This window comes from Hypanus sabinus, unplaced genomic scaffold (assembly GCF_030144855.1).
Source record: "Hypanus sabinus isolate sHypSab1 unplaced genomic scaffold, sHypSab1.hap1 scaffold_575, whole genome shotgun sequence".
NCBI classification, from domain to species: Eukaryota; Metazoa; Chordata; class Chondrichthyes; order Myliobatiformes; family Dasyatidae; genus Hypanus; species Hypanus sabinus.
The window spans coordinates 150671-222759 of NW_026781436.1; the positions used below are offsets into that span (position 1 = coordinate 150671).

At 45.8% G+C, this 72089-nt stretch overlaps 1 protein-coding gene, 1 long non-coding RNA gene and 1 other non-coding gene across 3 annotated transcripts; 1 reads left to right on the top strand and 2 right to left on the bottom strand.

The window, feature by feature from the left end:
- Positions 1–4765: 4765 nt before the first annotated feature.
- Positions 4766–7321, bottom strand: LOC132389451 (gastrula zinc finger protein XlCGF26.1-like). The gene has a single exon (XM_059961976.1). It carries the CDS (start codon positions 7049–7051, stop codon positions 5324–5326), a length of 1728 nt encoding a protein of 575 aa, XP_059817959.1. The 5' UTR covers positions 7052–7321; the 3' UTR covers positions 4766–5323.
- Positions 7322–33733: 26412 nt separating this feature from the next.
- On the top strand, positions 33734–48060 carry LOC132389450 (uncharacterized). The gene is made up of 3 exons (XR_009510527.1): positions 33734–33799; positions 38944–39110; positions 47656–48060. It is a non-coding gene; the product is annotated as an uncharacterized LOC132389450 (long non-coding RNA).
- A 15793-nt stretch (positions 48061–63853) lies between these two features.
- Positions 63854–63926, bottom strand: trnav-uac (transfer RNA valine (anticodon UAC)). Its single transcript has one exon. It is a non-coding gene; the product is annotated as a tRNA-Val (tRNA).
- Between the last annotated feature and the right edge of the window lie 8163 nt (positions 63927–72089).

The following is a 72089-nucleotide window of genomic DNA, read 5'->3' on the forward strand; positions in this document are numbered from 1 at the left end:
GCAGGCTAGGGTGAGACTGGATGGACGTTTATAAGATTACGAGAGGAATAGATAGAGTGGACAGACGATATATTTTTCCTGGTAGTTGAAATGTCAAACACATTTAAGGTGAGAGGAGATGTGAGCAGCAAGTTTGCTTCTTTTCACAGAGTAGTGGGTAGCTGGAGATCTGTCTGGGAGTGGGAGACAAAACCGGTCACGTGATCCCGATTACTGATCAAGTTTTTCTGCCGATCTGCAGCATCTGCGGGTCACTGCTCTACGTGTCCGTGTAGCTTCATCTTTCACCCGTTCAGACAAGGCAGTGAGATCCGGATCGGTCACGTCGTCCCGTTGTGGTGGACAATATGTTTTTTTCTCGGCACTATTTGTGTACATGGCCTGCTTTTCCGAGGGAGTGGAAGTGTAGGAAGAGTCCATGGAGTGGAGGCTTGTTTCTCTGATGTTCTCTGCTCTCCAAAGTTGTCTGCAGTTGCTTGCAGTCATGGGCAGAGCAGTAGCCATACAAAGGCGTGAAGTATCGACAAGGAGCTCAGAGACCTCGGCTTTCACCCTGCCTTGTGTAGCTGGATCCTGGACTTCCTGTCAGATCACCGGCAGGTGGTAAGAGTGGGCATCCTCACCTCTGTCTCTCTGACCCTCAGGACACATAACCCACAGGAATGTCTCTTTGGCCCCCTCTTTACTTTCTGTGCACCCATGACTTGTGTTGCCACACTCAGCTCCAATCTGCTGACAGCAGTACATTGATTGGCCTAATCTCAAATAATAACTTTCAATCAAATTCCTCCTGTCATGGCTCGGTCCAAACAAACTAATCTCCTTCTTCAGGAGATTAGTCAGAGGAAGAGCGATAGCAGCGAAGTTCTTACAGAACTTACGATAATATGCATCCTTTCCCAGAAACCTTCTAAGAGCCTTCTTAGCAGTCAGAATAGGAACTTGAGAAATTGCCTGGACTTTTGCCCGAACAGGAGCCAACTTGCTTTGTCCTACAACATAGCCAAGACAGGTCACAGTGGCATGGCCAAATTCACTCATAGCTAAGTTAACTGTAAGGCTGGCCTGGGAAAACCTGTCAAACAGTTTTTCTACTGCAGAGATATGCTCTTCCCAGGTGTCACTCCCTGTGACTAAGTCATCAATATAGGCATCTGTGTGTTCTAATCCTCGAATTACAAAATCAATCATTCCCTGGAATGTTCCTGGAGCATTTTTCCTTCCAAAAGGCAAAACATTGTATTCATACAACCCAGATGGTGTCGCAAATGCAGAAATTTCTCTACCTCTGTCCATCAATGGAACACACCAATATACTTTCAACAGATCAATCTTTGTAAGAAATTATCTATTCCAACCTTATCGATGCAATCATCTACCCTAGGGATAGGATAGGCATCTGTTTTTGTTACTGAATTTACCTTCCTATAATCAGTGCAAAATCTAACTCTACCGTCAGGTTTGGGCACAATAACGCAGGGTGATCTCCAATCTGATGCTGAAGGACTAATAATACTATTTTTCAGCATATATTCAATTCCTTGCTCAGCCAATTTACACTTTTCTACGTTCATGCAATATGGGTGTTTAATCGGTTTGGCTTGACCAATATCTACATCCTGTACTGCAACCGTGGTTTGCTTGGGAACATCGGGAAATCAATCTTTAAACTTCAGAATTAATTCCTTCAGCTGTTGTTGTTGCTTTGCTGCAGCTGAGCCAACTTGTTATGAATGTTTTCTGGAACAACTGAGTTCATTAGCCTAACTGGGACCACGTTTGTCTTGTGAAAATTCCCAGACGAGTCGATTGTTTCATTCTCAGGGTTACCAGATTCATATGTTTTGACAACAACACTCACAGATGGTGCCTGCTTGTCAAAATAAGGCTTTATCATATCTATGCGTACTACCTGTGTTAGTTTACGTCGGTCGGGTGTTTTAATAACATAATTCACATCATTATTTTGAGAGACTATTTCATACGGTCTATTGAATTTCGCCTGAATGCAGGTATAAACCACAGTGGGGCCACAGTTTACCCACAGCTTGACAAATGTGACAGGTTCTGCAAAAGGTCACAACATCTTTCCTCAAATTAGGCCAGTAGAATTATTTCATAATCCTGTTTGCAGTTTTATTCACTCCAAAATGTTGATCTAAGGGCATACTGTGGGCCACAATAAAACTTCAGTCCTATAAACTTTAGGAACAACAACTTAGTGAACAATTGTCTACTCCTAACTCGCTGGAATAGCAGGAGGCCCTCACATCCTCATTAACACTCCGTCCTTGAGATAATACCCTCCTGGCACTTTCTTAATCTCATCATCTGACAGAGTGGTTTCTTTTAAAGCTTCAGTCTAAGGTTCTCAGTTCTGTTCTGCTATAAACTCCTTCCTAGGCTGGCATAAATCTTCCTCATTAGACTTACTACCTGAATCCTGTTGAAACAATGAAAACAGAAAAGTCCCTGACAAGTCATCATAACCTGAATCCCGATTTTGGCTATCATGGGCATCAGAATCATGCTGCACAGAACCATCTGCGTCAGCAGACTTTTTAGCCATACTGCGAGTTCCTGCGCAGGAAGGATAAATGTTAAAATCCATCTGTGGGTCGTCAGTGGTCGGCTTAGTTGTCAATTGCACTGCAGGAACAACTTTACCATCTGCCAGGTCATTCCCTAACAGCAAAGTAACATCTTCCATCGGTAAACTGGAGCACAATCCGATCTCAACAGGTCCCGAAACCAACCCTGACTGTAAAGTTACCTTGAGCAACGGCACAGAAACCACACCGTTCCCAATGCCTTTAATAAGATTTACCTCACTAGTGTCAGACTCATCACCAAACTTTAGAACGCTGTCTAATATAAGTGACTTAGAAGCCCCAGTAACTCGAAGAATTTTCACTGGTACCAGGGTTGACCCTTCCTTTACTAATACAAACCCATCAGACATAAAATGATCGAACACCTTCTTAACTCGGTCAGACCTCTCAGTCCGTAACTGAGCCTCAACAGAATGTTCAGAACCCTGTGGGTTTATAGGTGCTTCAACATACTGATCACAGGCATTCGGGACTGACTCCTTTTACTTTTCCTATCTGAGCCTCAACAGAATGTTCAGAACCCTGTGGGTTTAAAGGTGCTTCAACATACTGAACACAGGCATTTGGGACTGCCTCCTTTTCCTTTTTCTTCCCCAGGAAGGAACAATTAGCCATCAAATGACCAGCTTTCTTACAATAGTAACAAGGAAGACCAGAATATGTCTCCTTCAACTGTTTCCCTTCATCATTACTCTTTTCACTAGTTCCAGCTTTAATTTCTGGTTTGCCCTGGTTCTCCCTGCTACTCTTTTGGAAGCTCGTACTCTGGGTGAATTTGACCTTGTGGGTTAAAGCAAACATCTACTAATCCGGCAGACTCCTGCAAAGTGGCAGCATCGTTTTCATCTGAATACGCTGTATGTCATCAGGGACGCAGCCTTAGAATTCATCAATTAAAACCAACTCTTTCAAGCTGTTAAAATCATCATTTATATTTTTACATGTGCACCAGCGGGTAATACACACAAACTTCTCATAAGCATATTCCATATACGTCCGGTTCCCAGATTTCCTCAAATTTCTGAACTTCTGCCTGTATTATTCTGGGACCAACTCGTAAGCTTTGAGCACAGCCTGTTTCACTATGTCATAATCAGCTGCTCCATCAACTATCAAAGCAGAATAGGTTTGCTGAGCCTTCCCCTTAATTACACGTTGGAAGAGAATAGGCCAACCCTCTTTTGACCACTTTAAATTCTGAGCAACCTTCTCAAAATGCTGCAAGTATTTATCAACATTTGCCTTGTCAAATGGAGGTACCAATTTAACTTCCCAACTGGCCTCAAACTTATCACTAGAGTCTAACGCTAGACCCCTTTGCTGCAATCTCTCTATCTTTTCCAGCTCGAACAGCCTCTGTCTTTCTGCTTCCTCCCTCTGTTTTTCTGCCTCTCCAGCCTTAAATTGCCTCTGCCTTTCCGCAGCCTCCATCTTTAATTTTTCTCACTTGTACTGGAGCACACGATGTTTACTTTCAGGAAATACCTCCAACTCTTCCACTTTAAACACACCCTCAGATACATAATGTTCAGCTATTATCCTCTGCATCTGTGCCCTCCTCATTGTCAATTTCTCCTTAGAAAGTTTTAACCTTCTAGCAAGACTCAACAACTCAATCGTTCTGGCGTCCACCAATGCCTCAGAGGTTGGCGCTTCCACAAGCCTATCAGCATCCGCTGCTGATTTTCCACAAGCAAATAAATCAAAAGGGATTTCCCCAAGTAAATCGATAATAAATCAATCAAAACGCCCCAAATTTGTTCATATTTCGGATGCAGGCCCCAATTTTATTAGGAACCATAAAACTTTAGAAACAAACCAGCAGCAATAGAGTTCACACTGGAGTCTGTTTTTTTTTATGTAAAAACCACTCTCTTTATTAGTATGTACTTATTATATAGAAACTTGAGCAAGATAAACAAAAGTTCACAGAGTAATGTGTATATATGTGTGTAAATGTAACTCCCAAACTATTGAGATTAGGGGAATCGAGACTGGGAGTCCTGAGATGGTAAAGTATGAAAGTTCAGTTCATTCACGGAATAGGTGATGTGAGAGAGATGTTTGTAATCCAGGCTAAATGACGAGAGAAGGCAATTATGTTCCACAGGTTCCACGGTGGTAAAGCAAGAGAACAGTTGCTGTAGATTTTATCCGTCGTTCCAAATCCACATACAAATTATCTTCGAAAATGACTTGTCAAAAGGGGTACTGTCTTCAAGTGAATTACCACAACACACCCAGGCAAGGGTTAACACATCAGTGGTCTTCACAGGATATCCCAATCAGATCCACTCCTATGGATCAAACGAGGTGACAACCCCACATTCGATGTACATTATGTTGAATCAATAATTAACCCACCCTTGTGGGCATAGGAAAGTCACAAATAGTGACCCTTGGCCACTAGTTCCTATGTGTTGACTGTTCCATTTCTCCTCCTTCGTTTCTGTCTGGCTCTGAGTGTCTGTGTCCTCGGTTAATATTAAACAAGCTGCGAGTCAGTCTCAGTCTCTCTCTCTCTCTCTCTCTCTCTCTCTCTCTCTCTCTCTCTCTCTCTCTCTCTCTCTTCTCTCTTCTCTCTCTCTCTCATATAAAATAACAGTCCACAGCAAACGATACCTAGGGATACTTAACAACAACCACTCCCCATTGTGAACTGACTGATGTGCCAGTAGTTGGGATGACTGAATGTATCCGTTCGCACATTCTTAGCAGCTGAACGGCCTCTCCCCTGTGTGAACTCGCTGATGACTATGAAGGCTGGATGACTGAATGAATCCCTTCCCACATTCCGAGCAGGTGAATGGCCTCTCCCCAGTGTGAACTCGCTGATGTCTCTGTAAGTGGGACGTCTGAGTGAATCTCTTCCCACATTCTGAGCAGGTGAACGGCTTCTCCCCAGTGTGAACACGTTGATGATTCTGTAGGTGGGATGACTCCCTGAATCTCTTCCCACATTCTGAGCAGGTGAATGGCCTCAACCCAGTGTGAACTCGCTGATGTCTCTGTAGGCTGGATGACTGAGTGAATCCCTTCCCACAGTCCGAGCAAGTGAATGGCTTCTCCCCAGTGTGAACTCGCTGATGTCTCTGCAGGTGGGATGACTGAGTGAATTCCTTCCAACATTCTGAGCAGGTGAACGGCTTCTCCCCAGTGTGAACTCGCTGATGACTCTGTAGGTGAGATGACTCAGTGAATCTCTTCCCACATTCTGAGCAGGTGAACGGCTTCTCCCCAGTGTGAACTCGCTGATGTACCAGTAAGTTGAATGACTTAGAGAATCTCTTACCACAGACGGAGCAGGTGAAGGGCTTATCCCTAGTGTGAATTCGCTGATGTCTCTGTAGGTGGGATGACTGAGTAAATCTCTTCCCACAGACTGAGCAGGTGAATGGCTTCTCCCCAATGTGAACTCGCTGATGATTCTGTAGGCGGGATGACTCAGTGAATCTCTTCCCACAGAATGAGCAGGTGAACGGCTTCTCACCAGTGTGAGCTCGATGATGTACCAGTAAGTTGGATGACTTACTGAATCTCTTCCCACAGACGGAGCAGGTGAATGGCTTCTCGCCTGTGTGAACTCGCTGATGTGTCTGCAGGTTACATGACAGAGTGAATCTCTTCCCACATTCTGAGCAGGTGAACGGCCTCTCTCCAGTGTGAACACGCTGATGAATCTTTAGGGTGGATGACCGATTGAATCCCTTCCCACAGACGGAGCAGGTGAACGGCTTCTCCCCAGTGTGAACTCGCTGGTGTCTCTGTAAATGGGATGTGTGAGTGAATCCCTTCCCACATTCTGAGCAGGTGAACGGCTTCTCCCCAGTGTGAACTCGTTGATGACTCTGCAGTTTGTATGAAAGAGTGAATCTCTTCCCACAGTCTGAGCAGATGAACGGCCTCTCTCCGGAGTGAACTCGCTGATGACGCTGTAGGTTGGATAACTGACTGAATCTCTTCCCACAAGCCGAGCAGGTGAATGGCCTCTCCCCAGTGTGAACTCGCTGATGACGCTGTAGGTTGGATGAATGAGTGAATCTCTTCCCACAAGCCGAGCAGGTGAATGGCCTCTCCCCAGTGTGAACTCGCTGATGACTCACTAGGGTGGATGAGTGAGTGAATCCCTTCCCACAGTCCGAGCAGGTGAACGGCTTCTCCCCAGTGTGAACTCGCTGATGACTTTCTAGTTTGGATGACTGAGTGAATCCCTTCCCACAGACTGAGCAGATGAACGGCTTCTCCCCAGTGTGAACTGGCTGGTGTGTCAGTAGGTGAGATGTCAAAGTCAATCCCTTCCCACAGTCTAAGCAGGTGAATGGCCGCTCGCCAGCGTCAGTTGACTGATGTCTCGGTAGGGGAATTGGTTTAGTGAATCCCTTCCCACAGTCCGAGCAGGTGAACGGCTGCTCCCCAGTGTGAACTCGCTGGAGCGCCATTAGGTGAGATGACCGAGTAAATCCTTCCCCAAAAATTCAGCAGATGACCATCCTCTGCCCAATGGAAACTGACTGGTGTGTCCACAGGTGGAATGACCGACTGAATCCCTTCTCACACACAGAGCAGTTGAATGTCCTTTCCCAGTGTGAAATTGCTGATGTAGCTTCAATTGAGGTGACCGAGTGAATCCATTCCCACTGAGTGAGCAGGTGAACGGTCTTTCTCCTGTCGAAAATGACGGGCGTGCCAGTTGGTCAGATGACCTAGTTGATCCCTCCCCACAGTCTGAGCAGGAAGGACGGTCGACTCCACTATATAAATATCTAGATAGAGACAGCAAAACTGGCGTATCGTGTTTGAGATTCCTGGAGACAAATTCCTTTTCGTTTTTAACCTGTAAAAAGATTTACAAAATCATCAATGGGCGTAGGAAAACATTTCATATGAGATCACTTCAGTTGCCAAGGTGTGATCTGACATCACACTGTTACATTGAGGTTCAACCCAAGTTGGACAGAGAAATCATCTCCTGACTGGGCACAGTGCTGGTATCTGGAATGACCATCGGACTGTCTGATGTCCTTCCTTTCTCTAAAAGAATGGGGCATTTCTGCCATCTCCAATTCGTGACGTGGCTCAGTTTGACTCTCTCCATGGGTATTATCCCCATTTCCCACTGAGCTGCATGGGTTCCTGGCGCCACAGTAACTGAAACACTCTCCCGGAATTAGACTTTGTTGACATGCAGCTGGGATTTTCTTTTACCTGCTGTCAATTTAAAGTTCCAACAGTTTTAGAGCTTTCTGAATATTCCCTGCCCGGGGGAATGCTTGGTGCTGGTCCGCACGGCTGATAAAATGAATTATATGAATAATAGTATTATTTCATGTTCTTGTCACAGAATCAAGAAAGGTACAACACAGAAACAGGCCCTTTGTTCCATCTAGTTTGTGATGATCTACTTAAGCAGTCTGTTCCCATACCCCGACCATCCAGGAACCAATACAATCCTCTTATATGTTGAAGTTGAGCAGGCATGCACCAGTTAGGTTGTCTGCTCATTCCACACCTGGATGATCGTCTGTTTCAAGAAGTATCCCCTCATGTTCACCTTAATGTTTCACCTTTCACCCTTAATCCATGGCCTCTGTTGTATTTCCCCCCAATCTCAGTGGGAAAACCCATTTTTGAAAAATGAAAAAGCTTCCATTTACCCCATGTATAACTCTCATAATTTTGGTACACCTTCATCAAATCTTCTCTCAATTCTTCTACATTGCAAGTAATAAAGTCCTGTCCTGTTCAATGTTTCCTAATAACCCAAGTCTTCTAGACCTGGCAACATCCTTGTGAATTTTCTCTGAACTCTTTCAACCGCTTTTATATCTTTCATGTAGGTTCGTGAACAAAACTACACACAATACTCCAAAATGGGCCTCACCAGTGGTCTTCGACAAGTCAAGAAAACATCCGTTTATTGTTTTCATTACTTTGGTTCATGAAGACCAATGGGCTGAATTTTTTCCCCATCACTATCTAACTATGATACCAGTTTCAGTGAATTAAGTACATATATTCCCAGGTCCCTTTCTTCTACAAAACTCCTCCGTGCCTGACCATTCACTTTGAGAGACCTCCATTGGTAGATAATACCAAAGTGCAACACCTCACACTTGTCTGCATTAAATACATTTTTCCATTTCTTAACCCATTTTCCCAGCGGGTCCAGATCGCACTGCAAGCCATGATAGTCTTCCTCACTGTCCACTACACGACCAGTCTTGGTGTGATCTACAAATCTGCTGATCCGGTTAAACACACCATTATCCAGATTTTTGATATTACTGACAAACAACATCAGATCCAGCACTGATCCCTATGGCTCACCACTAGTCCCTGGCCTCTGGTCAGAGAGGCAACCATCTGCGACCTCACTCTGGCTTCTCCCAAAGCCGGTGTCTCATCCAATTTACTATCTCGTCTTGAATGCTGAGTGACTGAACAGCTGAACAACATTGGTGTCCTCCAATCCTCCAGTATCTCACCTGCCACTAAGGATGATTTAACAATCTGTGGTAAGGCCCCAATAATTTCTGCACTTGTCTTCCGCAGGGTCCCATGGAACAACTTGTCAGGCCCTGGGGATTGATCCACACTAATTTGCCTCAAACCCCTCCACCTCTGTAATCTGTACAGGGTCCATGAAGTTGATGCAGCTTTGCCTCAATTCTATAGACTCTGTTTCCATCTCCTGAGTAAATACGGATGCAGAAAAAAAATCTTCCACATCTATTTTGTCTCCTCATATGGATTACCATTCAGATCTTCCAGAGGAATATTTTTTCCCTTGCAATCTTTTTGCTCATAACATATCTGCAGAATCCATGAGGATTCTCCTTCACCTTGTCTGCTTAGGCAACTTTATGTCTTCTTTTATTTCTTTCATATGAGTTCACTTCAACTTCATGTAATTCATAAGTGCCCCATTTATTCCTCTCTGCCTGTAAATGGTCTGAACATCCTATTTATTGATCAGGGTGAGGAAAGCCAAAGGGGTGATAGAGTTGCATGCTGGGAGGTGGAGATAGGTCGGAGTAAAGTAAAGGTGCAGGGGCAATGGGATTCTGACTAACAGAACAGAGAGTGGACAGGTTGTGGAGGCAGTTGTTGTTCAGTCCTCAGACAAAGTCAGGAATGAAAACGTTGAGCATGGTGCAGTGAATATGCTGAGCCCTGTATATTTCTATACAAAGAGCAGCGTAGGAAAGGCGGATGTGTTCAGGGCATGGATCAACACCTGGAATCAACACTAGGACCTGGCAACTGTGGACTGTGACAGGCTGCTTTATGGCAAAAGTGTGCTTGGTAAATGGGAGGCCTTCAAAGAAATCTTGAAAGTACAAAGCGGGTATGCGCTTGTCAGAATAAAAGGTAAAATAGAAACTGTAGGGAAACTTGGATTTCAAGAGATATTGAGATCCTGGTGAAGCACAAAGTGAATGGAGTTGCATAACAGGGATAGGCAGGCAGTTTCTTATGGAGCGTAGGAAAAGCAAGGGAACACATAAGAAGTAAATCAGGATGTCTAAAATGTGTGGGAGTCCCACACATTGATTGGGGCTTCCATACTGTTAAAGGTCTAGATGGGTTAGAGTTTGTGAAATGTGTTCAGAAAAGTTTTCTAAATCAATATATAGATATACCAACTAGGGAGGATGTAATATTAGATCTCCTATTAGGAAATGAGCTAGGGGTGGACGGAATTGTGTGTAGGGGAACACTTTGTTTCCATTGTTCATAACGTCATTAGTTTCAACTTGATCATGGACAAAGATAGATCTGGTCCTCGGGATGAAGTTATAAACTGGAAAAAAGCCAGATTTGAAGAAATGAGGAAGGATCTAAAACGCGTGGATTGGGACAAGTTGTTCTCTGGCACGAATGTGATTGGTAAGTGGGAGGCCTTCAACGAAGAAATTTTGAGAGTGCAGATTTTTTTTTGTTCTTGTTAGGGGTAAAGGCAATACGAATAACTATAAGGAGCCTTGGTTCTCGAGGGATATTGGAACTCTGATAAAGAAAAAGACATATATGTATAACATGTATAGGCAACAGGGAGGAAATAAGATGCTTGAGGAGTATAAAAAGAGTAAGAAAGTATTTGAGAAAGAAATCAGGAGGGTTAAAAGAAGACATGAGATTGCTTTGGCAGTCAGGGTGAAGGATAATCCTAAGAGCTTCTACAGGTATGTTAAGAGCAAAGGGATAGATAAATCCCCTGGACCTGACAGGGTATTCACTCGGACTTTGAAGGAGACTGGTGTTGAAATTGCAGGGGCCCTGAGTGAAATACTTATAATGTCGATATCCACCGGTCAGGTGCCGGAGGATAGCTCTTGTATTTCCGTTGTTTAAAAGTGGGTCAAAAAGTAAGCCGGGAAATTATAGGCCGATCTGTAGTAGGTACATTATTGGAAGGGGTACTAGGAGATAGGGTGTACAAGTATTTGGATAGACAGGGACTTAACAGGAAAGTGGATGCAGTGGATGTTGTATACATGGACTTCAGTAAGGCTTCTGACAAGGTCCCGCATGGGAGGTTAGTTAGGTTGATTCAGTCGCTAGGTATACATGGAGAGGTAGTAAATTGGATTAGACATTGGCTCAATGGAAGAAGCTAGAGAGTGGTAGTGGAGGATTGCTACGCTGAATGGAGGCCTGTGACTAGTGGTGTGCCACAGGGATCAGTGCTGGGTCCATTGTTCTTTGTCATCTATATCAGTGATCTGGATGCTAATGTGGCATTAGCAAATTTGCTGATGATACAAAGATTGGAGGTGCAGTTGACAGTGAGGAAGGCTTTCAAAGCTTGCAGAGGGTTGCAGGAATGGGCTGCAAAAATGGCAGATGGAGTTTAATGCGGACAAGTGTGAAGTATTGTACTTCGGAAGGTCAAACCAAGGTAGAACATACAAGGTAAATGGTCGGACACTGAGGAGTGCAGTAGAGCAAAGGGATCGGGAAGTGCAGATTCATAATTCCCTAAAAGTTGCGTCACAAGTAGATAGTGTTGTAAAGACAGCTTCTGGTACTTTGGGCTTTATGAATCAAGGTGTTGAGCATAAGAGTTGGAATGTAATGTTGAGGTTGTTTAAGACATTGGTGAGACAGAAATTGGTGAGACAGATTGTGTGCAGTTTTGGTCACCTAATTACAGGAAGGATATAAATAAGTTTGAAAGAGCGGAGAGAACGTTTACAAGGATGTTGCCAGGACTTGAGAAACTGAGTTACAGAGCAAGGTTGAATAGGTTAGGACTTTATTCCCTGGAGCGTAGGAGAATGAGGTGTGATTGGATAGAGGTGTATAAAATTATGGTGGGTACAGATAGAGTGAATGCAAGCAGGCCTTTTCCACTGACGCCAGGGGAGAAAGATAAAGAGAGGTTATGGTTAAAGGGTGAACGGGGAAAAGTTTAAAGGGAACATGGCGGGGGGCTTCTTCACACAGAGACTGTTGGGAGTGTGGAAAGAGTTGCCAGATGAAGTGGTGAATGAAGGTTCACTTTTAACAGTTAAGAAAAACTTGGACAGGTATATGGATGAGAGGAGTATGGAGGGATATGGTCCAGTTGCAGGTCCGTGGGACTAGGCAGAAAAATGATTTGGCACAGCCAAGAAAGGCCAAAAGGCCTGTTTCTGTGCTGTAGTTTCCTTTGGTTCTACGGATCTAGCCCTCCAGGAGTATCTTAAAAAGACCGTATCGTTTCCAACTCCATCAGCACCATTGACAGCCCATTCCACGCACACCATTTGCGTAGAAGAAACTACCCCTGACATCTCCTCTGTACCTACTTACAAGCTCCTTAAAAGTATGCCCTCTCGTGCTATCCATTTCAGCCCTGCGAAAAAGCCTCTGACTATCCACACGATCAATGCCTCTCATTATCTTGTATATCTCTATCAGGTCACCTCTCCTCCCAGGTCGCTCCAAGGAGAAAAGACGGAGTTCACTCAACCATTTCTCATAACGCCTGCTCTTCAAATGCTGGCATCATCCTTGTAAATCTCCTCTGCACCATTTCTATGGTTTCCACATCCTTCTTGTAGTGAGGCGACCAGAATTGAAAACAGTGCTCCAAGTGGGGTCTGACCAGGGTCCTATATAGCTGCAACATTACCTCTCAGCTCTTAAACTCAATCCCATGACTGATGAAGGCCCATGCACTGTATGTCTTCTTAACCACAGAGTCAACCTGCGTAACTGCTCTGAGTGCCTTATGGACACGGAGCCCAGGATCCTGCTGATCCTCATATACAAAGACCATTACCGAGGATCTGGAACCCAGAAAGATCCCAGTTACAAACGGCACTTGGCATTTCAGTACTGTTGATGTATGTACAGTATGGGATGAGGTGGAGAGCGCTGGGTGTGACGAGAAGGAGGGAGAGAGAGGCAGAGAGGGAAGGAGGGAGGAGAGGGTTGGGTTGAGAGAGAGTGAGAGAGAGCGAAGGGGGGAAAGCTTAGGATGAGCGGTGCATTTAGAGGGTGAGAGAGAGAGGAAGACAGTGTGGGATACGGGTGCCAACAGGGAGATTACATGGGAGAGCGAGGGGGAGAGGGTAAGACATTGGGAGAGAGATTGAGAGGAAGAGGGTTAGAAATGGAGGAGCTTACAGAGAGGCAGAGGTGAGAGAGACGAGTTTGAGTGAGGTGACAGGGTGCATGAGAGAGGAAGAGGGAGAGGGGAAGACAGAGGGTGACTGAGATTGGGAGTGGGATAGCAGGTGATGGGGTAGGGACAGGGATTGTGGGATGGGAGAGAGAATGGAAGAGTAAGAGAAACAGATGGACAGAGGGGAGAGAGTGTGAGAAATGAAAAGAGGCATGAGAGAGTGAAGAGATGAAGAGAGACGAGAGAGGAGTACGATTTGTTAATAGAGGAGTAGAGGCAGTGGTGAGAGTAGAAAGCGAGGAAAGGGGTGATAGACAGTGGGAGACTGGTCGAATAGGGGTGTAACAGAGGGGTAGAGAAGGGGGGAGAGGGAGAAAGGCGATGAGGAAGCAAGGATGATTGAGAGGGGTGGTGATAAGGAAGGGGTGAGGGAGAGGCGAGATGGTGAGGGCGAGAGGGAGAATGAAGTAAGGGCTGGGGTAGAGGGCCGGGTAATGAAGAGGGACGCGGAGGAGGGAGTGATGAGGGAGCCAGTGTAAGTAGCCTGGAGTGAGGGGGAAAGGCGAACAGATGGTGTGCCTGATAAGAATTGTTTGACTATCTTTTTATTCAGTCCTCACTTGCGCGATCGTAAATCATGTATGTTCACAAGTCACCGAACAAATCCACCGTGAGATTACGTTTCCACGCCGGGAGTTTGACCACGTACGGTTCCGGTCTCCATTTCTGACAGCGGGGAGTTTGACCGCATACTGTTCGGGTCTCCATTTCTGACAGCGTGGAGTTTGACCGCATAAGGGGACCTACTGCAGGTGGAGGGGGGGGGAATGGAGGGGGGGGGAATGGAGGGGGGGGAATGGAGGGGGGGGGAATGGAGGGGGGGGGAGGGGGGGGAATGGAGGGGGGGGAATGGAGGGGGGGGAATGGAGGGGGGGGGAATGGAGGGGGGGGGAATGGAGGGGGGGGGGGAATGGATGCCAACCGCAGCTAATGCCGGGATGTTTCCGTTTCAGATGACGTGAGGAAGGGGTTGATCTCGGGTTTGTGTCAGTCGAGGGCTGGTTGCAGTGGGAAAGGGCCGGGACCAAGCCGGACAGCAAACAGATAATTGGTAGGAAGCAGAGGGTGAGAGGCTGTTTCTTGAACTACATTCCCGAGCTTAGTGACGTTCCCTGGGGTTACGCCCATTGTTACTTGTCATCTAGGTCAATAATTTGGTTAAGAAAGTACAGGGTATGGGTGGAGAGTTTGGAGCAAGTTCAAACAATTACTCTTTTTGAAAGACAGTCAGCGTAAATACTCCCCTCTCTTTCCCTCTCCCTACGCAGAACTGACCTGAAGCTACTTCAGGAGATGCAAGATCTTGAACTGAGTAAACTCTGTGAGTGAGATGGACTGGTTTTCAACGGTTGTGCTGTTCGGAGCTTATTACCAGGAGTGATTTTGACTGGGTCTGACAGAGACATAATTGGTTCTTCTGGGCACATTCAGTCTCACTCCAACTATTTCCTACCTTCCTTTGTACAGGTATGTAATGTCTAAAGTGTTTGAGTAAATGAGACTCACCGAACTTTCTCCTGACTGAATCTTGGAATCTCCGATTCGGAAGAGTCCTCTCCAGTTGATGCTCTCAGTCCTCGGGCTGGTTCACTTGTTGCTGTTCCCTCGTCTTCAGTCGTGGTTTGCTTCCGGTTGGGGTTCTTCTTCAAATAAATCTCTCACCGCAGGTCTAACTTTAGCATAAAAGATAATGAAGCACGTTATCAATAAAAAAGGAGGACCAAGCTTGTCTACTAAATGTTACTAAGAACAAAACTGACTGATATTTAAATTTTGAAGGCAGATATAATGATCTCAGTGAACAACCTTTTATTGACCCTCACACATCACAAAATGATATCGGATAAGAAGGAGCCATCATTCAGTCATGGTAAAACATAAGATACAGGAACACAATTAGGTGATTCCATCCAACTGTTCTGCCCCACCGCTCAACCATGGCTGAGAATTATTCCAACAGCATATTCCTGACTTCCTTCTGTAACCCTGACGTGACTTAGCAATCATGAATATATTAATCTATGTCATAAATACACTCATTGGCAGCCTCAACCTACCCCTGCGGCAACAAATTCTACAGATCAGACAGCTTTTGGCCATTGTTGTTCTTATCTCAGTTTTAAACGGAAGCATTTTTATTCTGAGATTGTGCTGTAAGATTACAGACTCTCCGTCTGACGGAAACGTCCTCTCCATGTCCACTGTATCCAGTCTTTTCAGCATTCGGCAGGTTTACTTAAAAATATATTGCCCCCACCACCCCCACCGTCACTCTGAAATTCATTGAGAACCATCAAATGCTCCTCATTCATAAAGCCGATCATTCCTGAGATTATTTTTGTAATCCTTCTTAGCAATAACCGTACTGAACACATTTCCAGGAGAAACAGACAAATAGGTACCAGGATAATTTACAAGGAAAAGTTCTGCTTTCCTCACTGTTCTACTATCACAGAACGAGTCATTTCCATTTGCTTGATTTCCACCGAGTGACAGACAGGTGACAGTGAGGGGGGGGGGTGTGGTTTCCAAACACAGTTTGGACACCAAAGCTCACGAGTCTATTTCTACTGTTGTAAAGACGGATCAGCATATTTACTCATAGCCTCTCCCTGTGAGGATGGACTGGTAACCCATCTTCTCCTCAGTAGCAGTCTTTGCTTCCAAAGGAACTCCAGGAAAAAAAAACAATAGATCCCAGACCAGGAATACTCTCTCAACACCTCATAAGTCCAAGCAGCTCGATCGCCGGGTCCTTTTTACCTGGATCAAAAACTGTGATATCCAGTTCCCAACCTCACAGGGTCAAACAGCTGAACCTCATTTAACAACCCTGAGAGTCTCACACATCGTCCCCCCCACATCTCACACTGGGTAGTGAAATCCCTGATTTCCCCACAACCAATGTCCAGCTGCTCGAAATTTCAGCTTTATTGCAGTAGGATGGCCAGCCAGCTCCATCTGTAGAAGCACTAACCAAAGTCAGAGCCAAAACACCGACAGGTCCAAATGCCTGGAATGCCGATCACAGGATTATAGCCCAAGCACCAACTCTCCCAGTACGCTTTGCTGCCAATAAAATGCTGCAGTATGTCAGCCAGTCACAGTTCAATTACCAGCACCTCCACACTAATGCATTCCAGAAAACAAAGAACGATTCTGGAAATGACTCAACGAGGCCAAAGGTACAAAAGAACACTTCACAATGAAGACAACTGTTGGAGGAAAAATTGCTGATGGATAATATTGAGGTGTGGGATACAGGGTGGACAGAAGATGACCGAGATGGTTGATGTATATCACTGAAGCGGGCGGGGGGTGGGGGTTAGGAGACTGGACAGAGGTTGACCGAGATGGGCCGGGATGAGCAGATGGAACCAGGTGGGAGAAGGGATCAAGGACAATCACTGATGGTCCTCCAGTAACACACAGATACTGAATTAATAGTATATACTACTGCATAAAAGATTCTAAAATGACAAAGTTAGAGCAACCAATAAGAACTTTGCCATATATACTTTGATGCTCACCAATTTTTACATCAACACCCCATAGAAGTTTTTTTTTTGAAGAAGTTACGAGGAATGTTGACGAGGGTAAGGCAGTGGATGTAGTCTATATGGACTTCAGCAAGGCCTTTGACAAAGTTCCACATGGAAGGTTAGTTAAGAAGGTTCAGTCGTTAGGTATTAATGCTTGAGTAATAAAATGGATTGAACAGTGGCTAGATGGGAGATGCCAGAGAGTAGTGGTGGATAATTGTTTATCTGGATGGAGGCCGGTGACTAGCGGTGTGCCTCAGGGATCTGTTTTAGGCCCAATGTATTTTGTAATATACATAAATGATCTGGATGATGGGGTGGGAAATTGGATTAGTAAGTATGCCGATGATACTAAGGTAGGAGGTGTTGTGGATAATGAGGTGGGTTTTCAAAGCTTGAAGGGAGATTTATGCCGGTTAGAAGAATGGTCTGAACGTTGGCAGATGGAGTTTAATGCTGAGAAGTGTGAGGTTCTATATTTTGGCAGGAATAATCCAAATAGAACATACAGGGTAAATGGTAGGGCATTGAGGAATGCAGTGGAACAGAGATCTAGGAATAACAGTGCATAGTTCCCTGAAGATGGAGTCTCATGTAGATAGGGTGGGGAAGAAGGCTTTTGGAACGCTGCCTTTATAAATCAAAGCATTGAGTACAGAAGTTGGGATGTAATGTTTATATTGTACAAGGCATTGCTAAGGCCAAATTTGGAATATTGTGTACTGTTCTGGTCACCGAATTATAGGAAAGATATCAATAAATTAGAGAGAGTGCAGAGACGATTTACTAGGATGCTACCTGGGTTTCAGCACTTAAGTTACAGAGAAAGGTTGAACAGGTTAGGTCTCTATTCATTGGAGCGTAGAAGGTTGAGGGGGGATTTGATCGAGGTATTTAAAATTTTGAGAGGGATAGATAGAGTTGACGTGAATAGGCTGTTTCCATTGAGAGTAGGGGAGATTCAAACGAGAGGACATGATTTGCGAATTAGGGGGTAAAAGTTTAAGGGAAACACGAGACGGTATTTCTTTACTCAGAGAGTGATAGCTGTGTGGAATGAACTTCCTGTAGAAGTAGTAGAGGCCAGTTCAGTTGTGTCATTTAAGGTAAAATTGGATAGGTATATGGACAGGAAAGGAGTGGATGTTTATGGGCTGAGTGCGGGAAGGTGGGACTAGGTGAGATTAAGAGTTCGGCACGGACTGGGAGGGCCGAGATGGCCTGTTTCCGTGCTGTGATTGTTATATGGTTATAGAAAATTCCCCATCCAGATACTTCACGCCTTTGCATGGTAACCGCTCTGCCCGTGACTGCGAGGAACCGCGGAGACCTTTGGATCCAGATCAGCACATCACAGAAACCATCCACCCCTCTAGACTTCACAGTCGCTCGGTAAAGCAGGCAGCGAAATCAAAGATCCCCACAACCTGGGACGTTCTCCTTTCTCACCCACCCCAGTCCGGCAGAAGACATAACAGCCAAAAATCTCCAGGTCAAATGCAAGGAGCCTCAGGAAGCGAGGCGAGTTGGGGGAAGTTAACGGGACTCAGGGGCCAACATCAGATTTCCCCAGCACAATAAGAAGGGAGTATCACCACCCATCCGGGAACTTTCAACACACCACGTGATCTTGCATCACAAAGCAAGATCTGCGGCACACAGCCTCACGTGAGCTGTTGGCGGGAGTTCCATTTCAATTTTGCGAAAATAGACTGCCTGGGCTCCTGGTTTGGATCATTCTATGCAGATTAAGTGAAGTCAACACATTATTGACGAGGCCATATAACTGGGTACTAAATGAATTATTGGCTTTCAGTTCGGTGCTCACGACCAACATCAGATCTCCTCGCTCGGGATCGGTCTCAATACTACCGATGGGAAAGTGATATCTCTGGCCTGCAGGTAGTGATCCCGAACCCGGCTCCTCGACCCAGGAGTCGAGGGTCCTTTCCCTATACCGCAGACTGATCGCTTCAGCACTGAGCGGAACCGAAAACACAGTCACCCGGAGACAGTTCGCATGCGCGCAGTGATTGTTGCATCATACGGAGGGCGGGGCCTCGGAAACTGACGCATTTCAGGGAGTGATGAACATGGACTCCAAAATCCTTCTGATCATCGACACTGTTCAGGGTTTTGCATTTAAGGGTATCTCTTTGCATTTAACAGTGTATACTGTCTCTCTGAATTCGACCGAACAAGCTGCCGAGATGAACATCACTTATCAAATCTAACAGAATTCGCTCAGGTCTCTCAGGTATTACCAAGTGCACAAGAACGGGAAGGTACAGGAACAGAGAAGGACTGACTTGTAGCAGCAACACAAGCATGTTCACTCAGATAACACACAGAAAATAAATTATACTATTCTGTCAGTAAGAATATAGAAATGTTTTATGTTATTAATAATATATAAAATACATTGTGTCATGATCAATATACAAATGTACATTTTGTGTCAGTAACAGACTTGGAAATGTTGAATTTGGTTCCTCAGTCAAATAGTTGACTCAGTTTGGGAACAATTGGGCTCCTAGCTCCGGCCCTTGCAACACCCACAGGGACATTCCTCAGTGAACAAATCTGTAATTGTCCTTCACACGTAATAAAACCTGATATGGAAAGGGTTATCGTTCAGTCATGGGAAGACACAAGACAGAGGAACAGAATGAGGAAATTCGGTCCATCGAGTCTACTCCACCATTCAGCCATGCCTGATATTTATTTCAACACCATATCCCCACCTTTTTCATTCCGTAACGTTTAAGCTAAAATTGTAATGGCTGCCTTTACCCTTCCTTGTGCTGCATTCAATAAATTATCTGGTATTTCCTGGTAACAAAAAACTATTTCAGAAATAACTCAGTAAGGCAAAATACTTCACAATGAAGACAACGGTAGGAGAAAGATTGTTGATGAATAATCATTCGTGAGATACAGACTGGCCAGAAGTTCAACAAGATGGTTGATATATATCATTGAGGTGGTGAGATACAGGCTGGACAGAGGTTGAACAAGACGGTTGATATATATCACTGAGTTGGTGGGACAGAGGCTGGACAGAGGTTGACCCAGATCGGCAGGGGATGAGCAGATGGAGCCCGATGGGAGAATGGGATCAAGGGCGATCTCTGATGATCCTCCCGCAATACACAAATCCTGAAATAATCGTACACACTAGTAGATAACAGATTCCAATATAACAAAGCCAGAACAAACAATAAGAATTTTAGTATGTGCCCTTTTCTACTCTACGCACTTTATCAATGCTCCGCAGGAAGTCTCCCATCCTGATCCTTCACATCTTCATACGGCTATTCTCTCTTCCTTTAAATGAATGAAATAGCGAGAACTGTGGGCACAGATGAGTACATCATAGAATCCAATCTCCCCTCCATCGACTCAGTCAACACTTCCCACTGCCTCAATAAAGCAGCCTATGCTTTAGTGTGATAGAGTCAGAGATGTTCCTGCCAACACGGACTGACTGTGGTCTCTCTGTCAAGAAATCCAGAATCCAGCGACACATTGCAGAGTTAAGGCCAAGTAGCGACAGTTTCTCCACTAGTCTCTGCGGCATGATGGTATTGAACGCTGAACTGAAATCAATGTACCGGATTCTGGCATAAGGGTCTTTGTTGTCCAAGTGAGAGAGAACTGTGTGCAGTGCGGTGGATATTGTGTCCTCCGTAGAGCGATTTGGACGATAAGCAGACTGTAGAGGATCCAGCGATGAGAGAACGTGTGCTCAAGGAATGTGCTGATGTATTAGCAGATGTCCTGTCCAACATTTTCAACATCTCCCTTAGTCAAGCCATTGTCCCCGGATGCTTCAAGACCTCCACAATCAACCCTGTGGCAAAGAAATCATTTGTAGCCTGTCTGAATGATGACCGTCCCGTTGGCCTGACCCACATTGTGATGAAATGTTTCGAACGGCTTGTCAAGCCTCAAATCACAGCCGGCCTCCCCTCATCGCTGGATCCTCTACAGTCTGCTTATCGTCAAAATCGCTCTACGGAGGACGCAATATCCACCACACTGCACAGTTCTCTCTCACTTGGACAACAAAGACCCTTATGCCAGAATCCGGTACATTGATTTCAGTTCAGCGTTCAATACCATCATCCCGCAGAGACTAGTGGAGAAACTGTCGCTGCTTGGCCTTAACTCTGCCATGTGTCGCTGGATTCTGGATTTCTTGACAGCGAAACCACAGTCAGTCCGTTTTGGCAGGAACATCTCTGACTCCATCACACTGAGCACTGGATCCCCACAAGGCTGTGTGCTTAGCACATTGCTGTTTACACTGCTAACACATTGAGTGTGCAGCCAGATTCAAGGAGAACCTGACGATTAAATTTGCTGATGTTACCACAGTGGTGGGGCTCATCAGCAAAAAAAATGAAACAATGTACAGAGAGGAGGTCAAACACCTGGCGAGCTGGTGCAGTGACAACAACTTGATGCATCATGTCACCAAAACCAAGGAGATGGTCGTCGATTTCAGACGGTCTCAGCCTGAGCACACACCCCTCAGCATCAGCGGCTCCACAGTGAAGAGAGTGGACAACATCAAGTTCCTAGGGGTGCAGATGTCGGACAATTTCCCCTGGTACAGGAACAACAATGGGATTGTGAAACGAGCCCAGCAAAGATTGCACTTTCTGAGGAAGCTTAAACAAGCATCACTCCCCACTAACATCTTAACTATGTTCTACAGAGGCGTGGTTGAGAGTATGCTGACCTTTTGCATCACAACCTGGTAGTCCAGCTACATTGTTACCGACAATAAAAGCCCTGCAGCGGGTGGTTAGGGGAGCAGAGAAGGTTATTGGGGTCTCCCTACCTTCTGTCCAAGACCTCTTTCTGAGTCGATGCCTCCAGAAGACACGGTACATCATTAAAGGCCCCTCACACCCTCTCCATGAAGTGTTTGTTCTTCTGCCATCAGGCAAACGTTATAGGAACATCAAAACTAAAACCACAAGGCTACTAAACAGCTTCCTCCCACAGGCAGTCAGACTGCTAAATAGCTGCTCCACCTGACTCTGCTGTGGACACTTTTAACTTGCACTGGACACTTATATCTTGATTTTAACTGACATGCGGCTGCTGTGTTTTACTATTTATTGCTGTGTTTATTATTTAGTGTTGCGTTTGTTATGTTATGATTGCACAGTTCCTGGGAAAAGCTGTCTCATCCTGTCCTGGAGAGCTGGTGTACGGTTAGAATGACAATAAAGTTTCTGAATCTGAATCATGGACAGAAGATGGATGTGAACTTCCCAGTCCCCCCGGGAGGACGTGAGAGATCTGGATCTCACTGTCCTGTCTGAATGGGGAAAGATGAAACTACTCATACACGTGGAGCAGTGTCCCGAGGGTTCAATTACTCTGCTTAACCCTCTCTGTCTGCAAGAACATAACAGGCCGAACGGCCGCTTCCAGTGTTCTGCAAACATGTAAAACAATTATCAACGCCAGACGTCGATCCAGGTGAAGTTTGGATCCGGTACCGGGCCGGGTGATGGAGGTAAAGTTCACCAGGTACATCTTAATGGATGGGTTCAGTCTCGGCATCACCACCTCATACCGCTCCTGGGACCAGAACACCAGGGGCTGAGCGGCGGCTCATCTCAGGCAGTTCGGTGTGAAGGTCCCCTAACCCGGACCGACCACGACAGGTTGTGTCCAGGAAGCGGGACGAGACCGCCAGTTCGAGGATGTTAACGGGACTCTGCCCAACAACAGAGTCCCCTCCCCCGGGATCGGCTTCAGTACTCACCGATGGGAAATTGTCGGTCGCGTTCACCCCTAGTGACTGCCTCAATACTGACCGATGAGAACTTGATCAAATTGTCCCGCAGACAGCAATCGGTCCTCCGGCTCCCAGCAGACGATCCTCTTCAACACAGAACAGAAAGAAAACCCCGCCCATCCGGAGACTGTGAGAGCGGGGGCGGGGCTTCGGAAACTGAAACCTGAGATACTGTAGATCTGCTTTTGAAATGGGAGCGAGAACCTGGATCACGTGACGGGTGGAGGGTCTCCCGTCTGAACCGGTGACTCTGCTCCTCGCCCCTCACACTCTGCCCGACCTACCTGTCGCATTTTACACCAAGTATATTTTTAATTTTTCCTGCTGTATCTTCCCGTCCACATCTCTCCACCTCCCGGTTCTCAGAGTTACGGGTTCGATTCATATCCCGGTCCGATCCACAAATCCCACACCTCGAGGAATGCAGGTTTCATTGAAGTCGCTTCTATATTTATAAACACTCATTTCTATTCACATTCCTCCGGAGCCTCACTGGACAGGAAAACTGAAACATCAAGTGAGAAACAGGAAGAGGAGGACATTCCGCCCCCAAACCATCAATAAAAATGCGGCTGCTCTCCCATCTCAGCCAGATGTTTCTGCCCGATCGTCATTTTCTCGACCACTTCCGTCTCCACACATCCGTCGGCCTCTGTCACTAATCCCACCTTCCCAACTCCCCTTCACGTGGATCCACCTCTCACTCCCCAACTCATGCCCCATCCCCACCCCTCACCTCTTTTCTCTGAAAATTTCCCGTCCACTCTCACTCCAGAGGGAGGGTCTCGGCACGAAATGTTGACGGTTCATTTCCCTCCCCAGCTGCTGCCCGACCCATTGAGTTCCTCCGGCAGTTTGTTCTTTGGTCTGTATAGCCCGTGTTAGTATGGGGAGCGGGATTTTACACCAAATACTCTGTAGGTGCTGGGGTCAAAGAAACATGCACAACACGCCTGGAGGAACTCAGCAGGTCGGGCAGCATCCGTGGAAACGAGCAGTCAACGTTTCGGGCCGAGACCGTTAGGCAGGACTGAGAGGGAGGGGGCAGGGGCCTTATAAAGAAGGTGTGGGGCAGGGTGGCAAAGAGATGGCTGGTAGGTGCCAGGTGAAAAAACGGTAAGGGGAATGATCAAGATGTGGGGGAGGGGAAGCAAAGAGGGGACAGGCAGGAAAGGTAAAGAAGGAATGTGAGGGGAAAGCACTATGTGTAGCAGAAGAAGGCAGAACGATGACAGAGGTGATAGGCAGCTAGAGGAGGAGGCAGAGTGAAACTAGGATGGGGCCACATGCAAAAGTGCTATTCCCTATTCCGATTTCCCCGGTCTCCGCTGCATCTGCTCCCTTGATGCGGCTTTTCGTTCCAAGACATGTCAAATTCCCTCTTTCTTTAAGTATCGTGGTTTCCTTCTGCCGTCATCAATGAGGCCCTCACCCGAATCTCCTCCATTTCCCGCACTTCGGTCCTAAACTCATCCTCTCGTCACCACAGCATGGACCGAGTCCTCTTGTCCTGACGGAACACCCCCTCCCCACCCAGACTCCGGATCCAGTATTTGATCCTACGCAACTTCCGCCACCTTCAACAGGACCCCATCACCAAGCACATCTTTACCTCTCTACCCCTCTCTGCATTTCGCAGGGATCGTTCCCTCCGCGAAAGCTTGGTCCACACGTCTCCCCACAGATCTCCCACCTGGTACTTATCCCTGCAAGCGTAAGTGCTACACCTGTCCCTACACCTCCTCTCTTACCACCATTCAGGGTCCCAAACAGTCCTTCCAGGTGAGGCAACACTTCACTGGTGAGTCTGTTGGGGTAATCTATTGCACCCGGTGCTCCCGGTGCGGCTCCTCCACATCGGCGAGACCCGACGCAGACTGGGGCACCGCTTCGTCGAGACAGGATCTCCCGGTTCCCATTCACTTCAACTCCGCTTCACGTTCCCATTCGGACATGTTGATACATGGCCTCTTCTAACGCCATGGTTAGGTCAAACTCAGGCTGGAGGAGGAACACCTCATACACCTCATAGGGTAGTCTCCTGCACCTTGGCATGAACGTTGAATCCAAAGCAACGCGCACAAAATGCAGGTGAATCTCAGCACAACAGGCGGTATGTATGGAAAAGAGTAAACAGTCGACATTTTGGACCACGAGCCTTTTTCTTTGCTGAGGAGGAGGGGAAGTGATCTGAATGAAAAGGTCGGGATGGAGAAAGAGGGGAGGTGGAAGGTGATTGGTGAAGTCAAGTGGTGGGAAGATTAAGGGCTGGAGAATAAAGAATCGGAGAGTTGTCAATAGGAGAAAGGGAAGGAGGTGACCCGGGGGGAAGTAATAGGCCGGTCAGAAGAAATGGAAGTTCAGAGTGGGGAATAGAGGAATGGGTAGGGGTCGGAATTTGTTTACTGGAAGGAGAATTCAATATTTAGACAATCAGGTTGGAGGGTACCCAGATGGAATACAAAGTGTTGTTTATCCACCCTCTGTGTGGTCTCATCTTGGCACAAGAGGAGGCCATTGATCGAGACCTCGGAAGGGGAATCAGAATTAAAATGTTTGGCAGCTGCCAAGTTCCCCTTGTGGCAGTTGATACAGAGATGCTGGACAAAACAGTCTCACAATTTATGTCGGGTCTCACCAGTGTAAATGTGGCCGCAGTGGGAGCACCGGACACAATAGATGACCCCAGCCGATTTGCAGGTGAAATGTTGCCTCACCTGGAAGGACTGTTTTGTGTCTGAATGGAGCTGAGGGAGGGGATGTACGGGTAGGTGTAGCACTTAGGCCGTATGCAGGGTTAAGTATCTGGAGGAAGATTAGTGAGGAGGGAGGAATGAACAAGGGATGTGTGGAGGGAATGATCCCTGTTCACCCCTGTTTGTGACATCCTAAGCAGATTTGCATAAATGCAATTCCTACTTTCATTAGCTATCTCTTTACTGCAACACATACGTCATATATTCCATACAGTGAATTCTGAATGCATGCGGGGATCCACACCAGTTCCTGAAGCCACTGAGGGGCAGTGACCAGAGAGCGATAAACATATTCAACACTCTGCAGCTCTGCTGGGCTGTTACCCTGGTGATAGAGGAAGTGGCTCAGCAGAACTAAGTAAAAATAGGAAATAAGGAACAACCTCGCATACTTTGAGTTTCATTGTGACAAAGATGAATACTGAGCTCTCAGTCATTTTGCAATGGGGAAGCTAACATTCTAATGACAGTTTTAACCCTGTCTCGAGGTGCCTCCAGTAAATCTATTAGTAGTTTCATCTCTACAGAACATCCAGCAGTACCGAGGCTGTTCCAAAATCAAAACACAATTTTGGATGTTCCAAATGTCAGCTATAGGATATTTAAAAAGGACATCACACAATGTATTGTATTGATTATCGTTAAATGTCCTTTTTTGTTCAATTGTGTTTAAAAATGCCATTAAATTCTTGTGTCTGCGAATAACCTATAACTACGATCAATCCCCGGCATTGATAGAGGTGATATTCAGATCCTGCTACCGGACAGAAGGATGGAATAGAAAGTCCCCAGATACAACTGAATAAATTGAGATTGTGATCTCAGACCCTAGATTCCGCTCCTGTTGAAAACATCGTGTCCCTATCAGTCTATCCAGTCCTCAGGGTATCGTTGACATTTCTGGTTCCAGAGTCACCACCCCTCCATTGAGAACAGCCTCAGAGATCCCAAACTTCTCTCATACATACAAACTTCCATTCCAGAAGCACCCTTGTGAAATTTGTAAACAACAACTGTAACGAGCACGCGTCCACGCATAACAGACAAGTTGGCGGCAGGATAATTTACACTGCAGCTTAATGTGAAACAGACTAAGGAGCTGGTGGTGGACCTGAGGAGGGCTAAGGCACCGGTGACCGCTGTTTCCATCCAAGAGGTCAGTGTGCACATGGTGGACGTTTACCAATACCTGAGGATACGAATTGGCAATACACTGCACTGGTCAAAGAACACTGAGGCTGTTTACAAGAAGGGTCAGAACCGTCTGTATTTCCTGAGGAGACTGAGGTCCTTTAACATCTGCCAGATGATGCTGAGGATGTTCTATATGTCTGTGGTGGCCAGTGCTATCATGTTTGCTGTTGTGTGCTGGGGCAGCAGGCTGAGGGTAGCAGACACCAACAGAATCAACAAACACTTTCGTAAGGCCAGTGATGTTGGGGGAGGGGAACTGGACTCTCTGAAAGTGGCGTCTGAAAAGAGGATGCTGTCCAAATTGCATGCCATCTTGGACAATGTCTCCCATCCACTCCATAATATATTGGTTGGGCACAGGAGTACATTCAGTCAGAGACTCATTCCACCGAGATGTAACACTGAGCGTTAGACGTAGTCATTCCTCGCTGTGGCCATCAAACTTTAGAACTCCTCCCTCGGAGTGTCAGACACCCTGAGCCAATAAGCTGGTCCTGGACTTATTTCCACTTGGCAGGATTAACGTATTATTATTAAATTATTTATGTTTTTTTATTGCTATATTTCTACATTATTCTTGGTTGGTGCGGCTGTAACGAAACCCAATTTCCCTCGGGATCAATAAAGTATATATGCCTGTCTGTCTGTCTGTCTGTCTGTCTGTCTGTTTCCTTACTGCCCTGTTAACAGTCACAAAATATCTCCCGGTGTTCAATGTGCCTATCTATGCATGGAGTCGAAAGAGATGGGAGAGATTTTCAACAAATTCTCTGTGCCTGTGTTTCCTTGGGAGACAGGAAGAGACTGTAGAAATGACGGTAGCCAGTCAGGTCGTGGATTGTGCACGGATTACACAACAGGTGCTTGCTGTCTTGAGGGGAATTAGGATGGATAAATCCCCAGCAATAAGGTAGAGGCTGCAGGAGCCCTGCCGGACACGGATGTTGCTGGTATTTAAGGAGTAGAGTCACAGGAGCAGGTTTAACAGGTTCGAAATTGTTTCCCTGAAGCAGAGGAGAATGTGAGGAGATGCTAGGAGGGGTTCACAACCTTTTATTTGTCATAGACACCTGCCATTGACGGGAAAGTCTGTGGACCTCTGGTTTGGAAAACCTGCTAGAGGTATACAAAACTAAGATGGTAGAAATAGGATGAATGCCGGTAGGCTTTTGCCCTTTATGTTCGGTGTGGTCATGGGTTTGGAGCAAAAAGTGAAATATTTAAGGGGAATCGGAGTAGGAATTATTTCACTCAGAGGGTGGCTCGAATGCGGATGCGGGTTTCAAATGCAGTATATAGGTTAAGTTTGTATGGATGAGGGAGGTATTGGGGGATATTGTCTGGGTGCATGTGGATGGGTCCAGGCAGAGAATGGCACAGACTAGATGGGCCGAAAGGCCTGTTTCTGTGCTGTAAGAGAATGGATTACATTGTGCGTTCTACGCAAGTCTATTTCCCAGGAGCCTTAAAGCATTTCAACGTAATGTTCGAAAACGCTGCAACACAAGAAACACTCTGGAGATAAAGAATATCTGTGGAGAAGAACAAAGTTAATGCTTCAGCTCCAACCCCCTCTAACGGAATGGCTTCAAGCAATTTCTGACCTGATTTCAGGTCTCCAATAACTCGAGTGTTCCTTTAATTTCCAGCTGCTCACAAACAGGCGACAGGTGAGAATACTGAACCCGGGGTAGATAACCAATGATGCAATCAGTACACAGCTCGTTCCAGTTACTCACTAGCTCTGTGTATTGAGATTTCCTCTCTGATCCCTCTGCTCCATTGTATCTGTGCCCTTTGGGTTTGGACTCCCCAACCCTGGGGAATATTCCTTGGTATATTTGACTGGGCATCAACGGCATTGCAGACAACGTTAGGAAAAATAGCTCTGACTGTACCAGTGATGACCTCACACCGCCCCCCCCCCACCCCTCACCGTGCTCTAAACAATGCTTCGAGACAAACAACACAAACCAGCTACGAAAGCTACACCTTCCTACATTTCAACGGATTTCAACCGGTACAGTTAATGTCAGGGAAATGTGTACGATATTTATCCTGAAACTGTTTTCTTCCCATGAACATCCATCAAAACAGAGGAGTGCCCTAAGGAATGAATGACAGTTTAATGTTAGCACCCCAAAGTCGCCCCCAAGCTCCCCCTCCCATACATGAGCAGCAGCAAAACAGCAACTCCACACCCCCAACAGCAAAAAAAGCATCGGCGACCCCCACCGAACACTCAAGCATTCTCAAAGCTGCTGCGCAGGTTGACTCTGTGGTTCAGAAGACATGTGGTGTGTTGACCTTCATCAGTCGTGGGATTGAGTTCAAGACCCAAGAGGTAATGTTACAGCTCTACAGGATCCTCCTGTACTGTGCTCACCTCTGGTCGCCTCACTACAGGAAAGATGTGGAAAACATAGAAAGGGTGCAAAAGAGATTTACAAGGATTTTTCTGGATTGGGAGCAACTCTTATGGGAATAGGTTGGGTGAACTTGGTCCTTTCTTCTTGAAATGGTGGATGACAGGTGACCTGAGAGAGGTGTATTAGATGATGAGAGACATTGATCCTGTGGATTGTCGGAGGCTTTTTCTCAGGGCACAGTTTTAAAATGCTTGGAAGTAGGTACAGAGGCGATGTCAGGGCTCAGTTTCTATTACGCAGACAGTGGTGAGTGCGAGGAATGGGCTGCCGGCGGCGGTGGTGGAGGCGGATACAGTACGATCTTTTAAGAGACTTCTGGATAGCAATGTGAAGCTTAGGAAAATAGAGGGCTGGTAACCCTAGGAAATCACAGCATCCTTTCCTACCACTATCACTCTGTTGCATTTACTCCCAAGGCCACTCACCCTGCCCTGAGCGGCGGTGACCACAGAGCGATAAAAATGTGGAACTCTTCTTGCAGCTCTGGTGGGCCGTTACCCTGGAAACGGAGGAAGTGGCTCACCAAAAATAACCGAAAAGGGAATTAACAAACTCAACATCGTATGCTGTGAGTTTAGTTATGACAAAGTTTAACACTGCAGTCATTTTGAAATGAAGAAACTAAAAATTGTGAAGTCCGCCTTTAACGTGCTACATTCAATTAATCGTCTAGTAGCTCTGGCTAACTAAAATGATCAATACTTAGCGATCAATAATATATGAACCACTGCCGTGAATATACCCAGTAACAGCCTCAATCACCATCTGTTGCAACAAACTCCACAAATCGACAAATAAAGGGGAACATAAATCATTGTTGCTCTGGATCTCATGCAGGAACAAATATCACAAAGAAATAAATATCAGCATTATATAAAATCATGTCATAGCTTAAAACATTGGTGATATGTCCATAAACTGACGTTAGTCACAGGAGTAGCTGTACATATGGTGAGTGTCAGGAAATGTTAAACTGGTGGTAATGAGGGTGTGGTGGGGTGAGTTTGTGGGTTGAGGTGTACCCGGCCTTGAGCCCTTCTCTCTCTATGTCATCTCATTGTTATGTGATGGACCCCACAACTGTCGTGACGCTGGCGAACTTGACATTGTGATTCCCCGGGCGTTTAGCCGTGCGGTCATGTGTGAACAGAGTGTACAGCAATGGGCTCAGCAGACAGCCCGTGTTGAGGATAACTGGGAGTGAGGACCGTTCTGCATCCTGACTTTCTGAAGCCTGTTGTTTCAGTAGTCCAACACCCAGTTGAACAGGGCTGTATTTACATGGTAATGCAAATATGTATATTCATTGTTGCATTGCTGCACGCTTAAGTGTTCGGTGGGGGTCCCAGATGTATTTTTTTTGGTGGGGAGGTTGGTGCTTTAGTTATTCGCAGACACAAGAATTTAATGGAATTTTTAACCACTTAATTGAACTAAGAACAACACTTAACGATAATCACCACAATGTATTGTGTGATGTCCTTTGTAAATATCCTATAGCTGACATTTGAAACAGACAGGCCGCATCCAACAATGTGTTTTGATTTTGGAACAGATTCGGCACTGCTGGAAGTTCTGTAGTGATGAAACTACCAACAGATTTACTGGAGGCACCTCAAGACAGGGTTAAAACTGCCATTAGAATTTCAGCTTCCATATTACAAAATGGCTGAGAGCTCAGTATTCATCTTTGTCACAATGAAACTCAAAGTATGCGAGGTTGTTCCTTATTTCCTATTTTTACTTAGTTCTGCTCAGCCACTTCTTCCATCACCAGGGTAACAGCCCAGCAGAGCTGCAGAGTGTTGAACATTTTTATCGCTCTCTGGTCATTCACTGTATGGAATATATGATGTTTATGTTGTAATAAAGAGAGAACTAATGAATGTAGGGATTGCATTTATGCAAATCTCTTTAGGATGTCAAAAACAGGGATCAACAGGGATCACTCCCTCTACAATCCCCTTGTCCATTCATCCCTCCTCACAAATCTTCCTCCAGATTTTTATCCTTGCGTACGGCCTAAGTGCTACACCTACCCGTACACCCCCTCCATCACCTCCATTCAGACACAAAACAGTCCTTCCAGGTGAGGCAACACTTCACCTGCAAATCGGCTGGGGTCATCTACTGTGTCCCGTGCTCCCGATGCGGCCTCCTTCACACTGGTGAGACCCGCAATAAATTGGGAGGTCGTTTTGTCGAGCATCTCTGTATCATCTGCCACAAGGGGTACTTTGCAGTGGCCAAACTTGTTAATTCTGATTCCCATTCCGACTATTGTGTCAAGATGAAACCGGCCTCAGGGTGGAGGAACAACACTTTATATTCCATCTGGGTACCCTCCAACCTGATTGTATGAATATTGAATTCTCCTTCCAGTAAGCAAATTGACCCCCACCCATTTCTCTATTCCCCACTCTGAACTTCCATTTCTGCTGACCGGCCTATTAATTCCCCCTGGGTCCCCTCCTTCCCTTTCTGCTACTGACCACTCTCAGATTCTTTATTCTCCAGCCCTTATTCTTCCCATCACTTGACTTCACCAATCACCTTCCACCTCCACTCTTTCTCCATCCCGACCTTTTCATTCAGATCACTTCCCCTCCTCCTCAGGAATGAAAAAGGCTGGTGGTTCAAAATGTCGACTGTTTACTCTTTTCCATACACACTGCCTGTTGTGCTGAGATCCTCCAGCATTTTGTGTGTGTTGCTTTGGATTCAATGTTCATACCAAGGGGCTGAACATACCAGTCGGTATATGAGGTGTTGCTCCTCCAGCCTGAGTTTGACCTCATCATGGCGGTTAAGAGGCCATGTATCGACATGTCCGAATGGGAATGTGTAGCAGAGTTGAAGTGTGTGTGAACTGGGAAATCCTGTCTCGAAGAAGCGGTCCCCAATCTGCGTCGGTTCTCGCCGATGTGGAGGAGGCTGCACCGGGAGCACCGGGTGCAATAGATGACTCCAACAGACTCACCAGTGAATTTTTGCCTCACCTGGAAGGACTGTTCGGGGCCATGATGGTGGTAAGAGAGGAGGTCTATGGACAAGTGTAGCACTTACGCTTGCAAGGATGAGTACTAGGTGGGAGATCTGTGGGGAGGGACGTATGGACCAGGTAGTCGCGGAGGGAACTATCCCTGCGAAAAGCAGAGAGGGGTCGGGAGGGATAGATGTGCTTAGTGGTGGGGTCCTGTTGAAAGTGGCGAAAGTTGAGGAGGATAATATACCGGATCCGGAGGCTGGTGGGGTGGTAGGTCAGGAAAGGGGAACTCGGTCCCTGTTGTGGTGAAGGGAGGATGGGGTGGGGACCGAAGTGCGGGAAATGGAGGAGATGCGGGTGAGAGCATCATTGATGACGGCAGAAGGGAAGCCACGATTCTTAAATAAAGAGGACATTTGAGATGTCCTGGAATGGAAAGCCTCATCCTGGGAGCAGAGGCAGCGGAAACTGAGGAGCTGGGAATAGGGAATAACATTTTTGTATGTGGCTCCATCCCAGTTTCACTCTGCCTCCTCCTCTAGCTGCCTATCACCTCTCTCATCGTTCTGCCTTCTTCTACAACAAATAGTGCTTTACCTTCATTACCTTTCCTGCCTATCACCTCTCTGCTTCCCCATCCCTACCAACTGATCTTTCCCTTTCCTATTTTTTCACCTGGCACCTACCAGCCTTCTCCTTCCCACCCTACCCCCACCTTCTTTATAGGGCCCCTGCCCCCTCCCTCTCAGTCCTGCCGAAGGGTCTCGGCCTGAAACGTTGACTGCTCGTTTCCACGGATGCTGCCCAACCTGCTGAGTTCCTTCAGCGTGTTGTGCGTGTTTCTTTGACCCCAGCACCTACAGAGTATTTGGTGTAAAATCCCGCTCCTCATACTAACACGGGTTATACAGACCAAAGAACACACTGCCGGAGGAACTCAGTGGGTTGAGCAGCATCTGTGGAGGGAAATGGACTGTCAACATTTCGGGCCGAGACCATCCCTCTGGACTGAGAGTGGACGGGAAATAGTCAGAGAAAAGAGATGAGGGGTGGTGACGGGGCTGGAACTGGGGAGTGAGAGGTGGATCCAGGTGAGGGGGAGGTGGGAAGGTGGAAATAGTGACAGAGGCCGGCAGATGCGTGGAGACCGAACGGGATCGAGGAAGTAAGGATTGGATAGAAATACGTGGCTGAGATGGGAGAGCAGCCGCCATCTTGCAGGCGGTTTTGGTGCTGCTGTTTCTCAATTAGTGTTTCCGTGTTCCTGTTCAGTGAGGCTCCGGAGGAATGTGAGTAGGAGTTAGTGTTTATAAACATAGAAGCGACTTCTATGAAACCTGCACAAATCGGCTGGGATTTGTGGATTGGACCGGGATATGAATCCAACCCGTAACACTGAGAACTGGGTGGTGGAGAGATGGGGATGGGAAGATACAGCAGGAAAAATCAAAAATGTAGTTGGTGTAACCTGCGGCAGGTAGGTTGGACAGCGTGTGAGAGGCGAGGAGCTGGATCACCGGTTCAGGTGGGAGACCCTCCACCCGTCACGTGATCCAGGTTCTCGAACGCAGATCTGCAGCATCTCAGGTTTTCGCTTCCGAGGCCCCGCCCCCGCTCTCCCAGACTCCGGATGGGCGGGGTTTTCGTTCAGTTCTCTGTTGAAGCGGATCGTCTGCTGGGTGCGGGTGGTCCGATCGCTGTCTCCGGGACAAATTGATCACGTTCTCATCGGTCAGTATTGAGGCCGGTCACTAGGGGTGAACGCGACCGACAATTTCCCATCGGTGAGTGCTGAAGCCGATCCCGGGGGAGGGGAACCTCATGTTGGGCAGAGAGTCCCGTCAACTTCCACGAACTGGCGGCCTCGTCCCGTTTCCTGGACACAACCTGCCGTGGTCGGTCCGGGTTAGGGGACCTTCACACCGGGCCGCCTGAGATGAGCCGCCGCTCAGCCCCTGGTGTTCTGGTCCCAGGAGAGGGATGAGGTGGTGATGCCGAGACTGAACCCATCCATTAAGATGTACCTGGGGAACTTTACCTCCATCACCCGACCCGGTATCGGATCCAAACTTCACCTGGATCGACTCCTGGGGTCGATAATTGTTTTACAAATTTCCAGCATACTAGAAGCGGCCGTTCGGCCTGTTGTGTTCTTGCAGACTCGCGGGTTAAACAGAGTAATCGCACTCTCGGGACACTGCTCCACGTGTATGAGAAATTCTTCTTTCCCCCGTTCAGACAGGACAGTGAGATCCAGATCGCTCATGTCCTCCCGGGGGGCTGGGAAGTTTATTTCCATCTTCTTTCCATGACTACGACTTGTCAAAACGCTGACAGCGTTTCCCGATATCTGGCCCTATTAATGCGAGAATTAAGTTTTTTTCTCATTTGTCTGAGTTTCTCTGAAATGTGTACACTCCCATTTGTGGAGTGTAGTGCAGTGCAGTTAGATATGTGGTGCAAGGTCACATCGATTTAGACTGTGAGGTCAGGAGTCCACTCATCACGCTGTTCGCTTCTAACAGCAGAATGGACACCGTCCTTGAGCCCGGTGGCATGTTTCTGTTTTATTTTATCTTCGCCCCTATGGGGCATTAGAAATGAGAATGGGTTATACGGATCTTTGATTATGGTGTTTGCTTTACAGAGGCAGTGGGAAGTGTAGACAGAGTCCATGGAGGGGAGGTTGGTTTCTATGATGTGCTGTGTCCACAGTTCTCCGCTATTTTATTCAGTTAAAGGAAGAGCAGTAGCCGTATGAAGATGTGAATTATCAGGATGGGATACTTTCTGCGGTGCATTGATAAAGTGTGTAGAGTAGAAAAGGGCATATACCAAAGTTGTTATTGTTTGTTCTGGTTTTATTATATTAGAATCTGTTATCTACTAGTGCGTACCATTATGTGTATTGCGGGAGGAACATCAGAGATCGCCCTTCATCCCATTCTCCCATCTGACTCCATTTGCTTATCCCCTGCCAATCTGGGTCAACCTCTGTCCAGCCTCTGTCCCACCACCTCAATGAGAAATATTAACCATCTTGTTCAATCTCTGTCCAGCCTGTATTCCACCACCTCAATGATATATATCAACCATCTTGTTCTATCTCTCTCCAGCCTGTATCCCACCATATCAATGAGAAATATCAACCATCTTGTTCAACCTCTGCCCGACCTGTATCCCATCAACTCACTAATATATATCAATCATCTTGTTCAACCTCTGTCCAGTCTGTATCTCACCTATGATTATTCATCAACAATCTTTCATTGTGAAGTATTTTGTCTTACTGAGCTATTTCTGAAATCTTTTGTTGTTAACAGGAAATACCAGAGAATTTGTTGAATGCAGCACAAGGAATGGTAAAGGCAGCCATTACAATCTTAGCTTAAACTTTACGAAATGGAAAAGGTGGGAATATAGTGTTGAAATAAATATCAGTCATGTTTGAGTGGTGGAGCAGACTCGATGGACCGAATTTCCTAATTCTGTTCCTCGGTCTTGTGTCTTTCCATGACTGGATGATGACTCTTTCCAGATCAGGTTTTATTACGTGTGAGGGACAATTACAGATTTGTTCACTGAGGGATGTCCCATTGGGTGTTGTAGAGACCGGTGCTTGGAGCCCAGTTGTCCCCAAATTGAGTCAACTATTTGATTGAGGAACCAAATTCAACATTCCCAAGAGCAAACACGAGGTAATCTGCAGATGATGGAAATTCAAACAATACACACAAAATGCTGGTGGAACATAGCAGGCCAGGTAACATCTATAAGGAGAAGCACTGTCGACGTTTCGGGCAGAGAGCCTTCATCAAGACTAATTGAAAGGAAGGATACTAATAGATTTGAAAGTAGTGAGGGGAGGCAGGAATGCGAAATGACAGAAGGCCAGAGGGGATGGGATGAAGCCAAGAGCTGGAAATGTGATTGGCGAAAGTGATACAGAGCTGGAGAACGGAAAGGATCATGGGACGGGAGGGCTCAGGAGAAATAAAGGGGGAGGGGGAGGACCAGAAGGAGATGGGGAACAGGCAGGGCGATGGGCAGAGAGAGAGAAAAAAAGAACAAACAACTAAGTATGTCAGTGATGTGGTAAGAAGGGGAGGAGGGGCATTAACGGAAGTTAGAGAAATCAAAGTTCATGCCATCAGGTTGGAGGCTACCCAGCAGGTATATAAGGTGTTGTTCCTCCAACCTGAGTGTGGATTCATCTGTACAGCAGAGGAGGCCATAGACAGACATATCAGAATGGGAATGGGACATGGAATTAAAATGTGTAGCCATTGGGAGGAACCGGGGTCGGGATCACTCTCTGCGGGCCGAATATATCACTTTCCCATCGGTGAGTATTGAGACCGATCCCGAGCGGGGAGATCTGATGTTGGCCGTGAGCCCCAAACTGAGGGTCAATTACTCATTTAGTACCCAGTTATATGGGCTCGTCAAAAATGTGTCGATTCCACTTAATCTGCATTGAATGATCCAAACCAAGAGTCCAGGCTGTCTATTTCCGCAGAATTGAAATGGTACTCCCGCCAACAGGTCACGTGAGGCTGTGTGCCGCAGGCTCCTCGCGTTTGTCCTTGTGCTTTATGGCTGTTGTGCCTTCTCCCGGACTGGGGTGGCTGACAAAAGAGAACGTCCCAGGTTGTGGGGTTCTTTGATTTCACTGCCTGCTTTACCGAGGGACTGGGAACTCTAGGGAGGGGGGGGGAGAATGGTTTCTGTGATATGCTGATCTGTATCTAAAAGTCTCTGCAGTTCCTCACAGTCACGGGCAGATGAGTTACCATGCAAAGTCGTGATGTATCTGGATGGGGAATTTTCTATGGTGTGTTGATATAAAAAATGTTCAGCGTCAAAGTATATCTGACAAAGTTCTTATTGTTTGCTCTAACTTTGTCATTTTAGAATATTTTATGCAGTAGTATATACTATTAATTCAGTATCTGTGTATGGCTGGAGGACCATCAGTGATCGCCCTTGATTCCTTCACCCACCTGGTTCCATCTGCTCATCCCTGCCCATCTTGTTCAACCTCTGTCCAGTCTCCTAACCTACACTCTGCCCGCATCAGTGATATGCATCAAACATCTGGGTCAACTTCTGTCCACCCCGTATCCCACACCTCAATGTAATACTTTAGCAATCTTTCCTCCAACCCTTGTCTTCCTTTTGAAGTGTTCTTTTGCACCTTTGGCCTCAATGAGTCAATTCCAGAGTCGGTTATTGTTAGCTGGAATGCCGGAGGGCCATCAGGTACCAGTCCTGTTGTGCATTGGTATGGAGGTGCTGGTATTTGAACTGTGACTGGCTGACACACTGCGGCATTTTACTGGCAGCAAAGAGTACTGGGAGAGTTGGTGCTTGGGCTATAATCCTGCGATCGGCATTCCAGGCATATGGAACTGTTGATGATTTAGTTTTGACATTGGATTGTGCTTCTACAAATGGGACTGGATAGTCGTTCTTCTGCAATAAAGCAGAAATTTCGAGCAGCTGGACATTGGTTGTGGGGAAATCCTGGATTGTCAGATGGGAGGGGGGTTCGATGTGTGAGACTCTCAGGGTTGTTAAATGACAGGTTCAGCTGTTTGATCCTGTGAGGTTGGGAACTGGATATCACAGTTTTTGATCTTGGTAAAAAAGGACCCGGGGATCGAGCTGCTTGGACTTATGAGGTGTTGAGAGAGTATTCCTGGTCTGGGATCAGATTTTTTTTTCTGGAGTTCCTTTGGAAGCAAAGACTGCTGCTGAGGAAATGATGGGTTCCCAGTCCATCCTCACAGGGAGAGGCTATGAGTGAATGTGCTGATCCGTGTTTACAACAATAGAAATAGACTCGTGAGTTTTGGTGTTCAAACTGTGTTTGGAAATCCCCCCCCCCTCACTGTCACCTGTCTGTCCTCGGTGGAAATCAGGCAGAATTTCGCGTTGCTGGAGATCTTCACTAAAAACTGTAAATGTTTGAAGTCATTCTGATGAAACGTTATTACCTGAATGGTAAAGTTTGTTCCTCTTCCCACAGTTGTTCCTTACCTGCTGAGCGTTTCAGGTAATTCCAGCTTCTTTTTATTACATTCATTCTGGACTGGTTTATATTTTCCGAAATGGACCTGATTTAACCTGGGAATGGAAATGGCTCGTTCTGTGATAGGAGAACAGTAAAGAAAACACAACTTTCCCCCGTCAATTATCCTGGTACCAATTTGTCTGTTATTTCAGGAAATGTGTTCAGTGCAGTTATTGCTAAGAAGGTTTACAAGAATAATCTCAGGAATGATCAGCTTTAAGTATGAGGAGCACTTGATGTTTCTGGACCTGTACTCTGTACTCAGAGGGTCGATGCTGGTGGCCAGGGTGAGGGTAGTTAAGCAAACCTACCGAATGCTGAAAAGCCTGGATACAGTGGACATGGAGAGGATGTTTCCATTAGTCGGAGTGTCTGTAATCTTACAGCACAACCTCAGAATAAAAATCCTTCCCTTTAAAACTGAGATGAGAAAACATATGTCCAAAAGATGTCTGAAATGTAGAATTTGTTGCCGCAGAGGTAGGGTGAGGCTGCCTTTGCGTGTATTTATAACATAGATTAATATATTCATGATTGCTAAGTCACTTCAGGATTACAGAAGGAAGGCAGGAATATGGTGTTAAAATAAATCTCAGCCATGTTTGAGCGGTGGGGCAGACCAGATGGATCGAATTTTGTTCCTGTGTCTTATGTCGTAACATGACTGAATGATGGCTCCTTCTTATCCCATATCACTTTGTGACGTGTGAGGGACAATAGATTGTTCACGGAGATCATTATATCTGCCTTCAAAGTTTAAATATTAGTCAGTTTTGTTCTTAGTAACATTTAGTAGAAATGTTTGGTTCTCCTTTTTATTGCTAATGTGCTTCATTATCTTTCATGTTAAAGTCAGACCTGAGGTGAGAGGTTTCATGGAAGGAAAACCCCAACTGGAAGCAAACCACAGATGAAGACGAGGGAACAGTAACAAGTGAACCAGCCCGAGGATTGAGAGCATCAACTGGAGAGGACTCATCTGAATCGGAGATTCCAGGATTCAGTCAGGAGGACGTTTGGTGAGTCTCACTTACTCAAACACTATAGACATTACATACCTGTACAAAGGAAGGTAGGAACTAGTTGAAGTGAGACTGAATGTGCCCAGAAGTAACAGTTATGCCTCAGTCAGACCCAGTTCCAATCACTTCAGGTCTGGTAATAAGCTGCGAACAGCACAGCCGTTTAAAACCTTCCCTCTCACTCACAGTGTTTACTCAGATCAAGATCTTGCATCTCTTGAAGTAGCTTTTGGTCAGTTCTGAGTGGGGAGAGGGAAAGAGAGGGGAGTGTTTATACTGACTGCCTTTCAAAAAGAGTAATTGTTTGAACTTGCTGCAAACTCTCTACCCATACCCTATACTTTCTCAGCTAAGTTATTGACATAGATGACGAGTAGCAATGGGCATAACACCAGGAAATGACACTAAGCTCGGGACTCGAGTTCGAGAAACAGCCTCTCACCCTCTGTTTGCAGACCCTGGGGCTCAATTGTAATAGGAAGATTAGTCAGTGATTAAGATGATGAGAGAATTGTGGCCTCCTGAAAGGATATGCGAGCTGAGCTGCCTGATTCATTGGACCAGATCCACCCTCGGGTTGACAACGTAATTTACCCCTTGCCCATCCACCCAGGTCATGTTACTTCCGATTACTCACAGTACCCCAACCACCCTCAGTCCCACCAGTGGCCTCACAGCCTTCTGACCATTCACCCCACACCGATACATAGACAGACCCCTTCACCAACGTCCGCCCTCCCAGCTTGGGGAACCAGAGCAAACTAATCCCGCAATCCTGACTCAGTGCAAAACTAAAACCAGGGATGCAAGACTGGAGAGCCCGGAGCCTCCCGCTGTCCGGCTCGGTCCCGACCCGTTCCCACTGCAACCAGCCCTCGATTTACAAAAACCCGAGATCAACCCCTTCCTCACGTCATCTGAACAGGAAACACCCCGGCATTAGCTGCGATTGACATCGTGCTGCGACTTACAGTAGGTCCCCTTATGTGGTTAAACTCCCCACTGTCGGAAATGGAGACCGGAACCGCACGTGGTCAAACTCCCCGCTGTCAGAAATGGAGACCGGAACCGTACGTGGTCAAACTCCCCGCTGTCAGAAATGGAGACCGGAACCGTACGTGGTCAAATTCCCCGCTGTCAGAAATGGAGACCCGAACCGTACGTGGTCAAACTCCCCGCTGTCAGAAATGGAGACCGGAACCGTACGCGGTCAGACTCCCCGCTGTCAGAAATGGAGACCGGAACCGTACGTGGTCAAACTCCCCGCTGTCAGAAATGGAGACCCGAACGGTACGCGGTCAGACTCCCTGCTGTCCGAAATGGAGACCCGAACGGTACGCCGTCAAACTCCCTTCTGTCCGAAATGGAGACCTGAACCGTATGCGATCAAACTCCCCGATGTCCGAAATGGAGACCCGAACCGTACGCGGTCAAACTCCCGGCGTGGAAATGAAATCGCTCGGTGGATTGGTTCGGAGACTTGTGAACATACGTGATTAACGACCCTGCAACTAGGGACTGAATAAATATTTAGTCTAATAATTCTAATCAGACACACTATCTCCTCGCCTTTCTCTCTCATCCCTAGCTACTTACCACATCTCCCTCACCACTCCCTCCTCCCAGTCCCTCTTCATTATGCAGCCCTCTACCCCAGCCCTTACTTCTTTCTCCCTCTCGTCCGCACCGTCTTGCCTCTCCCTCACCCCTTCCTTATCATCACCCCTCTCAATCATCCTTGGCTCCTCATCGCCTTTCTCCCTCTCCCGCTTCTCTATCCCTCTGTTACACCCCTATTCGACCAGCTCCCACTCTCTGTCACCCCTTTCCTCGCTTTCTAATCTCACCACTGTCTCTACTCCTCTAATCACAAATCGTACTCCACTCTCTTCTCTCTTCATCTCTTCACTATCTCATGCCTCTTTTAATTTCTCTCACACTCTCTCCTCTATCTATCTGTTTCTCTTACTCTTCCATTCTCTCTCCCATCCCACAATCCCTGTCCCTACCCCTATCACCTGTCATCCCACTCCCAATCTCAGGCACCCTCTGTCTTCCCGTCTCCATCCCCTCCTCTCTCATGCATACTCTCAGCTCACTCAAACTCGTCTCTCTCACTCACTAACCTCTGCCTCTCGGTAACCCCCATTTCTAACCCTCTCCCTCGCTATCTCTCTCCCAATGTCCCACACAATCTCTTGCTCTCCCAAACAATCTCCCTGATGGCATCCGTATCCCACAATGTCTTCCCCTCTCTCTCACCCTCTAAATGCACCGCTCATCCAAAGCGTTCCCCGTCTTCGCTCTCTCTCACTCTCTCTCAACACACCCCTGTTCCTCTCTCCCTTCCTCCCTCTCTCCCGCCCTCTCGTCACACCCTGCGCTCTCCACCTCATCCCATACATCAACAATACTGAAATGCCAAGTGCCGTTTGTAACTGGGATCTTTCTGGGTTCCAGATCCTCGGTAATGGTCTTTGTATATGAGGATCAGCAGGATCCTGGGGTCCGAGTCCCTCAGGCACTCAGAGCAGTTACGCAGGTTGACTCTGTGTTGAGAAGACAAACAACACATTAGCTTTCATCAGTCAAGGGATTCAGTTTAAGAGCCGAGTGTTAATGTTGCAGCTATATAGGACCCTGGTCAGACCCCACGGAGTACTGTTTTCAATTCTGGTCGCCTCACTACAAGAAGGATGTGGAAACCATAGAAATGATGCAGAGGAGATTTACAAGGATGTTGCCTGGATTGGAGAGCAGGCCTTATGAGACTTGTTTGAGTGAACTCAGCCTTTTCTCTTTGGAGCGACCGAGGAGGAGAGGTGACCTAATAGAGGTATACAAGATAATGAGAAGCATTGATCGAGTGGATAGTTAGCGGCTTTTTCGCAGGGCTGAAATGACTAGCACGAGAGGGCATAGTTTTAAGGAGCTTGTAAGTAGGTACAGAGGAGATGTCAGGGGTAGTTTCTTTTACGCAATGGTGTGCGTGGAATGGGCTGTCAATGGCGTTGATGGAGGTGGAAACGATAGGGTCTTTTTAAGATACTCCTGCATGGCTAGATCCGTAGAAACAGAGAACACTACAACACAGAAACAGGCCTTTTGGCCTTTCTTGGCTGTGCCGAATCATTTTTCTGCCTAGTCCCACTGACCTGCAACTGGACCATATCCCTCCATACCCTTCTCATCCATGTACCTGTCCAAGATTTTCTTAAATGTTAGAAGTGAACCTGCATTCACCACTTCATCTGGCAGCTCATTCCACACTCCCAACAATCTCTCTGTGAAGAAGCACCCACCCCCGCCATGTTTCATTTAAACTTTTCCCCGTTCACCCTTTAACCATGAGCTCTGTTTTTTTATTCTCCCCTGGCCTCAGTGGAAAAAGCCTGTTTGCATTCACTCTATCTATACCCATCATAATTTTATACTCCTCTATCAAATCACCCCTCATTCTCCTACGCTCGAGGGAATAAAGTCCTAACCTATTCAAACTTTCTCTGTATCTCAGTTTCTCAAGTCCCGGCAACATCCTTGTAAAAGTTTTCTGCACTCTTTCAACCTTATTAATATCTTTCCTGTAATTAGGTGACCAAAACTGCACACAATGCTCCAAATTCGGTCTCACCAATGTCGTATACAACCTCACCATTACATTCCAACTCTTATACTCAATACCTTGATTCATAAAGGCCAATGTACCAGAAACTCTATTTACAACCCTATCTACTTGTGACGCAATTTTTAGGGAATTATGAATCTATACTTCCAGATCCCTCTGTTCTGCTGCACTCTTCAGTGTCCTACCATTTTCCTTGTATGTTCTATCTTGGTTTGACCTTCCGAAGTGCAATACCTCACACTTGTCCGCATTAATTTCCATCTGCCATTTTTGCAGCCCATTCCTGCAACCCTCTGCAATCTTTGAAAACCTTCCTCACTGTCCACTACACCTCCAGCCTTTGGATCATCAGCAAATTTACTTATCCAATTTGCCACATTAGCATCCAGATCATTGATATAGGTGGCAAAGAACAATGGACCCAGCACTGATTCCTGTGGCACACCACTAGTCACAGGCCTCCATTCAGCGCATCAATCCTCCACTACCACTCTCTGGCTTCTTCCATAGAGCCAATGTCTAATCCAATTTACTACCTCTCCATGTATACCTAGCGACTGAATCTTTCTAATTAACCTCCCATGCGGGACCTTGCCAAAAGCCTTACTGAAGTCCTTGTCTATAACATCCACTTCCCTCATCCACTTTCCTGGTAAACCTCCTCGAAAAACGCTAATAGATTGTTTAAACTTGACCTACCACGCACAAAGCCATGCTAACTTTTTTCTAATAAGTCCCTGTCTATCCAAATACTTGTAGACCCTCTCTTCTAGTACTCCTTCCAATAATCTACCTACTACTGATGTCCAGCTTACCGACCTATAATATCCCAACTTACTTTTTGACCCACTTTTAAACAACGGAACTACAAGAGCTATCATCCGGCACCTGACCCGTGGATATCGACATTATAAATATTTCACCCAGGTCCCCTGAAATTTCAAAACCAGAATCCTTCAAAATCCGAGAGAATACTCTGTCAGGTCCAGGGGATTTATCTACCCTGATTTGCCTCAAGAAAGCAAGCACCTCATCCTCTTCAATCTGTATGTTCCATGACCGCCCTACTTGTTTGCCTTGTTTCCATAGACTCCATTCCAGTTTTCTTAATAAATACAGATGCAAAAAAAAAACATTTAATATCTCTCCCATTTCTTTTGGTTCCATACATAGCCGACGACTCTGATCTTCAGGAGACCAATTTTATCCCTTACTATCCCTTTGCACTTAACATACCTGGAGAAGCTCTTAGGATTATCCTTCACCCTGACTGCCAAAGCAACCTCATGTCTTCTTTTAACCATACTGATTTCTTTCTTCAGTATTTTCTTATTCTTTTTGTACTCCTCAAGCATCTTATTTCCTGCCTGTTGCCTATACATGTAAGACATATATCTCTTCTTCTTTATCAGAGTTCCAATATCCCTCGAGAACCAAGGTTCCTTATAGTTATTCGTTTTGCCTTTACCCCTACCAAGAACAAAAAAAAATCTGCACTCTCAAACTTTCTTCTTTGAATGCCTCCCACTTAGCAATCACATCCGTGCCAGAGAACAACTTGTCCCAATCTACGCATTTTAGATCCTTTCTCAATTCTTCAAATTTGGCTTTTTTTTTTCCAGTTTCATCCCGAGGACCAGATCTATCTTTATCCATGATCAAGTTGAAACTAATGACGTTATGAACAATGGAAACAAAGTGTTCCCCTACGCACACTTCCGTCACCTGCCCTAGCTCATTTCCTAATAGGAGATCTAATATTACATCCTCCCTAGTTGGTATATCTATATATTGATTTAGAAAACTTTGCTGAACACTCTTCACAAACTCTAACCCATCTAGACCTTTAACAGTATGGAAGTCCCAATCAATGTGTGGGACTCCCACACATTTTAGACATCCTCTTTCAGACATCCTGATTTACTTCTTATGTGTTCTCTTGCATTTCTTATGCTCCATAAGAAACTGCCTGCCTATCCCTGTTATGCAACTCCATTCACTTTGTGCTTCACCAGGGTCTCAATATCTCTTGAAATCCAAGTTTCCCTACAGTTTCTATTTTACCTTTTATTCTGACAAGCGCAAACCCGCTTTGTTCTTTCAAGATTTCACTTTGAAGGCCTGCCATTTACCAAGCACAACTTTGCCATAAAGCAGCCTGTCCCAGTCCACAGTTGCCAGATCGTAATGTCATTATTCCATGTGTTGATCCATGCCCTGAACACATCCGCCTTTCCTACGCTGCTCCTTGTATTGAAATATTCAGGGCTCAGCATATTCACTGAACCATGCTCAACGTTTTCATTCCTGACTTTGTCTGAGGACTGAACAACAACTGTCTCCACAACCTGTCCACTCTCTGTTCTGTTATTCAGACTCCCATTCCCCCTGCACCTTTAGTTTACCCCCACCTACCCCACTTCCCAGCATGCAACTCTAGCACCCCTTTGGCTTTCCTCTCTCTGATCAATAAAAAGGACGTTCAGACCATGTACAGGCAGATTGGAATAAATGGGGCACATATGAACTACATGAAATTGAAGTGAAGTCTTATGAAAGAAATAAAAGAAGTCATGAAGTTGCCTAAGCAGACAAGGTGAAGGAGAATCCTCATGGATTCTGCAGATATGTTATGAGCAAAAAGATTGTAAGGGAAAAATTATTCCTCTGGAAGATCAGAATGGTAATCCATATGAGGAGACAACATAGATGTGGGAGAGTTTTTTTCTGCATCCGTATTTACTCAGGAGATGGACACAGATTCTATAGAATTGAGGCAAAGCTGCATCAACTTCATGGACCCTGTACAGATTACAGAGGTGGAGGCATTTGCTGTCTTGATGCAAATTAGTGTGGATCAATCCCCAGAGCCTGACAAGTTGTTCCCTGGGTCCCTGCGGAAGACAAGTGCAGAAATTATCGGGGCCTAAGCACAGATATTTAACTCATCCGTAGTGACAGGTGAGGTACTGGATGATTGGAGGACAGCCAATGTTGTCCAGCTGTTCAAGAAAGACTCTAAAAATAATATATGAAATTGTTCATTGGTGAGCTTGACATCAGTAGTGGGAAAGTTATGGGAAAGTTATAGGGAAGTATCTGCAGGAACCGATAAAAGTATTTGGATAGATGTGGACTGATTAAAGATAGACAGCATGGCTTTGTGCAAGGTAGGACATGTCTAACCAATCTTATAGAGTCTCTCGAGGAAGGTTTCAGGAAAGTAGATGAAGGCAAGGCAGTGGATGTTGTCTACATGGACGTTAGGAAGGCACTCGACAAAGTCTCATATGGGAGGTTGGTCAAGAAGGTTCGGTCACTCAGCATTCAAGACGGGATATAAATTGGATGAGACACCGGCTTTGGGAGAAGCCAGTGGTAGCAGATGGTTGCCTCTCTGACCAGAGGCCAGGGACTAGTGGTGAGCCATAGGGATCAGTGCTGGATCTGATGTTGTTTGTCATCTATATCAAAAATCTGGATAATGGTGTGTTTCACTGGATCAGCAGATTTGTAGATGACACCAAGACTGGTGGTGTAGTGGACAGTGAGGAAGACTATCATGGTTTGCGGTGTGATCTGGACCCGCTGGGAAAATGGGTTAAGAAATGGAAAAAGGTATTTAATGCAGACAAGTGTGAGGTGTTGCACTTTGGTCTTACCTACCAATGGCGGTCTCTCACAGTGACTGGTCAGGCACGGAGGAGTTTTGTAGAAGAAAGGGACCTGGGAATATAAGTGCTTAATTCACTGAAGCTGGTATCATAGTTAGATAGTGATGGGGGAAAAAATTCAGCCCTTTGGTCTTCATGAACCAAAGTACTGAAAAAAATAAACGGATGTTTTCTTGACTTGCAGAAGACATTGGTGAGGCCTAATTTGGAGTATTGTGTGTAGTTTTGTTCACGAACCTACATGAAAGATGTAAAAGAGGTTGAAAGAGTTCGGAGAAAATTCACAAGGATGTTGCCAGGTCAAGAAGACTTGGGTTGTTAGGAAAGATTGAACAGGACAGGACTTTATTCCCTGGAATGTAGTAGAATTGAGAGAAGATTTGATGGAGGTGTACCAAAATTATGAGGGCTATATATGGGGTAAATGGAAGCTTTTTCATTTGTCTAAAATGTGTGTTCCCACTGAGATTGGGTGGAAATACAACCGGAGGCCATGGATTAAGGAGGAAAGGTGAAACATTAAGGTGAACATCAGGGGATACATCTTGAAACAGACGATCATCCAGGTGTGGAATGAGCAGACAACCTAACTGGAGCATGCGTGCTCAATTTCAACATATACAAAGATTGTATAGGTACCTGGATGGTAGGGCTATGGGAAGAGACAGCTTAAGTTGAACAACACAAACTAGATGGAACAAAGGGCCTGTTTCTGTGTTGTACCTTTCTATGATTCTGTGACAAGAACATGAAATAATACTATTATTCATATAATTCATTTTATCAGCCGTGCAGACCAGCACCAAGCATTCCTCCGGGCAGGGAATATTCAGAAAGCTCTAAAACTGTTGGAACTTTAAATTGACAGCAGGTATAGGAAAATCCCAGCTGCATGTCAACAAAGTCTAATTCCGGGAGAGGGTTTCAGTTACTGTGGCGCCAGGAACCCATGTAGCTCAGTGGGAAATGGGGATATTACCAATTGAGAGAGTCGAACTGAGCCACGTCACGAATTGGAGATGGCAGAAATGCCCCATTCTTATAGACAAAGGAAGGACAGCAGACAGTCTGATGGTCATTCCAGATACCAGCACTGTGTCCAGTTAGGAGATGATTTCTCTGTCCAACTTGGGTTGAACCTCAATGTAACAAACTGGTGTCAGATCACACCTTGGCATCTGAAGTGATCTGGTCTAAAATGTTGTCCTACACCCATTGATGGATTTTGTAAATCTTTTTACAGGTTAAAAACGAGAAGGAATTTGTCTCCAGGAATCTCAAACACGACACGCCAATTTTGCTATCTCTATCTAGATATTTATAAAGTGGAGTCGACCGTCCTTCCTGCTCAGACTGTGGGGAGGGATCAACTACGTCATCTGACCAACTGGCACGCCCGTCATTTTCCACAGGAGAAAGGCCGTTCACCTGCTCAGACAGAGGGAATAGATTCACTCGGTCACCTCAATTGAAGCTACATCAGCAAATTCACGCTGGGCAAGGCCATTCACCTGTTCTGTGTGTGAGAGGGGATTAAGTCGGTCATCCCACCTGTGGACACAACAGTCAGTTTCCAACGGGCAGAGGCCGGTCATCTGTTGAATATTTGGGGAAGGATTTACTCGGTCATCTCACCTAATGGCTCTCCACCGAGTTCACACTGAGGAGAAACCGTTCACCTGCTCGGACTGTGGGAAGGGATTCACTCAATCAACTTCCCTACTGAGACATCAGTCAACTCACCCTGGCGAGCGGCCATTCACCTGCACAGAATGTGGGAAAGGATTCTCTTTGTCATCTCACCTACTGACTCACCAGTCAGTTCACACTGGGGAGAAGCCGTTCATCTGCTCGGACTGTGGGAAGGGATTCACTCACTCATCCACCCTACTGAGTCATCAGCGAGATCACACTGGGGAAAAGCCGTTCACCTGCTCAGAATGTGAGAAGGGATGCACTCATTCATCCCATTTACAGAGACACCAGCGAGTTCACACTGGGGAGAGTTCATTCATCTGCTCGGACTGTGGGAAGGGATTCACTCAGTCATCCCACCTACAGAGACACCAGCGAGTTCACACTGGGGAGAAGCCATTCACCTGCTCAGTCTGTGGGAAGAGATTCACTCAGTCATCCAACCTACAGAGTCATCTGCGAGTTCACACTGGGGATAAGCCGTTTACATGTTCAGAATGTGGGAAGGGATTCACTCAGTCATCCAACCTACAGAGTCATCAGCGAGTTCACACTGGGGAGAGGCCGTTCACTTGCTCAGAATGTGGGAAGAGATTCACTCGTTCATCCGACCTACAGAGTCATCAGCGAGTTCACACTGGGGAGAGGCCGTTCACTTGCTCAGAATGTGGGAAGAGATTCACTCGTTCATCCGACCTACAGAGTCATCAGCGAGTTCACACTGGGGAGAGGCCATTCACCTGCTCAGAATGTGGGAAAAGATTCACTCGTTCATCCACCCTACTGAGTCACCAGCGAGTTCACACTGGGGAGAGGCCATTCAGCTGCTCGGACTGTGGGAAGGGATTCACTCAGTCATCCAACCTACAGAGTCATCTGCGAGTTCACACTGGGGATAAGCCGTTTACATGTTCAGAATGTGGGAAGAGATTCACTCGTTCATCCGACCTACTGAGTCATCAGCGAGTTCACACTGGGGAGAAGCCATTCACCTGCTCGGACTGTGGGAAGGGATTCACTCAGTCATCCAACCTACAGAGTCATCAGCGAGTTCACACTGGGGAGAGGCCGTTCACTTGCTCAGAATGTGGGAAGAGATTCACTCGTTCATCCGACCTACAGAGTCATCAGCGAGTTCACACTGGGGAGAGGCCATTCACCTGCTCAGAATGTGGGAAAAGATTCACTCGTTCATCCACCTTACTGAGTCACCAGCGAGTTCACACTGGGGAGAGGCCATTCAGCTGCTCAGTCTGTGGGAAGAGATTCACTCAATCATCCAACCTGCAGAGTCATCAGCGACTTCACACTGGGTATAAGCCGTTCACATGCTCCGTATGTGGGAAGGGATTCACTAAGTCATTCAACTTACTGGTACATCATCGAGGTCACACTGGTGAGAAGCCGTTCACCTGCTCAGAATGTGGGAAGAGATTCTCTCTGTCATGCAACCTACAGACACACCAGCGAGTTCACACTGGGGAGAGGCCATTCACCTGCTCAGTCTGTGGGAAGGGATTCACTCGGTTATCCCACCTACAGAGTCATCAGCGAGTTCACAGTGGGGAGAAACCGTTCATCTGCTCGGTCTGTGGGAAGGGATTCACTCACTCATCCACCCGACTGAATCATCAGCGAGTTCACACCGGGGAGAAGCCGTTCATCTGCTCCCTCTGTGGGAAGAGATTCACTCTGTCATCCAACTTATTGGTTCATCATCGAGCTCACACTGGTGAGAAGCCGTTCACCTCCTCAGAATGTGGGAAGAGATTCACTCAGTCATCCCAACTACTGGCACAACAGGCAGTTCACACTAGTGAGTGGTCGTTGTTATGAATCCCTACGTTTCCTTTGCTGTGAACTGTATTTTATGTGTGTGTGTGTGTGTGTGTGTGAGAGAGAGAGAGAGAGAGAGAGAGAGAGAGAGAGAGAGAGAGAGAGAGAGAGAGAGAGAGAGAGAGAGAGAGAGAGAGAGAGAGAGAGAGAGAGAGAGAGAGAGAGAGAGAGAGAGAGAGAGAGAGAGAGAGAGAGTCTGACTCGCAGCTTGTTTAGTTTTAACCGAGGACACAGAGAGTCAGACAGAAAAGAAGGAGAAGAAACAAAGGAACTAGTGGCCAAGGTTCACTATTTGTGACTTTCCTATGCCTACAAGGGTGGGTTAACTATCGATTCAGCGTAAAGTACATCGAATGTGTGGTGGTAACCTCGTTTGATGCATAGGAGTGGATCTGATTTGGGGTATCCTGCGAAGATCACTGATGTGTTAACCCTTGCCTGGGTGTAGTGTGGTAATTTAATTGAAGACAATGCCTATTGTGACAAGTCACTTTCGGTGATCATTTGTATGTGGATTTGGAACGACGGATAAAATCTACAGCGACTGTTGTCTCGTTTTACCACCGTGGATCCTGTGGGATTCGACATTATTGCCTTCTCTCGACATATACCCTGGATTAAAAATATCTTTCTCACATCACCTATTCCGTGAATGAACTGAACTTTCGTACTTTACCATCTCAAGACTCCAAGCCTTGATTCCCCTAATATCAATAGTTTGGGAGTTACATTTACACACATATATACACAGTACTCTGTTAAGTTTTGTTTATCTTGCTCAAGTTTCTATATAATAAGTAGATACTAATAAAGAGAGTGTTTTTTTTTTACAAAAAAAAACAGACTCTAGTGTGAACTCTATTGCTGCTGGTTTGTTTCTAAAGTTTTACTGTTCGTAATAAAATTGGGGCCTGCATCCGAAATATGAACACATTTGGGGAGTATTGATTGATTTATTATCGATTTCATTGGGGAAATCCCTCTTGATTTAATTGTGTGTGGAAAAGCAGCAGCAGATGCTGTTAGGTTTGTGTAAGCGCCAACCTCTGAGGCATTAGAGGATGCCAGACGGATTGAGTTGTTGAGTATTGCTAAAAGGTTAAAACTTGCCAGGGTGAAATCGACAATGTGGAGGGATCAGATGCAGAGTGTAATAGCTGACCATGATGTATCTGAGGGTGTGTTTAAAGTGGAGGAGTTGGAGGTGTTTCCTGAAAGTAAACCTCGTGAGCTTGAGCTCCCGTAGAAGTTAGAAAAAATAATGATGGAAGCTACAGTAAGACAGAGGCAAGTTGAGGGTAGAGAGGCAGAAACACAGCGAGGAAGCAAAAAGACAGAGGCTGCTCGAGCTGGAAAGGATAGAAAGATTGCAGGAAAGTTATTCTGGTGATAGGTTTGAGGCCAGTCGGGAAGATAAATTGGAACCTGCGTTTGACGAGGCAGAGGTTGTTAAATATTTTCAGCGTTTAGAGAAGGTTGCGCAGAGTTTAAAGTGGCCAAACGAGAGTTGGCCTATTCTCATTTCATTCATTTTTCAATCTTTTTATTGATTTTCCAATAAAATATACAAATCAGAGGAGGTTTTAGCAAACAGATAATACGAAAGACGTATAAACGGCAACAAAAGTATATATTGTGAAAATCAGATAAGTAGTTTTTTTACTGTGTCATGTAGCAGCATGGTCCTGAAAAACGTTGTCTCATTGTTACTATGTACTGTGTCAGCAGTTATGGTCGAAATGACGATAATAGTTACTTGACTTGACTTGAAGTAGAATGTTACACTGTTACAAATATAATCATGAAACCACAACTCCTCTTAACAAATAAAAAAAAGGCCTATTCTCTTACAAAGTGTGATTAAGGGGTAGGCTCAGCAAGCCTATTCTGCTTTGTTAGTTGATTAAGCAGCTGATTATGACATAGTGAAACAGGCTGTGCTCAAAGCTTACGAGTTGGTCCCAGAAGCATACAGGCAGAAGTTTAGAAATGTAAGGAAATCTGTGAACCCGACTTATATGGAACTTGCTTATGAGAAGATTATGTGTATTACCCAATGTTTCACATATAAAAATGTGAATGATAATTTTAACAGCTTGATAGAGTTGGTTTTAATTGAAGGATTCAAAAGGTGTGTCCCTGATGACATAAAGACGTATTTAGATGAAAAGGATGCTGCCACTTTGCAGGAGTCTGGTAGATTAGCAGATGAGTTTGCTTTAACTCATAAGATTAAGTTTACCTCGAATAAGAGTTTCCAAAAGAGTTGCAGGGATAGCCAGGGTAAACCAGAAATTAAAGTTGTGACTACTGGCAAGAGTAAGGATGAAGGGAAACGGTTGAAGGAGACATATTCTGGTCTTACATGTTACGATTGCAAGAAAGCTGGTTATATGATGGCTAATTGTTCCGTCCTGAAGAAGAAAAAGCAATGGGACGCAGTCCCAAATGCCCGTGGTCAGTATGTTGAAGCACCTATAAACCCACAGGGTTCTGAACATTCTGATGAGGCTCAGTTACGGACTGAGAGGTCTGACCGAGTTAAGAAGGGATTCGATCATTTTATGTCAGATAGGTTTGTATTGGTAAATGAAGGGTCAACCCCGGTACCAGTAAAATTTCTTCGAGATACTGAGGCTTCTCAGTATCGTTTGGGTGGATGCTGCTTGATGTGTCCCCTGTTACAAATCAGTACCCCGAAATAACAGACAGTACACAATATGTGATTAGACGATTGAGCTTTATAATTCTTACTTTGACCATAGCATTATTAAAGAAAATTTAAAGAATAGAAGAAGGGCTGACTCTCTCCATTTGCATCTGCTCATCGCTCCCCGCAAAGGACCGCTGTAATATCTCTTCCAGACTCACAAGAAATAATACCTCTGTCATTGGAAAGCCCCGCACTCCAAAACCCTGTTATCTCTACTCGTAACCTAAACATTGCTGCTACAGAGAAACCATTACCTCAGCAGTGAAACATTACAGAGAGGCCATTACGTGAGCAGTGAAACCTTGTGACACACTGCCGAGTTCACACTGGCGTTAAAGCTTCAGTAAGCTGCGTGCGGGATATGTGTCCATCACCATTGCTGAATGCAATTTCTGGAGTGACTGTCGGTGATGAACTCTGCAATTATTTCTGCTGCTCACCACACCCAGTTCTGCACCCTGGTCACTGGGCATGGGAGGAGTTTCTTCTGCTGCACATTCAACTTTAATGGGACTGAAGTTTAATATTCTGGATCTGTGACAAATAAGTCAGTTTATTTTAATCTCTGGATTTGGTACTTAGTGAATTTATAACGCAGCTAGTGTACTCAGGCCTGCTGGACCCGGCCAGGGATTCTGTCCCACGACAGTCTTTATCAATCCTCCCCTGTTGTTCATCTGTCACGCTTCTTGTGGTGACGGGTTCCAGTCACCATTCCGTGGGTGAAATTCCCTAGAATTTGCTGCAGACTGAACAAGTCGATCTGACTGCAGTTCTGTCTGAGATATTGTTTGCCCCTCAAATCTCCGGACCGAGGAAGAATGACATAGGGATTTAACCTCCTTATTCGTGGCTCATTTGCACATTATGGGGCATTCTCTCTGCTTCTGAAAGGTTGCTAGAGAACACCACTGTCCCAAAGACTGAAATCGGAATGGGAAACCCTCAGTTTGGATGTTCAACGGACCAGGTTCAGAAACCAGAGGCGGGTCCGCACAAGGTAGAGTTTGGGGTTCTGGACGATGGTCGGGTTAAGAACGTGATGAGGAGAAGGGAATCAGCAGCGGGGCGTGCCAACGAATGAAAGAAGAGCAACATTTGAAAGCAGATTGACAGAGAAAATCTTTTGTTTGTCTGACTGATGACACAAACAATGCCTGTGGTGAGGTGCCCCATTGTCTGGAGACACATGTGTGTGTTGAGAAAGGTTATATCTATTGAGGGAGTTGTTCCTGCTTGGTAATCCTATAATATTATATTCGTGTGGATATTTTAGATTATCCTATCTGTAATAATGTATTGATTGTCATATAAAATGTGAGATTCTGTCCCGAACTGGATCAGGCTTGAATTTATGTTGCCATACTGAAGTTATGGTGGTCATTTATAATTTGTATTTTAAAGCAAGATTGAGGTGAATTATATTTGCCACTTGATTGTACCTGCATACGTAATCAGATTGAGTTAAACTGCTGCAGGGTCCTGGAATATGTTGGACTGCGTCTGGTTTCTCTTGGCATTTTCTGCATTGATTGCCTTCTTTTTTATTGTATGCATTTTTTTTCTTTTTGTTGACCACCTTGTCCTGTATTTCCACATGAACCCCTCTGTTTTTGGGAAGAGGTCTACAACTCTCAGTCAGGTGCTTGATGCTTCCTTGTCACCATCGATTCTGCTCAGATCGTTGGGATGTCTCCCGTGGAGGGTCATACTCTTTCGACTGGTTAATGTTTTCTTCGAGAGTGATGATTTATTTTTCTGAGATGGCCTCTCATTGAAGTTTTCTGGTCTGTATTTCTATTCACGATTGCATATACACACATGGAGTGCGGAACCCTGTTAATTTTTTATGAAAATATATACTTAAAAGTTTCATCTGACTGTTGTGTGATTGTTTCTTATGTGTGTTGTTCTTCTTCCTCCTTCTGTCCGAGGTAGTTGCTAATCTAAGTGGGTCTGACTGAAAATAGACTTTCCTAAAGTTGTCATTTCAGTTCTTATTAATCTTTGTGAATTTTACTGATTGAAATAGAACCAAGATATTTCCATTAAGAAGTCAATATCGATATTGCTGACAGTGTTTATTGCCTTTGTTGTATTTGTTAACTATTGAGCTCTATTTGGCAGGTTATTTTTTCGGCCTTGAACTAAATTTTCTCCAAACTTTTCCCTTCGTCGCACTATATTCTATTTTCTTTGCTTGTTGATTTTATTTTGAAACGTGGGTATCAGGAGTCCCAAAGAAGGGTCTTGGCCCTAAATGCTGATTCCCATCCATAGATGCTGCCTGACATGCTGAGCTCCTCCCGCGCATTGTGTGAATTTTTCTAGATTTCTAACATCTTCATCCTGTTTCCCAAATACTTATGTGTCTCTTGAAATAACAAGCCGGTTGAAGGCTGTGTGGCTGTGTTGTTAAAATATTAAATAAAATCAGTAGAAAGTGTAGAAGGCTTAGAAGGTGTGGAATCTTTGTGGGTAGAATTAAGGAACAACAAATGTGAAGAAAAAAATCCCTGATGGGAATTGTATGGAGATCCTCAAACAGTAGTAAGTATGTGGTCCACAGATTACAATGGGAGATATAAAATGCGTGCCAAAAGGGCAATGTTACAATAGTCATGGTGGATTGTCATACAGGTGATTAGGAAAATCAGGATGGTGTTGGTCTCAAGAGGAGGAATTCCTAGAATGCCTACAAGATGCATTTTTAGAGCAGCACGTGGTTGAGCCCACTTGGGGATCAGCTGTTCTGGATTGTGTGTTGTAATGAACCGGAGTTAATTAGGTCACTGAAGTTCAAAGAACCCTTATGGGCCAGTGATCTTAATACGATCAAATTCACCCTGACATTAGAGAAGGTGACATTAATATTACCCTGACATTAAAGTCAGAGGTGGAATTTGAGAATTTGAGAGCAAGACAGAAGAATTGGTCAAAATTGATTTGAAAAGAACACGGACAGGGATGAAAACAGAGCTGCAATAGCTGGAGTTTCTGGAAGAAATTAGGAAGGCACACGATATATACATCACAAAGAAGATGTAGTATTCTGAAGGTGACAAAGCCGTGGCTGATAAGAGAAATTAAAGACAATACAAGAAACAAAGAGAGGGCATAGAGCAAGAATTACTCGGAAGTTAGAGAATTGGGAACCTTTTAAAAACCAACATAATGCAACTAAAATAATTAAGAAGGAAAAGATGGAATACATACGTGAGCTCGGCGTGCTCTGTGTATTCTGTTCTGATGGCTTTCATATTGTCTTGTGTATCAGGGAGACAACTCGGTCGCATCATCCACGGTAGACACTGGCCAATGGAGGGAGTCAATAATAATGGAAAACAGTAAATAAATAAATAAATAACAAATAAATGAATGAATAAATAAATACATACATACATACGTAGACAGATGATAGATAGATAGATAGATAGATAGATATATAGATAGATAGATAGATAGATAGATAGATAGATAGATAGATAGATAGATAGATAGATAGATAGATATAGGTAACTAGAGGTTTAGACAGACAGAAAAATAGACAACTTGATAGATGAATACATCACATCAATATTACGAGAACATGACTTTCAGAGTCATTGAAAGTGTGTCCATGGTTGTGGAATCTGTTTAGTTTTGCGATGAGTGAAGTAATCCGCGTTGTTGCAGGTGCCTGATGGTCGGAGTGAAGAACTGTTCCTAAACCTGGTCTTGCGTCTCTTTCCTATGGAAGCCGGGGTAAAAGAGAATCACCTGAAAGGTGGAAGCTCTTGTTTATGCCTTCTGCTTCCTTGTGACGTCACACGTTATAGCTGTGTCGCTAGTTTCCTGTGTTTTCACCTGTCGGGTGTGCGGGGCTTTTCCTGTGATGGGATGGGATGCATCCACTACCTTGTGCAGGTGTTTCCGTTCTGCGGCATTGGTGTTCCCATTCCGGGCCGCTATGCAACCGGTCAATACTGCACTCATTGCTGAGATTTATAGCGCAGTCCAAGCCCAGATTAGAAAACCAATGGCAAACGGCTCCTTAGTCTATAATTCCAAATCAAATTTCAGCATGCTTTCATTCTCACAATCTGCCAGCGTGTTGGTTCCACCGCATTTGGGTCTGCCGCGGTCTGTCACGGCTCAGGTGTCTGAGAACTGGATGGCTGCTAATATATTCTGTTGCTAAGATAGATTCTGGGTCTGAGTCGCTGAACACGACGTCAGAAGTGGGTTCATTATTAGCAGATATTCTAAGGGTTCGAATATGTAAATTTTTGGATAGACCAGGTCTGATTAGGTCTGTGCGTGTTACCTTGTGCCTCACCAATCTTACAAGGTTTTTCGCGGAGGTGACCAGGAAAGATGATGAAGGAATCGCGGTGGGTCAAGTCCGCCTGGACTTTAGAAAAAGCCTTTGTCAATGTCGGGCCTGAGAGGTTGGTCCGGCGTGTTCTGTCTTTTGTCACTGTGAATGCGGTAGTAAATTGGATGCAACATTGGCTTACAGCAGGGGTTCCCTTCCTTGTATCCACGGACCCCTCGGTTAATCGTCGGTATCCATGCAATAAAAATATTGGAACCCCATTCCTAGAGGCAGAATCCAGAGGGTGGCAGTAGGTAGTGGCCTCTCTAACTGGAGGCCTGTAGTTACTGGTGTACAGCAGGTGCTGCTCTGCGTCCAGTGTTGTGTGTCATATAGATCAACGATCTGACCGACAGTCTGATAAATTCACTCTGCAGATTTGCGAATGATCCCGATATTGGATGAGTGGTAGACTGCGAGAATGGCTGATGGTCTGGAATACAGGTCAGTGTGTGGTGTATCACTTTGGGAGGACGGCATACACTGTAAAAGGGAGGGCATTGAGTACTGCGGTATTACAGAGGGACCTGGGAAGACTGATCCATAATCCCTTGAAGGTGGCGTCGCAGGCAGATAGGGTTGTAAAGAGAACTATAGGCACATCAGCCTTCAGATATCGAAGCGACGAGTTCAGGGGTTGTGATGCTATGCTGAAGTTGTACAGTTGGAAATGCCTAATATCGAGTGTTGTATGTGTTCTGGTCACCAACCTACATGAACCATATCAATAATCTTGACGGAGTGCGTAGAAAAATTAGAAGGATGATGCAGGGACATGAGGAGGGGAGTTGGAGGGAAGGATTGAGTATGTTAGGAATAGATTCGTATTCCTCCAAGCGTCTGTGTAAGAGGGAAGGTTTTTAAGAGATGTTCCAATTTATGAAGGGTGTAGATAGCTTAAATACAAGCAGGCATTTTCTACTGAGGTTTGTCTAGAATAGTGAGCTGCGGGTGAACGGTGAAATATATCCGGACAATATGCGGCGGAACATCTTCTTGAGGCAGCGAGAGTGTGGAACGGGCTTCCAACGGAAATGGCGGATGCGGGACCGATTTCAACATTGAAGAGGAGGTTGGCTCCGACACGAATGGGAGGGTTATGGACGGCATGGTCCAGGTGCAGTGTCCACGGGACTAGGGGGAGGATCAGTTCGGCGCTGGAGGATGAGCAGAAGAGCCTGTTTCAGTGCCGGACTGCTCGATGACTCTGTGACCAAATGCCACTGCGGGATGTTCCCCAGCGGGGTAAGGGTACTCCCGTCAGGCCGGGTGTGGCGAAGCATCAACATGGGACCACTGACCTTTTCTCTCATAGTCTGCTGTAGGCAGAAATAATTACCGCACATTTGTGCAATTCTACTCACTCAGTTCAGCAATAATTTGGTAAAACGACATATTATATTGCAGAAAGCAATTTGGAATTATCCTCTGAATTTGGCGGCTCTTGATTTGGCCTTGAGTAAGCTCAGAAACTCCGGTGACTGAATCACTGAGCGACCGGCACGATGGTGAAAGAACTTATCATGTTAGCAGCATCAGGAGAGGAATATGGACAGTTGCCTTTTCGGGTCGAGACACTTTATCTCGACTCTTCATAGAATCCATGGTATGCAGATCTTCGAGGAGGGGATCGCTGCGCACAATTAACCATTTTATTCTCATGCACATCGAAAGGGGTTCGACAATTAGTGCCAGAATCCTTCCTGATTTACTATCAATCCGCTTTCCCCGGCACTCAGATATTTGCGCGGCTCTAATCTGAAGCCAGTGCACGCCCGGAAGCTCAGTTCTTGATGCTGATTCATAATGCTGCGTTATTTCCAATGCGTCTCTCCTTGGACACTCGCTCTGCTCCTGACGTGCTGTGGCCGAAGTGACGCAATTGGCCTGTTGCAAGTCATGTTTTATGAAATGCCAAAGAACCCCCGGCCCCCTGCTTCTCCATGTTTCACTATCTAAACACGAGAATAGCGTGCTTCAGGAATAGCTGGGTTTAATTATCCCGATGCTTTACTGTGTCCGTGTATTTATGCCCCATTACCCACTTCATCTCTGTTTAGCAGTTCAATACGCACTTTTTTCCCTGAATCAATTTCTTTCTGAAATTCAACTTCGAATATCATCTCGTAACTCTGTAACATATTTAATATCGTCAGTGCTACTTATTTGCATTAAGACCGGTGTTGATACAATATTTTCTGTTTTACTCTGTCTGGTACAGCAGCGGACAATGTCTGTAATGCTGGGGTCACTGGTTTGCATTTCGCGCCGCATACTCGCCAACATCTGTGTTTGCGACTGACTCCGGTAACAGTGCAAACAGTGAGGGTTTGCGCCAGAAATCATTCATGTTAATGTCCATTAAAATTCAATCCCCGCAAGCAAAGTGACAGTGAATCACATGAAAGGTGCGTCATCACGGGGAATTAACGAGACAGAGACTCCACTCGCAATGTGAGAGTGGAATCAGCGCTGATGAGGTGGACTCACCCCCAGGATTACAGACTACTGTCGTCACCAGCGATGGTCAGATAATGTCCTTTCATCACACGGAGTAGCTTGACAACATCACATTTGGTGTTGCGAGCCCAGCATCGGCCGTCTCTTGAGGCTTCATGACAGGTGTTGCGTTCAGTTGAATGAAATAAGGCGTGTTATTTCCCCACTGGCATTACGGTTCGTTAGAACAGAGATATTTTTGCTATCCAGCGTTAATTAGCACCAGTCACTGTGCAAGTTGTTTTCATTGTTGGTGACCGATTATTCTATATAAGTGCGTCATTCTGTGCTTCAGCTATATTGAGGACGGAAACATCCAGACGCGGTGGACTCTCAACAACGTGTGATCCGTGAAGAGTTTTACCCAGTAGCCGCAAAGGAAATGTGCTCTCCGGGCTTTGTTATAACTGTTTGAGTTCATTTACTGGCTATTTACAATTTCTATGACATTTTGCAATTGGGAACATTCCAAACGGAACAGCCTTGGATCAACAATGTTTCTAGAGAGGGCTATTTGTTACACAGTCATTGTAATTGTCGGTATCTCGGGTAAGTACCTTTCGAATATTTATACGAAAGAAGAGACCTCACGCCGCTCTCAGCTACTGCTGATGTGATTTTAATCGGAGATTATTAAAAATCCCTAAAATGCTGTTCCGTACATCTCAACCTCCTGCCCTGTTGTCGTTTTAACCTGGGTCGTGCAGACTTGTCACTGGACTGCTTCACCAATCCCACCCCCCAAAAACAAATTCTCTTCCCTCCTTCTGAAAAGTAAACTCATATTGCCCCTTTCTCTTTCTCCAGGCACTGTTCAATTAACGGCCAATCTGTTTTCTATTCTTTGACAAATCCCTTTTATTTCCCGTCACCAAATTCTGAGCTATGTTCCTTGGTGTCAGCACAGTTCCCTCTAAAATGCGGGGGTGCGCAGCCTCGTCATAATTGAAACTCCCCCGCGAACATGGCATTTGTGGACAAGCAGCTGGAATTTCTTTTACACGATGCTAAAATCATTTTGAAATTATGCGAAAATCTTTCGAAATCTTTGATAATATAATGATGAATTTAACTGTATTAATGAATATAATCTGTAAATGTGCTAAACATTAAACGTACCACATTTACAGCGAAGCATTTTAGCTTCAGCGTACGTGCATTGTCATTGTTTCAAGTTACAACACTGTCACAAATGGTCAACATGAAGACAGAATGGAAGTCTGTCGCTCACTGTTCAGAAACCACCATCGCCGTCTCGTCAGAACATTTCACTGTTGCATCCTCCCTGTCAATTGTGACTGCCTGACAGTGTTTACGTGTCTTGTGTGTTATGTTTTGTCATCGTTTGACTTGCATATTACAGATTTTAAAAAACATTACAAGTGCCGAGCACTTTTAAGACCGGGTAACGATGTTCTGCTCAGAGCAACGGTTTGTCCCCGAAGCAGTAAAATAAATGAGAGGGAAGGTTGCTGCGGTGCAAGATCTTGTTTTCAGAATCTGACCTTGCAATCGAATCAAACTCAGACTTTCGGAAAGAAGCGTAGGTGCGCACTTCAATAGCACTACCCCTCTCCTTGGAGATACCGCTCTTGGAGTTCTGTGAACAGTCTTGGTCGCGCTGTTATAGGAAAGACAGAAGTCCGCTAAAAATGGTGCAGACAGTATTCACAGAGTTGCTGCAGGGAATCTTGGGATCGAGTTGCAGGGAGAAGTTCGGCCGAGTGGCATTTTATTGCAAAAGGCAGGTGATTGGCGGACGGGGTGAATTAAACCATTCATCTCCGTGGGGTAGGGGAATCGTGAACAAAAGGCGGTAGATTTTTCAGAGGGCAGAAATGTACCTGGATTTCCAGCGAAGTTTCCTCACATAGAAGTTGCTCTGTGTATTGAACAGCCTGACAAAGGAAATGGGAGAAACAGAGTCGTTAACAATATTTAAAGTGCACGTGGACAGTTTGACGAATCTGATCCAATCACGGACAACGGTATCAGATGGCCACGTCGGTCGGCATGGAGATATTGGGCTGAAGGACCCGTTTCTGTGATCTATCATTCTTGGACGCGACTCATCGCTGCTGCATCCGTGAACGTGAAGAGATTAATGTGAGCATGCCCAAATGTAAAACGCTTTGTGCTGCGGTCACGTGTTCAAACAAGCAAAGTATCTTTTTACTTCCACTGATTATGTCCAGCCGAGATTTTATTTCAAGAGAACAATTGACTTCTCCACGACCAGCAGCATCCACTCTATGTCCACTATACCTAGGCCTTTCAATCAATAATCGATAGGTTTGAATTGGATCAACGCGTCATTCTTCGAAACTACAGAGGGTACAAACTCATTAAACGCTCTTCATATTTCACCTTGTAGTTCACGGGATCATTCTCGCGAACGTCCTCTGGACCGCTTCCAATGCCAACAAATCCGCTTTTGCATCAGGGAGCCAAACTGTTCACTATTTTCCAACTACGGTCTGACCAATGCCTTATTAAGATTCAGCATTGCATCCTTCCTTGCATTTTCCAGTCCTCTCGATACGTAAACCATCACTGCATTTCCCTTCGTTAATCCTGAGTCAAACTGCAAGTTAACCTTTCAGGAATCCTGTACTAGCCTTTATATCTACTGCCTAAGCAAGACCAAGTTCTTCTGCCTGGTCCTGCTCCTCAACACTAACACTAATATCAATCTACATTTAACCGTTTGCCAATTTGCCACAAAACTATCAAACCCCTTATTGAGAGTATTGACATATAACATGAAAATAAATAGATCAAACACCAACTAATCACCGGCAGCCTAGAAGAAAAACGCCCCATTTATTCCCACTCGCTGCCTCCAGCCATCCAGCCAATCTTCGATCTATGCTAGTATATTTCCCGTAATACCACCGTCTTTCCTCCTGTTAAGCAACCTCAAGATTGGCACCTTGTCAAATTCTTTCTGATTTTCCAGGCAAGCAATATCCGCTGACCCTTCTTCATTTATCCTGCCTGTTTTTTCCTCAAAGTATTCCAACAGATTTATCAGCCTAGTATTCCCTTAAGCAACACCATGCTGACTTTGGCCTATTTTTACATGAGCCTCGAAGTACCCCAAAACTTCATCCTTAATAATGGACAACATCGTATAAACACTGAAGAAGGCTAACAGTCCTATACTTCCCTGTCTTTTTGCTTCCCTCCCTTTAAAGAGTGGAGAGACATTTCCAATTTTCGGTCCTCTGGATCTATTCGAAACTCCGTTGTTCCTTGAACGATCACTATAAAAGCGCCTACAGGGCAAAATGCCTGAACGTCGTTATAAGATGCGATGTTTATCAGTTTCACCCTTCTTCCTTCTTTTAGCCTTCGTCTCGTCGCAAAGATCGGGGGGGATGGTGGTGCGTGCGGAAATTCTGAACGGGGAGTTGAGGGCACAGATCCTGAAGGAGATGACTTTGAATCCTTCCTTCAGAACACAGCGCATTGTCGATTAATGCTCGAGTGTACCGAACTGATATCAAAGAACGGTCGAGTGGAGTGTGTTCTTGTCATGTGATTCTGGAAACAGAGGAAGAGCGGTACAATGTCTGCACCGCACAGGTGAAATGTCAACCGCTGCCACGCAGGTGAGGAATCTACAAGGAAAACACAAACTGAAGGAGTTACCGTACAGCGTGTGAATGTTGTGGGTGGCTCTGATTAAAACTCGAGTTTCCCATCCATCTCTCTCGTAACTTCCGATGTACAGTTTTTAGCTTTCTCCCTTCGATTCCCCTGATATTTCAAATAAATCTTGATTGAAAATTTTGCAACTTCAATGATACATATTTTACATTGACTGGGCAGATTGGAACATCAGTGGTAAGTCCGTCATCAGGACGTTGAATAATATAACAGTGGCCGTTTTATTGAGTTTGACTGGCAGTCAGATTTTAGTAATGTGATAGGTGTACACGGTACCGTGGGAAAATCCGGAGCTGTGCGTGGAGTCACGGGACAGAGTACATACCGAAATCGTTATACTTGTTTGTGAAGTTAACGACAGACGGGGGGGGCGAACATCACTGGTTAATTACTAATCTGCATGCTGGCGTGGGGTGTTCCGTAAGTAGCTACATTTTGCAGCAATACACAGCAAGGTTGATACATTAAAACATAGTGACCCTGTCTCTGTACCGATATGCGATCTCCCATCATCATCACCTTGTCTCGAAACAATAAAATACTCAATTCCCATTCTCTATCGTTTATGCACGAAGTTTTTGACCATTACTTTGCAATTTCCTGCAGGGGCATTCCGAACTGAAAAGTTCACGGTTTATTTGTGCTCTCTAAATCCTGGAGCTTAAAGAGTGTTTCTGCCCAGGATTGAACTGGAGACCTTTCGCGTGTAAAGCGAACGTGATAACCACTACACTACAGAAACTCTACAAGGAGCTCAATATTCTTCGCAATTGAGCATTGACCAGACACCCTACACACCTCCCTCATTCTCCACTTATTCATCTTCTTCTTAAGAACAATCTTTTCTACACCCAAGAAATAGAAAACGAAATTCTCTCTTCAGCCTGGTCTTTTTCGTGGGTTGACCTATGTACAGAGCGGACGAGCTTCAACGATGAGAGCTCCGGTCTGTCTGTTCAGCGGGTGGATGCTTTCAGAAGCGTCTTACAACATGAGGACTCCGAGGACTCCACTTAAAAAAAACAAATCTACATTCAATTTAGTGACAAAATATTAGCCACTGGTTTACTGAGCTGGGGTGATTGTAGAAATGATCTATGGGATTATCAGAGGTATGAGGATTCTCTGCTGCAGGAGTAGCTTGGTGAATGTCGGCTGGTTCCGACCGCCCAACGGCAGCATTTCGAACAAACACCGGGAGACATTCGAACCGTGGCGGTGCTGTGATTCGAAGCCCCGTCACCTCAGAGACCTCTCGGCTACACTACCCGTGAACAGAGTGCCTGGTGTTCTTAAACTGATAGCGATCAATTAATTTAGTGAATATCACACCCCCACACCCACTCCCAAAAAATGCATGGACAATAGTGATAAACAGGTGGAATAGTAACAGGTAGAGGGAGTTATTAGCGAGAAGGATGGATAGGTGGTGGTGGGATTGTGAGAGCACTCACAGAAAGAATTTCGGAATGTACCCTGAATATAAGGTCCGAAGTGCCGTTTACGATCCTAAGGAGTGGTACGAATGTCACTGTGAATTCTACTGTGCCTTGAGGCTGGCGATACAGGTCGTCTTTTCATTTGGACTGCCGCATGGGAAATAATGGAGCCTTAACTGGTTTTCTGATCTCTTCATGCAATGCAGTGGATTTTATCGACAGGACAACGGAGAAGATGAGAAGCAATGAGAGTATATCAACTATTTCTGAAGTATGGCTTCAGGAATGGAAGATTTCGTTGCTTCACCTTTTGGTTAATTGGATTCAGGAGTAGACGGCGGGTGTGTCGCGGGAGGGAGGGTGATATTTTGCTTCGATAAACAATACACCTGTTCAGTTATGTTCAAAAAGCAAAACTGAGGCCTCGCGGGTTGAACAAAAGAACCAACCAGTTGCAGTGCTAGGTATATTAGTGGCGAACAAATCAAAGTATCAACCTGGCATTTGATAAGGTACCCATGCAAAGCTTATTGAGAAAGTCAGGAGGCATGGGATCGAAGGAGACATTGTTCTGTGGATCCAGAACTGGCTTGCCCACAGAACGCAAAGAGTGGTTGCAGTCGGGTCATATTCTGCATGGAGGACGGTGACCAGTGGTGTGCCTCAGGGATCTATCTGGGACCCTTACTCTTCGTGATTTCTATAAATGTCGTGGATAAGGAAGAGGAGCAATGGGTTAGGAAGTTTGCCGTTACCACAAAGATTGGGGATGTTGTGGATAGTGTGGAGGGCTGTCAGAGGTTACAGCGGGACATTGATAGGATGCAAAACTGGGCTGAGAAGTGGCAGATGGAATTCAACCCAGAAAAGTGTGAAGTTGTTCATTTAGGTAAGGCAAAATAATGACAAAATATAGTATTAATGGTAAGACTCTTGACAGGGTAGAGGTTCAGAGGGATCTTGATATCCGAGTCCATAGGACACTCAAAGCAACTGCGCAGGTTGACTCTGTTGTTAATAAGGCATATTGTGTATTGGCCTTTATCAATCGTGGAACTGAATTTAGGAGCGGAGAGGTAATGTTGCAGCTATATAGGACCCTGGTCAGAACCAACTTGGAGTACGGTGCTCAATTCTGGTCGCCTCATTGCTGGGTAGTCGTCAATAATCGGGGCGTGTGGAGGGGGTTCGGCAGGAGGGCACAAAGGGCTAACAGATACCGCTTTCAATTGGGAAACGTGGAATGTAGGGTGGATGTGCATAGATTTTGGCAGTTTGTGTATGACAGCCGAGGGGTTGATTATACACTCAATCTCTAATGGTCCCATATAGCGAGGGGCGTGGTTCCTGGGTTCATTTTTAAGGGGATGTCTTTTGACGAGAGGCAAACCTTCTGCCCAGGCCGATAATTGGGTGCAGGAACTCGATGGCGATCGGCAATCTTCCGGTTGCTGTCGGCTCCACGGAGCAAGGCCGCGCGCATCCCTCCAGATCTTGCGGCCCCGCGGAGACGGGCCTGACTGAAGGCACAGCAGTTTGGTCTTCATGTACGTGAAACACAGCGGGTTGGTAACCGAGGGAGCATTCGAAGGGCGGCGTTCCGTGGCGGTACTGACCAGGGAATTGTGGGCAGACTCGACCCAAGCGAGATGGGTGCTCCATTATGATGTGTTGTTGGCGGTTATGCAGTGCGGTGCTGCTCCAAATCCTGGTTTTCGCGTTCGGTTTCACCGCTAGTCTGCGGATGGAAGCCGGTAGACAGACTGACTGAGGCTCCAAGGTCCTGACGAAGGGATCTCCAGACTTGAGAGACAAATTGGAGACCCCGGTCAGAAATAATGTCCGAGGGAATCCCATGAAGGCGGAAGACGTGATGATCAAGGAGGTCGGGTGTTTCACGGGCTGCAGGGCTTTTGGGAAGGGCTAGAAGTGCGCTGCTTTGGAGAGGCGATCCATCACGGTGAGTACAGCAGTGTTACCATGTGAAGGTGGCAGCAAACAAGGGACAGGTAGGGGACGAAGCAACCCACCAGGTTGTCAATGGGAGGTTTTTCCGTGGCCACACACAGAACAGACAGAGAGCGAGGAGCGAGTATCAGCATCAATAGAGGGCCACCAGAGATGTCTCTTCAGAAGGGACAGAGTCCGATCGATCCCGGGATGGCAGGCGAATCGAGAAGTGTGTCCCCACTGGAGAACCTGAGACCGAACAGCGTCGGGCACGAAGAGACGACTGGCTGTCCCATTCCCTGGGTCAGGTTGAGTCCGCTGGGCCTCGATGACTATGGATTCGATCTCCCAGGTGAGGGCAGCCACCATACCGGATGGTGGAATGATGGTATCGGGAGTGGGAAGTCCTACTCGGAGACATATTGACGAGAGAGAGAGCATCGGGATTCCCGTTCTTGGAACCAGGACAATAGGCCAAAAAATAATGTTCAAAGTGCTTGGCGGGAGGTCGGGCGTTCAGCGTTTTGGAGTTATGCGAGGTTCTGATGGTCCGTCCAGACGATGAATGGATGTTCCGTTCCCTCCAGCCAGTGTCTCCACTCCTCCAAAGCGAGTCTCACGGCCGGTGACTCCCGGGTCCCTACGTCGTGGTTCCGTTCGGCGGGGTTTAGGCGGCGAGAGGAGGAGGCGCAGGGATAGAGCTCTTGGTCTGGGCTGGAGCGTTGGAAGAGGACCGCTCCCACCCCAGAGTCGGAGGCGTCGACTTCCACAATGAATTGACCTGACGGGTCAGGTTGGGCCAGGATGGGAGCGGAAGTGAAAGCATCTTCAGCTCCGAGAAGGCCGAGTCCACTTCAGGGTTCCTGTGAAAAGGCGTCGCAGGAGAGGTGAATCGAGTAAGGGGCGCTGCCACCCCGCTGTAATCCGTGATGAAGCGACGGTAGAAATTTGCGAATTTGCGGTAGAATTTGCGAACCCCTGTAATCGCTGGAGTTGCTTAAGCGTCGTGGGGTTTGGCCACTCCGCCACCGCCCGGATCTTTTCACGATCCGCCCTCAATTGCCCGCTCTCAAAGATGTACCCCAGCAAACTGACGGAACGGGCATGGAACTCGTACTTCTCTGCCTTAACGAATAGCTTGTTCTCCAAAAGCCTCTGAAAAATCTGACGTACATGGTTCATGACGTTCCTGGAGATTACGGGAGAAGATTGAGATGTCGTCCAAATAAAAGAAAACTAAACTGTTAATAAATTACGTAAGGACATAGTTTATCGGGGCTTGGAAGACAGCGGGGGCATTGATGAGGCCGAATGGCGTGACCAGATATTCGAAATTACCAAGAGGGGTGTTACAAGCTTTTTTCCCACTCATCTCCCTCCCTTCTCCTGACCAGGTGATAGACACTCCGCAGGTCCAACTTAGAGAAAGTTGTGGCTCCGTGAAGGGGCTCGAAGGCAGAGTTTATGAGGGGCAGTGGAGACTTATTCTTTATGGTGATGTTGTTCAGGCCACGGTAGACAATGCAGGGGCGCAGTGAGCCGTGTTTCTTCCCCACAAAGAAGAATCCTGCGCCTACAGGGGAAGATGAGGGTCAGCTAATGCCCGCCGCAAAGGAGTCATTTAGGTAAGCCTCCATTGCTTCCCTTTCTGGTTGGGCAGGTTATACAGCCGACAGATAGGTAGAGGGAACTGGGGAGAAGATCCCACACTGTCAATTGTCCAGAATGTCCCATTACGAACATGACTCAGTATGTTTCATCATACTACTTTGTGGCGTTCGTAGCAGGAGCCAACGGATGTGATCACAGAAACGGAGAGATGGTGAAGACCGCGAAGACCAGTTTAGGAAAGCGAGATCGACGATATGGTGTGGGAAGGAGAGTATTTAAGCAGGCGTGGTGAGAAAGGTCAGCGAGATGACACGGGTTGCTTGTTTCTGAAGGACTTTAGAATGGAAGCGCAATAATCCCAGAATTCCCTGCAGGAAGGAAAGTCCTCTAATCGCTCGGTGCATTTATGGACTGTATTCTCAGACTCACACTTTCCGACCTCATCCAAGTCTCTCTCTCAACCCGTAGTGTCTATTTCCCTCCCAAGTATTTTAATTTCGCGTCTCTCTGTATCCACCAGCCTCCCCAATTCCCCCCCCCCCGGCCAATTTCTCTCCTACCCGGTTTCACTCATATCTTACGCCTCTCACCGCTGTCTCGGGCTCTCCCCTTTCAAGTTATCTTCCAATCTTCCTCCTCACAATGATCTTTCCACATCACAAACATCTGTTCTCACTCCAGATCTCTCGACTTCCCCGGTCTCCCTCTCTCTGGTTTTTCTCTAAGCCCTCGGTCTCTCCCTCTACCCCGCCCCACCCGGTCTCGCTCAGTTTCTCTCGCCCACTGCCGTTTCTCCTCTCCTAAAATCTCGGCTACGCCTCTCTCCCTCCCGTCCTTCTCCGACTCTCGCCGCCGTCTCTTTACAATCCCCAGTCTCTTTCTCCTCAGTGAGGAACACTAAGCATTAAGCGGGATCTAGACCAACTTGAACAACGGGCTGAAAAACGGCGGGTCAGAAGTAACACATACACAAGTGTTAGATGTTGCACTTTGGCAGGACCAGCTAGGGTTGATGTGACACAATGAGAAACAGGGCACTGAGGAGTACGATAGAACAAACGAATCTGGGAATGCAGGTCCTTATTCAATGAAACTTGTGGCGCAGTTAGACAGCGTCACAAAAAAAAGCTTTTCTTACATTGGCCCTCATAGACGAAAGTACTGAATAAAGGAGTTGGGGTGTTTAAAAATTATTGAGGCCTAATTAGGCCTAATTTTTTCTCAACTACCAAAAGGGCAGATATAAATACGTTTGAACGAATATAGAACAAAGTTACCCGGCTATTGCCAGGACTGGATGTTTTGAATTACAAGGGACAATTACGTATGTTAGAATTTTATTTCCGATCGGGTAGAAGACAGAGCGGAGATTTGATAGAGGTGGACAACATTATGAAGCGTTATAGAATGTCTATGCAAGGTTTGTCAAATAATGATGATGATGATGATGATGATGATGATGATGATGATGATAATAATAATAATAATAATAATAATAAGAATTATTATTATTATTATTATTATTATTATTATTATTATTATTATATTTTTTCATCATCATCATCATCATCCATCATCATCATTATTTGACAAACCTTGCATAGACATTCGATCGCTCCTTCTTCATTAAAGGTAAAATAATTAATTAAATAGTCTCACTATATTCTAAAGATATAAATATGAACTTTAGTCAGGATCCGTGCAGAGCAAAATTATGAAAGTTGCCATAGAGCTGATAGTTTATGAACCAGATCAGCCCGATACAAGACAACTGAGAGATAGATATTAAACTTACGATTAAAAGACGTGGGAGCAGAGATAGGTTATCGTGTTTGCACCACCATTTCATCTTGGCTGATCCAACTTTCCTCTCTGATCCAATCGCTTGCTTTCACCCTGTATCCCTTCATGTCCTGACAAGTCAGGAATCTATCAATCTCTGTTCTAAATAAGCAGAAAGTCTGGGCCTCCACAGCTGCCTGTCGCCACGAATTGCACAGATTCACCACACTCCGACTAATCTCATCAACGTTGGAGATGGAGGCCCCGCTATTCAGAAACTGTTTCCTCTGGTCCCAGAATCTCCCACCACAGGACGCATTTGGACATCATCCAGCCTATCGGGGACGTTCGATATCTTCAAATTGTATCACCCGTCAGATTCTCTTCATATGACAACATATTGAAGTCCGGAATCATTTTCATAAACCTCTGCTGAACTCGTTCAAGTGTTAACCCATCCTTTCTAAGTCCAGGGGCCTAAAACAGCTTACAATCACTAAGTGAGATGTTGTGCCTTTTTCAGTCTAGTCTGTGCCAAGCCATTAATCTGCCTAGTTCCAGCAACCAACATTCCCTCCCATCCAAACATCTCTGAAATGTTGGAAGATCGACCGTGCCATTGCTCTGGCAGCACATTCCACATTCCCACCGCCTCTGAGAGAAGAAGTTTCCCCTCATTATTCTCCCAAAGAATGAGTAATGATCTTTCAAGAGTGTCTCTTTTTTGGAAAGCTTTTGGCGAAGTAGGAAGCTGCAAATGTCACCCCACACTTTCAGAAGGAAGGGAAGCAGAAGGAAGGAAATTATAGAACAGTTAGTCAGTGGTTGCATTCCATTAAGGATCATTTTTAGGGATATTTAGCGCATGTTAAAGTAGGCCAAATTCAGCATGGTTTTCTACAGGGTATATATTGTCTGACAACTCTCTTGGAATTCTTTGAGCAAATAACAAGCAGAATAGACACAGGAGGGCCGTGGATGTTTTTCTTCTGGATTCTCAGATGGTTTCTAACGACTTGCCGCACATGAGGCTGTCAAACAAGATCACAACTCATGGTATTACAGGAAAGATACTGACACGGATCGAAGATTGGTATCCTGGCATGAGGCAAATGCGTGCCTATTCTGTTTGCTGCTGGTAACCAATGACGTTTCTCTGGAGTCGGTAATGAAATTGCGTCTGTGCATTTTAAAATGAACGATTTGGATGACAGAGTTGGTGGCTTGGTGACCGACTTTGCAGTTGCTACGAAGGTAGGTGACGGATAGGCAGCTTAGAGCAAAGTGGGTGTCTGCAGAAGGACTCAGACAGGTTTGAAGAACAGACAATGAAGTGGCAGATGAAACATAGTGTCGGGACTGCGGTCTACAGTCAGGTACTCAGGTTCGCTCAGCACAATGTTGCACGAACATTATTAGCAAAACACTTTGACACGATACGGGTTTCATTTTGTTACGGACAAAAATGCCAGTTTGGTACTACATGTAAACTACATTTCCACATTGATGGAGCAGTGTGCTGGCACCCCTCGCTATCTGTAAAAACTGTGACGGGATCCAAAGGTGTATTCAATATGGACTGTGCCTTTAAAAAGAGGGAATGGGTGTACATCGATTCAGAGGGAGAGAGCAGCGAACAGCTCGTGAGTCTCCATGGTTACGGAAGGGCGTAGCTGTGTAATGGACAGCTGGTGTTCAGCATACTTGGGATGTATACAAGGTCAGCTGGCTTTTCAGACCAATACACAGACACACTGAAGACACGGACAGAAATACAAACGAAATAGGCACTGGATGAGCTTTCAGTTCCCACGGAAGGGTTTTACTCGCAGTGTGGAAAAGGGGGGACCGGTGGAAGGCTATCGGTGTGTTGAACGCTTTCCTGGGTTGATAGCTTCACCGCGCGAAGATGCTAACCTTTTATGTGGTCACAGCTGGTAAAATTAACAGGACTTCGGAGGACAACAGAAAGATCGACGACATCGGCTTACTTGGAAAAAAATCACTTCTCGCTCTCTCTCTCTCGCTCTCTCTCTCTCCCCTCAATTCTACTCAACTTGATATCACGAACTGAACTGACTTCATTCCTATACCATCGTAAGAATGTATCATTTACCAACAAA

Bases quoted from the DNA above. Each gene is read 5' to 3' on its own strand.
- LOC132389451 (XM_059961976.1), bottom strand. From the start codon at position 7,051: ATGGCGCTCCAGCGAGTTCACACTGGGGAGCAGCCGTTCACCTGCTCG.